Source organism: Pelobates fuscus, chromosome 10 (genome assembly GCF_036172605.1).
Source record: "Pelobates fuscus isolate aPelFus1 chromosome 10, aPelFus1.pri, whole genome shotgun sequence".
Taxonomy (NCBI): domain Eukaryota; kingdom Metazoa; phylum Chordata; class Amphibia; order Anura; family Pelobatidae; genus Pelobates; species Pelobates fuscus.
The window spans coordinates 139,439,936-139,506,523 of record NC_086326.1 but is presented as its reverse complement, the minus strand read 5'-3'; the positions used below and the strand labels follow the sequence as shown (position 1 = coordinate 139,506,523).

At 43.7% G+C, this 66,588-nt stretch overlaps 3 protein-coding genes across 4 annotated transcripts in view; all 3 read right to left on the bottom strand.

The window, feature by feature from the left end:
- The window catches only part of LOC134574807 (spermidine/spermine N(1)-acetyltransferase-like protein 1), a 3,141-nt gene extending 1,173 nt beyond the window's left edge, over positions 1-1,968 (bottom strand). The window contains exons 1-2 of the mRNA XM_063433873.1: positions 1,749-1,968; positions 1-374 (exon numbers count right to left, since the gene is read on the bottom strand). The exon at positions 1-374 is cut by the window's left edge and continues 1,173 nt beyond it. Coding sequence (XP_063289943.1) covers positions 1-374; positions 1,749-1,848 — 474 coding nt within the window. The 5' untranslated portion in view covers positions 1,849-1,968. The remainder of the gene's footprint in view (positions 375-1,748) is intronic.
- Positions 1,969-28,355: 26,387 nt separating this feature from the next.
- On the bottom strand, positions 28,356-32,216 carry LOC134575451 (cornifin alpha-like). Of its 2 annotated transcripts, XM_063434749.1 has the most exons (3): positions 32,057-32,216; positions 28,560-28,998; positions 28,356-28,529 (listed from the first exon to the last, which is right to left on the bottom strand). In XM_063434749.1, exons 1-3 carry the CDS (start codon positions 32,145-32,147, stop codon positions 28,502-28,504), a joined length of 558 nt encoding a protein of 185 aa, XP_063290819.1. In that variant the 5' UTR covers positions 32,148-32,216; the 3' UTR covers positions 28,356-28,501. The 2 variants fall into 2 exon arrangements, with proteins under 2 accessions (XP_063290819.1, XP_063290818.1); XM_063434748.1 differs by having other exon boundaries at positions 28,356-28,998.
- Positions 32,217-56,189: 23,973 nt separating this feature from the next.
- On the bottom strand, positions 56,190-58,707 carry LOC134575446 (keratin-associated protein 16-1-like). Its single transcript, XM_063434744.1, has 2 exons — positions 58,551-58,707; positions 56,190-56,843 (listed from the first exon to the last, which is right to left on the bottom strand). The coding sequence occupies exon 2, from the start codon at positions 56,807-56,809 to the stop codon at positions 56,324-56,326; it is 486 nt and encodes a 161-aa protein (XP_063290814.1). The 5' UTR covers positions 56,810-56,843; positions 58,551-58,707; the 3' UTR covers positions 56,190-56,323.
- Between the last annotated feature and the right edge of the window lie 7,881 nt (positions 58,708-66,588).

The window sequence follows — 66,588 nt, the reverse complement described above, 5'->3', positions numbered from 1 at the left end:
CTGAGTTTGGGCTGGTTGGCTCACAGCAGGTTGGCTCACAGCTGGCTGGCTGATGGCTGGCTGCGTTTGGGCAGGTTGACTCACAGCTGGTTGGCTCACAGTTGATTGGCTTTTGGCTGGCTGAGCTTGGGTTGGTTGACTTACAGCTGGTTGGCTCTTGGCTGCCTTAGTTTGGGCTGGTTGACTCACAGCTGGTTGGCTCTTGGCTGGCTGAGTTTGGGTTAGTTGGCTCACAGATTGTTGGCTCTTTGCTGGCTGAGTTTGGGATGGTTGACTCACAGCTGGCTGAGTTTGAGCTGGCTGACTCACAGCTGGTTGATGCTTAGCTGGCTGGCATGCAGTTGGCTGAGGTACCACAGGTTCCACTGGATCTACTAATAACAAACACACATAGACATATTTGAACTTCATAAAAATACAAAAAGAACTTCAAAAATATATTATCAGTTTAAATAATACAGATTTATATGTGCATTTTATATTTGACCATTATGGGATATTTGTTAGTCTTATATGATCTTTATTCTTTGTATTGATTTTCTTTTTGGCACCTTGGTGTTGACATATTTTTAACAAATTCACATTACTACATCCACGATAACTCAGAGTTACTAGTCAAAGTAGTCACAGTATAAGTAAACCTGTATTAATAACCTAACGTGTACTTGTAAACATATCAGGGTAGAGTCTCCATTTTACATGAATTGTCTGGAAGTATTGATTTAACTCTATTCTCCTGCATCATGTGTTCTTGGATTTTACACTCTATGCTTTTTTCATTTTTCATTGCACTCCATACTTTTTTTGAAATGCGTTGTACATATAAGACATTGAAATACATGCACAATCTAATAAATTCAAATAATAAAAGATAAAAAGTCATTCACATTTTCCCGCTTCTACAAAAGTAACAAACCATGCTTTCCAAAAACTGCAAGTCTGCGCTACAAAAAAGGCATTGAAATAATCAACCATTTAGGGATTTAAATGTCCTTTTTTATAGTTATAATTTATATTTATATATATTTATTTTTTTCTCTTACCAATATTGAAACATTAATAGCAAATGGAAATAATTTTACCATTTTCCCTAGACCCCCCATCAATATATATACCATTAACGGCTGCGAAATATAAGGGTGTTGTCCTGTATGCTTCTCCAATTTAGAGTTGTAAACACCAGAGATAATTCTAGGGGCATTTTGAAGTCATAACATTTTCCCAGAACTGAGGTACTCATTCTTGTTTTGTGATTGATGATCTTTATTGATCCTAATTAAATGCCCTAATTCAAAGAAAGTAAAAGCCCCCAGTCAAGCTGTATGTTATACGGCTAGCAAGTCATTAAATAATCCAATGGGCATAGCAACATTTGTTCAGAGTGGACAAGGCATTCTTCAAATAAATTACCTTGTGATATTCAGATTCAAATGCATAAAGTCAACTGTCCAATGGGAATACACGTTTCAAGTCCAGCAATTAGTATGGAACTACAAAGTATTTCCATCTGCAAACAATATGGTGGGTCATAAACAAACATCGTAGCCATAGCTATGACAGAGGCAAACCTTCAGAACAAAGGGGGATTATAAAATTTAAGGGACATATTTGACATCTTTGCTCAAAAAGCAAAATAAATTCAAAACTGAAAGACATATATCTTTTAAGATGCAAATGTTTTAGGTATGAAAAAAGATTTAATTCAAGTAATTGTTTTATTTATTTATTTTTCATAGTGAATAACTTACGCTGTGGTGTGCTGCTGTCCTTCTTTGTGTCCTCATGGTGCTTCTCATAATAACCAACATCTTTTGGTTGATCCTTGTGACCTCCTTTGACTCCAGACATGGCTTTGAATAAGGCTATCTGCTTCTGGATCCAAATTAAGTAAAGAGAAATTAATGTTTGACTGTTCTCCACAAAGGAGCCGCTTTTATACTCGCTAATGGATACGAGATGACAGATTATGTCTTGTGTTGATTTTGACATGAAGAATGCAGATATTTGTGATATGTTTTTAAGTTTGCTTACATAGTTTCACATCCCTTTTGACAGCTGTCCCACCCACAACCCCCTTTCAATTGAGTCACCATTTCATGATTCGCCTGAATCTTTATGTCTCATTAATTTGTTCACCAAGGTATTTGAAGAATAGAAGATTTGTGTGATTTTGGGTGGACTCATCATCTTCTTATTCAGAAAGGTGAGGTCAGTTAGATCATAAAGCAAAACAAATTTGCAGTTTACTATATATCACTCTAACTCGGTAATTATATACCTGTCTTCGTATTGTTTAAAATGTGAACTGACATATTACAAAGTAATTTATTCAGCAAACTATCTTTGTTTTACTAATACTAATTATAGAATTAAAGGTTTATATCTTTTTTTTTTTTATCACTGTGTAATATTTTCCACTGGTATGGCAAGTATGAGTATTATTTACCAATACTTTAAATGTGGAATTCTGTTTTTAAAAGAAAAACCTAAGAAATTATTTTTTTTTGCCTCCAAGAAGAATTTTTTTATTTCTCGGTCACAAATAACATGTTTGCCATTCTTGACAAAATGAATCTATCTGTGACCTTCTAACCCTGGATTTTCAGTTGCCACCAATGACAACAGTTTGTAAATCAGTCATAATTTATGTGTATTATTTTCTAGCCATTTACATGTTATTACATTAATCTGTAGGGACATTTGTTGGACTCACCTTACATTTTAAAATTGTGGTTTAAAAGTTCTGAACTTAGTTTGTACTTGAACTAAGATTTCTAATCAAAGTTCACCAATTATTTTTCATCTCAGCTATCAATTGTATTGTTCCCAAGTAAAATACTGTATGCATGCAGCACTATAGATTATTCAATTAATGATTTAATGTATTTTTTCCCTGCCTGTACTAATGGCAGCAGCATGCCGGATTTATCATTAGGCAGAGTAGGCACTCGCCTACAGGCACCTTACCACTATGGGCACCTGTTTTCAGAACGTATAATGTAAGTAACTGGTAAGTAACAGGAGTGTTGGCCAATGTTCTCTCTGTAGTTGTGGGGATATTTATGGGATAATAATAGTAAACAGTTGAGAATTGCCCACTATTTCAATTCTCAGATCCCAAAGATCGTTATCGTGTAAGTGAGATATATTCCATATAAAGAAAATCACAATTTGTTATAAAAATAGATACAATTTATTTTTATATTCAAATAATAATAATAAGTAACATGCGAGACAATAATTAATGAAATTTTAGTATAACATGAATATGCAATACAATATGGTAATATATTTTCCAACGGTTAACACAGCTTAGAATCTACAACATTAGCTGTCAAGAAGATTTATGATGGGCTTCACAGAGAAAAAAAAGTTTCACACAGAGAACAGAATTCCTCAGAGTGCAGCGTAAGGTTGTAAAAACTTTAGCTGACAGTTAGAATAACCCTTTCAATGCTGGCTAGACCTCCTAGGTAATTAAGATCTATTCTTTTGTAATTTTAAATAAAATAACATTTATACCAGCTCATTAGTCACTTCCTGGAACCATCCAATAAAAGAAATCTACCATGTTCTATAAGCTGAATTTTTAACTTGCCTAAACAGATATTTTATCTTATTTTAGGACAAATCAATACGCCTGGATAAATATCACGATATGCTATAATGTGATAATAATCACATTAATATATATATAATCATTATTAATCCCATCTGCAGATTGGGATGCTATAACCATATATATTATTTAGTAACTAAGATTTCTGAATATCGAAATCTGGTCGTGATTTATCCAGTCATATATCATGCTATTAGAAAATTTGAATTAGTTTAAATTAATTAAATGAAGTCAGTATAATTACGAGTTAAGTAGATATTTTCTCATCAGATATTCTCAGGTAGCTAAGTGTCAAGGAATGTTTCTTTCTTGCTCTGACTCTGCTTGCTTCTTACTGCTTCCTCTGCATCCCTTCTCTTCATCTGCATCTGCATACCTCCTTGCATTCATCTGCCTCCCTTGCATCTATCTGCCTACCTCTCTTGATTTCTCTGTCTTCCCTTTGTCTTAACTTTGAAAGGAAAAATTCTCTGTTCGTAGACCAATAGAAAAATTGGAGGTGTGGTTACCTTCTAGATAAAAATGTAAGTAATTGGTCTATAGAGGGCAGTATCGTCCCACTAAACATACCTATCCAGGAAAGAGTTAACTTTTCCTGGTGGCTATTTTGACGTCATTTAGTTTATCTTTATAGTTGCTTATATTTTATATTCACTTGCCATTTCAAAGGTTTCTTTGGGATTTTTCCAGACATTGTGTCGGCATTTTCTGTAGTAATTCCTAAAATGACAGTTATAACTAAGTATGACCTCAAAACTTACAATGGGATCTTGTACATATAGAAAGTAAAATTAAATTATTTAATCTTCTCTGTCACAAATGTCTGGGTTTAGAATTTATTCCATTCCATTAGCATTTTAGACAGTCTCTTATCACTTGGTTTGTTTATACTATGCATTCCTTTAGCTCTGGCAAAGTGGCTAGTTTTACAGAAAGGATAGAAATTTTGTGTCTCTTAACTTGAAAATAACAAAAATGGAGTCTGGTCTGTTCAGAGTGACTCAGAATATACACTTTTAATTTCTATCATAGCACAAAATGTCTGCCGATATAAATACCCTGACATAGTCAAGTTAGCCTTAACAGCAGATTTGCAGAAACAGTTTTAAAGCGTGTAATAGTCAGTGCTATCCCAGCTCCTCCAGTGTCTGTGTGTGAGGCTGGACAGGAAGTAGAAGGGATCACTTCCCACCTGCCCACTAACAGCCTCTCACACAGGAAATGCCTTGCCGGAGGAGCAGCGGAAGCTGTTAGTTAGGCACACTGTATAACAGCTCCTGCAGCTCTAATATCTGTTCTGCAGAAGACATTTGAGATGAGTACTTTCCAAATACACATTTAAACTCCAGAAATCTAAACCTTAACCTGAAAAAACAACAAAACTTTACCTTAATCCTCTGTTTAACTCCTCATGTACGCCAATACTGAATTTAATCCAATTCTAACACTAAATTCAATAATCCTAAGCAGCCCTTGTACTACCTATTAAACCCCTTTCATACTGTTATTCTCTTCAATACTAAACACCCAATTTAATATAACTCTGACATTAACCTGGTAATTTCTTATTTTAGTAGTATTTCTTATTTTACGAAGTATTTCATTCTGAGTGCAGATACATACTAGTTACAAACACAATGTTTCAATCTTGATAGAATGTTCCAAATAATCAGGCAACAGCAGCAACTCGCAGCAACCTCGTACAAAAAGCACAGTTCTGCTAAACAACCCTTTATAACTCCTAGGTATGTCCTCTAAAGCAGTGGGTCCCAACCTTTTTCACTTGTGTAGCTCTTGGCAGTTCATTTCCATAATGTTTTTTCAAATTTATTCTTTCTTCTCTGCCCCATCTCCCTTTTATCTTTACCCTATGTAACAGATCCTTCCAACTTAGTCTTTTGTTCGTTTCATGCCTCTGTTCGCCTGTTTGCGTATCCGTTTTTAGTTCCATGCGGTTACAGGCAAACACCGCTGTTCGTACACAAGATGGCCGCGAACACGTGTAAAGTCCCGAAATGGCGGCCACCTATATTTCACATACGGACTTCGCACGAAATCAGGCGAACAGAGGCATGAAACGAACAAAAGACTAAGTTGGAAGGATCTGTTACACTGCTCCCCTTTTGTGGAACACTCCGGCAGACCCGGATTGATCCTTTTCGGGTCAACTTGGGGCTGTCCGGTCCCTTGTTAGGGTAATAGTTCTGTTTGTCTGGACAGACCATCGGCATTCCCGTTAAACCTGCCCGGGCGGTATTGAATGGAGAAGTTGTAGGGTTGCAGTGCTAGGCTCCATCTCAACAAGCGTCCATTATCTCCAGCTACTCTGTTTAACCACACCAGGGGGTTATGGTCGGTGATTAGTGTAAATTCCTGTCCGTACAAATATGGGGTGAGTTTCTTTAATGCCCAGACCAGGGCTAAGCATTCCTTTTCCACTGCCGCGTAGCTCACTTCTCTAGGTAACAGTTTCCTACTGAGATACGCGACAGGGTGCTCGCCTCCATCTTCTCCGACCTGGCTTAGAACTGCCCCCAGTCCATACATGGATGCATCTGTATGAACGACAAATCTTTTGTTAGGGACGGGGGCAGACAGGACAGGTGCATGAATCAGAGCATTCTTTAGGGCCTGAAAGGCTGTTTCACAGGCGGGAGACCACAGGACTATCCTAGGCAAGTTCTTTTTGGTTAGGTCTGTTAAGGGTTTTGCGATGGTACTATAGTCAGGGACAAACCTCCTATAATATCCTGCGGTCCCCAAAAATGCTAATACTTGAGTTTTGGTGTGGGGTGTGGGCCAGTTAGCTACAGCTTCAATTTTAGCGGGTTCTGGGCGCTGCTTCCCACATCCCACTCGATGTCCCAGGTACTGGACTTCTGCCATGCCGAAGTTACACTTTTCTGGTTTCAGAGTCAAGCCTGCGGCCCGAATCTGATCCAGTACGGCCTCTACATGCCTTAAGTGCTCTCCCCAGGTTTCGCTATAAATCGCAATGTCATCCAGGTACGCGCAGGCGAAATCCTGGAAGCCATCAAGGAGGCGGTCCACTAAGCGCTGAAATGTAGCCGGGGCGTTTTTCATCCCAAATGGCATGACCTTAAATTGGTACAAGCCAAATGGGGTGACAAAGGCCGACTTAGGGATAGCCTCCTTGGCCAGGGGAATCTGCCAATACCCTTTACACAAATCGATGGTGGTCAGATAACGTCCCCTGGCAATACGATCTAATAGCTCGTCTACTCGGGGCATGGGATATGCGTCTGTCAGGGTTTTGTCATTGAGACGTCGATAATCGACACAGAACCGGGTAGTCCCATCCTTTTTGGGGACTAGGACCACCGGTGAGGCCCACGGGCTGTCAGATGGCTCTATCACTCCTAGTCTTAGCATCTCCTGGATTTCCTTCCTCATCTCATCTTTTACTGCCTCAGGGATCCTATAGGGAGTTTGCCGGAGAGGAGTTTGACCTGGGGTCTCTACATAGTGAGTTGCTAAGGGGGTGTATCCGGGCTCTTGGGAAAACGTCAACCTCTTTTCAGTCAGCAGTTGTCGGATCTGTCCCTTTTCAGCGGGGGTTAACCGCTCCCCTAGCTGTATGGTATTGAGCAGGGTCTTAGGTTCCGAGTTAGCTAAAAGGTCGGGTATGGGTAAGCTGTCAGGGTCTTCAGTGGCTGGTATACATATGGCTGCTATATCCTCGGGCCTTTCTTGATATTCTTTTAATAAATTTACGTGAAAGGACTTCCGAATCCTTTCATCTTTGCTGCTGGCAATTACATAGGTGGTGTCACATACCTGTGCTACCACTTTGTAAGGGCCCTGCCAGGAGGTCTGGAGCTTATTCCCTTTGACAGGTCTAAGCACCAGCACCTTCTGGCCCACTTGGAACGTTCGCTGGCGGGCGCCCTGATCGTACCAACGTTTCTGCCGTCCCTGGGCCGCATGGAGATGGTCCCGTGCCATCCGGGCTAACTGTTCCATACGGTCCCGCATTTCTAGCACATATGGCACGATGGGGACACCCTCATGTTCTGTCTCTCCCTCCCAGTGCTCTCGGATGAGGTCGAGAGGGCCTCGTACTCTCCGGCCATAGAGCAGTTCAAAGGGAGAGAACCCTGTGGATTCCTGTGGCACCTCCCGATAAGCGAACAGGAGGTGCGGCAAGAATCGTTCCCAATCTTTGTATTCCGCTGTAAAGGTCCGTAGTAATTGCTTTAGGGTACCGTTAAAACGTTCACAGAGACCGTTAGTCTGAGGGTGGTACGGGGAACTAAGTAGGGGTTTAATACTACAAACCTTCCATAGCTGCTGGGTTAGGTCTGCGGTAAACTGGGTCCCTCTATCGGACAAGATTTCCTGAGGAAATCCCACTCGGGTGAATATCCCGACTAGAGCACTGGCGACAGTGTCAGCCTGGATATTCGTCAGAGCGACAGCTTCCGGGTAGCGAGTAGCATAGTCCACTACGGTAAGGATGTATTTCTTACCAGAGGGACTGGGGTTAGGTAGGGGTCCCACTAGGTCGACTGCCACCCTGCTAAATGGTTCCTCGATCACAGGCATAGGTAACAGTCGAGCTTTAGGGTGATCTCCTCTCTTCCCTACCCGTTGGCATACGTCACAAGTGCTGCAGTAACGTCGTACATCCTTTGAGATCCCCGGCCAAAAGAAGGTCTGGGTGATCCGGAAGGTGGTACGGTTACCCCCTAGATGCCCTGCCAACGGAATGTCGTGGCCGATTCGGAGAAGCTCCAACCGGTACTTTCTGGGTACCACTAGTTGGCGCTTCTGCGAAGGGGGACAGCCTCTCTTTTTTCCTTCCGTCAGTCTGTACAACCTGTCCCCATCCCATAGAAAACGTTCCTGTTTGCCCTCCCTACTGTCTGCTAATTCTCGATACTTTTGGAGGGTGGGGTCCTCTCTAGTTTCCCTCCCAAACTCCTCTGGGGTGTCCCAAGCTATGGGCCTGCTTGTTGTAGTGGGGTTACATGTGGGTGCTTGGCTTACCTGGGTCTCCCGGCCTGTATTAGGGTCATCTGTGACACGGGCCTGTGAGCGGGTGGTTACGGGACAAGCGGCAGCAGGTGTGGGCAAATATGCTGAGGTCAAGGGGCCAATGTCATTTCCCAAGACGACCTCGGCAGGCAAGTTGTCCATAATGCCAACTGTGGTTTTTCCCGATCCGACTCCCCAGTCTAAGTGTACTCGGGCAGTGGGCAAGCGAAAAACAGCGCCCCCTGCGACCCGAACAGCAACAGTGCGGGTAGACACATTCTCTGGCTTTACTAGGTGTTTTTGGATCAACGTGATGGTAGCCCCGGTGTCTCTTAGGCCTTGTGCTATTTGTCCATTCACCCGAACTTCCTGCCGATGATGCTGTCGGTTATCGGGCGAAGCAGCTTGTATGGGATCTGCTTCATACAAAATCCCCAGGCATTCCTCAGGGCCCATTTCAGCTTCCACACAGTGAGCCGCAGAGGGTCGTGATGCAGGGGCATCTGTGTTGGGAGTTGTGCGTCTCCAATTGTTGCTATTGGATCTTAGGGGACAATATCGAGCAATATGTCCGAGGTTGCCGCAGTGATGGCACGTCACTTTCGACAAATCTCGGGGGTAGTTGGTAGGTCCCTGAGGACGGGGTGGTCCTGGTGGGACTGGGGCTCGAAACTCTGGGCGTGAGACAGCGGCTGGGGTACGTGGCTCTATCTTATGAGCTGGTCGTGGAGTACCCTGGCTTACTCTCCTTGTCTCGGCGTATTCATCGGCCAGCCGAGCCGCCTCATTTAAATTAGCGGGGCGCCGGTCTCGTACCCAGTCTTGTAGGTCCGCAGCCAAATTTTGGAAGAAATGTTCCATTAAGAACAATTGCAATATCTCCTCTCCGGTGTTGGCCTTACACCCTTGGACCCAATGTGATGCCACTCTTTGTAGTCGGTTGGCCCATTCCATGTGGGAGTCCACAGCTTTCTTTTTGGACTCCCGGAAGCGGCGACGGTATGCTTCTGGGGTTACCGCATACCTGGTGAGCAGTGCCTCTTTTACTGTTTGGTACTGCGTGATCTCCTCTGTAGTGAGCGCTCGAAAAGCCTCACTAGCTTTTCCTGATAGTTTTCCCGCCAGGATAGTGACCCATTGCTCTGGCGGTATTTGATGTAGCGAGCACTGTCTTTCAAAGTCCGCCAAATACCCATCAATTTCCTCTTCATTTTCCACAAAGGTTTTAAATGCAGTGAAGGGAATTTTCTTTACTGTAGTAGTGGGTAGCGGGGTAGGAACTGTCTGTGTAGTGAGCTGTCTGGCTCTTACCAGTTCCATTTCTTGTACCCTCTTGGTTTGGATCTCTTCCCTTGTTTCCCGGAGCAGTTGGGTTATTAGCTCTGTAGACGTGACTGGATACAACGCTAATCTCCGCTGCACAATTGCCGTAATCACATCGTCCTCACTGCTGGGTGCCATGGGTTCCGTTACCTCCATGGACCTATCCATCTCGTCCAGCTCCAGCAGGTCAGCTATCAGCTCCCTCCGTGGTCTGTTGCTGGCACTTCTACCACGATTCTCCAATAAATCCTTTAGTGTGGGTCTTTTCAGCTTGGCATACTGAGACTCCATTCAGCACTTGCTCCTTGGATAAAAGGACCATCCCACCGCTGCCACCAATGTAACGGCTACCCAGATAGAGAGAGGGTTTCTGCCGTTGAAGACGTCCTTTTTCCCTGCAAGCTGCTGTGGAGAAGTAGGCTGCTGTAATCCCATCCACGATATCCAGAGCGAGAATCAGGTTCAGCTGCAACAGGAACAGAATAACCTTCCCAAATAATCCCCTTTCAAGAACGAGACGAGGCTACGTTATGAAGGGTCAAGATGAACTGAGGACTGGGACACCCAGCCTGCTTTTTATTAGAAAAGGGTACACACAGGACACTCCCAGGGGGAGGATAAAAACAACCAATTATGCACAGGGTAACACCCCCACGTCTCCTCCCCTCAGATAACCACATAACACAATTAGAACATACAATATTTTACCCCAGTTCTGGATGTACCCCAAAAACAGGGGGTACACCTTTAAATCCGGCACCGCTTGAGAGATCTTCGTTAGGGGAACACTCTGTCCAAAAATCAGCCCGATTGGATGAACGGTTCGGGAGTTACGGAGTTTCAAAGTTTTGACCGACCGCACAGACCAACTAGCCGAAAATAGTTCCATGAGTTTTGGCCTTGCGGTCGGTCTCTGTTCGCACGGTAAAACGGTATGAAAATCTTGTCATCCATCCGAATCGCGGGGTTCGCTGAAATCCCCATAGATGACTGAGTGTAACTACCGAATGGTGGAGTGTTCGGTAGTTTCTGTGCGAACTTATGGAGGTCTGGAGGACTCAGCGGTGTTCGCCTGTTTGCGTATCCGTTTTTAGTTCCATGCGGTTACAGGCAAACACCGCTGTTCGTACACAAGATGGCCGCGAACACGTGTAAAGTCCCGAAATGGCGGCCACCTATATTTCACATACGGACTTCGCACGAAATCAGGCGAACAGAGGCATGAAACGAACAAAAGACTAAGTTGGAAGGATCTGTTACACCCTAGACTCCCCTGCTTCTCCTCTGCCCCAGGCTCTCCCTGCTTCTCCTCTGCCCCAGGCTCTCCCTGCTTCTCCTCTGCCCCAGGCTCTCCCTGCTTCTCCTCTGCCCCAGGCTCTCCCTGCTTCTCCTCTGCCCCAGGCTCTCCCTGCTTCTCCTCTGCCCCAGGTTGTCCCTGCTTCTCCTCTGCCCCAGGTTGTCCCTGTTTCTCCTCTGCCCCGGGTTGTCCCTGTTTCTCCTCTGCCCCGGGTTGTCCCTGTTTCTCCTCTGCCCCAGGCTCTCCCTGTTTCTCCTCTGCCCAGGCTCTCCCTGCTTCTCCTCTGCCCCAGGCTCTCCCTGCTTCTCCTCTGCCCCAGGCTCTCTCTGCTTCTCCTCTGCCCCAGGTTGTCCCTGCTTCTCCTCTGCCCCGGGTTGTCCCTGTTTCTCCTCTGCCCCGGGTTGTCCCTGTTTCTCCTCTGCCCCAGGCTCTCCCTGTTTCTCCTCTGCCCCAGGCTCTCCCTGTTTCTCCTCTGCCCAAGGCTCTCCCTGCTTCTCCTCTGCCCCAGGCTCTCCCTGCTTCTCCTCTGCCCCAGGCTCTCTCTGCTTCTCCTCTTCCCCAGGCTCTCCCTGCCCCAGGCTCTCCCTGCTTCTCCTCTGCCCCAGGCTCTCTCTGCTTCTCCTCTTCCCCAGGCTCTCTCTGCTTCTCCTCTTCCCCAGGCTCTCTCTGCTTCTCCTCTTCCCCAGGCTCTCCATGCTTCTCCTCTTCCCCAGGCTCTCCCTGCTTCTCCTCTTCCCCAGGCTCTCCCTGCTTCTCCTCTTCCACAGGCTCTCCCTGCTTCTCCTCTTCCCAAGGCTCTCCCTGCTTCTCCTCTTCCCCAGGCTCTCCCTGCTTCTCCTCTGCCCCAGGCTCTCCCTGCTTCTCCTCTGCCCCAGGCTCTCTCTGCTTCTCCTCTTCCCCAGGCTCTCCTTGCTTCTCCTCTTCCCCAGGCTATCCCTGCTTCTCCTCTTCCCCAGGCTCTTCCTGCTTCTCCTCTGCCCCAGGCTCTCCCTGCTTCTCCTCTGCCCCAGGCTATCCCTGCGTCTCCTCTGCCCCAGGCTCTCCCTGCTTCTCCTCTGCCCCAGGCTCTCCCTGCTTCTCCTCTGCCCCAGTCTCTCCCTGCTTCTCCTCTGCCCCAGGCTCTCCCTGCTTCTCCTCTGCCCCAGTTTGTCCCTGCTTCTCCTCTGCCCCAGGTTGTCCCTGCTTCTCCTCTGCCCCAGGTTGTCCCTGTTTCTCCTCTGCCCCGGGTTGTCCCTGTTTCTCCTCTGCCCCAGGCTCTCCCTGTTTCTCCTCTGCCCCAGGCTCTCCCTTTTTCTCCTCTGCCCCAGGCTCTCCCTGCTTCTCCTCTGCCCCAGGCTCTCCCCGCTTCTCCTCTGCCCCAGGCTCTCCCTGCTTCTCCTCTGCCCCAGGTTGTCCCTGCTTCTCTTCTGCCCCGGGTTGTCCCTGCTTCTCCTCTGCCCCGGGTTGTCCCTGTTTCTCCTCTGCCCCGGGTTGTCCCTGTTTCTCCTCTGCCCCGGGTTGTCCCTGTTTCTCCTCTGCCCGGGTTGTCCCTGTTTCTCCTCTGCCCCAGGCTCTCCCTGTTTCTCCTCTGCCCCAGGCTCTCCCTGCTTCTCCTCTTCCCCAGGCTCTCTCTGCTTCTCCTCTTCCCCAGGCTCTCTCTGCTTCTCCTCTTCCCCAGGCTCTCCCTGCTTCTCCTCTTCCCCAGGCTCTCCCTGCTTCTCCTCTTCCCCAGGCTCTCCCTGCTTCTCCTCTTCCCCAGGCTCTCCTTGCTTCTCCTCTTCCCCAGGCTCTCCTTGCTTCTCCTCTTCCCCAGGCTCTCCCTGCTTCTCCTCTTCCCCAGGCTCTCCCTGCTTCTCCTCTTCCCCAGGCTCTCCCTGCTTCTCCTCTTCCCCAAGCTCTCCCTGCTTCTCCTCTTCCCCAGGCTCTCCCTGCTTCTCCTCTTCCCCAGGCTCTCCCTGCTTCTCCTCTTCCCCAGGCTCTCCCTGCTTCTCCTCTGCCCCAGGCTCTCCCTGCGTCTCCTCTGCCCCAGGCTCTCCCTGCTTCTCCTCTGCCCCAGGTTCTTCCTGCTTCTCCTCTGCCCCAGGCTCTTCCTGCTTCTCCTCTGCCCCAGGCTCTTCCTGCTTCTCCTCTGCCCCAGGCTCTTCCTGCTTCTCCTCTGCCCCAGGCTATCCCTGCTTCTCCTCTTCCCCAGGCTCTCCCTGCTTCTCCTCTTCCTCAGGCTCTCCCTGCTTCTCCTCTTCCCCAGGCTATCCCTGCTTCTCCTCTTCCCCAGGATCTCCCTGCTTCTCCTCTGCCCCAGGCTCTCCCTGCGTCTCCTCTGCCCCAGGCTCTCCCTGCTTCTCCTCTGCCCCAGGCTCTTCCTGCTTCTCCTCTGCCCCAGGCTCTTCCTGCTTCTCCTCTGCCCCAGGCTCTTCCTGCTTCTCCTCTGCCCCAGGCTCTCCCTGCTTCTCCTCTGCCCCAGGCAATCCCTGCTTCTCCTCTGCTCCAGGCTCTCCCTGCTTCTCCTCTGCCCCAGGCTCTCCCTGCTTCTCCTCTGCCCCAGTCTCTCCCTGCTTCTCCTCTGCCCCAGGCTCTCCCTGCTTCTCCTCTGCCCCAGTTTGTCCCTGCTTCTCCTCTGCCCCAGGTTGTCTCTGCTTCTCCTCTGCCCCAGGTTGTCCCTGTTTCTCCTCTGCCCCGGGTTGTCCCTGTTTCTCCTCTGCCCCAGGCTCTCCCTGTTTCTCCTCTGCCCCAGGCTCTCCCTTTTTCTCCTCTGCCCCAGGCTCTCCCTGCTTCTCCTCTGCCCCAGGCTCTCCCTGCTTCTCCTCTGCCCCAGGCTCTCCCTGCTTCTCCTCTGCCCCAGGTTGTCCCTGCTTCTCCTCTGCCCCGGGTTGTCCCTGCTTCTCCTCTGCCCCGCCTTGTCCCTGTTTCTCCTCTGCCCCGGGTTGTCCCTGTTTCTCCTCTGCCCCGGGTTGTCCCTGTTTCTCCTCTGCCCGGGTTGTCCCTGTTTCTCCTCTGCCCCAGGCTCTCCCTGTTTCTCCTCTGCCCCAGGCTCTCCCTGCTTCTCCTCTTCCCCAGGCTCTCTCTGCTTCTCCTCTTCCCCAGGCTCTCTCTGCTTCTCCTCTTCCCCAGGCTCTCCCTGCTTCTCCTCTTCCCCAGGCTCTCCCTGCTTCTCCTCTTCCCCAGGCTCTCCCTGCTTCTCCTCTTCCCCAGGCTCTCCTTGCTTCTCCTCTTCCCCAGGCTCTCCTTGCTTCTCCTCTTCCCCAGGCTCTCCCTGCTTCTCCTCTTCCCCAGGCTCTCCCTGCTTCTCCTCTTCCCCAGGCTCTTCCTGCTTCTCCTCTTCCCCAAGCTCTCCCTGCTTCTCCTCTTCCCCAGGCTCTCCCTGCTTCTCCTCTTCCCCAGGCTCTCCCTGCTTCTCCTCTTCCCCAGGCTCTCCCTGCTTCTCCACTTCCCCAGGCTCTCCCTGCTTCTCCTCTGCCCCAGGCTCTCCCTGCGTCTCCTCTGCCCCAGGCTCTCCCTGCTTCTCCTCTGCCCCAGGCTATTCCTGCTTCTCCTCTGCCCCAGGCTCTTCCTGCTTCTCCTCTGCCCCAGGCTCTTCCTGCTTCTCCTCTGCCCCAGGCTCTTCCTGCTTTTCCTCTGCCCCAGGCTCTTCCTGTTTCTCCTCTGCCCCAGGCTCTTCCTGCTTCTCCTCTGCCCCAGGCTCTTCCTGCTTCTCCTCTGCCCCAGGCTCTTCCTGCTTCTCCTCTGCCCCAGGCTCTTCCTGCTTCTCCTCTGCCCCAGGCTCTTCCTGTTTCTCCTCTGCCCCAGGCTCTTCCTGCTTCTCCTCTGCCCCAGGCTCTTCCTGCTTCTCCTCTGCCCCAGGCTCTTCCTGCTTCTCCTCTGCCCCAGGCTCTTCCTGCTTCTCCTCTGCCCCAGGCTCTCCCTGCTTCTCCTCTGCCCCAGGCTCTCCCTGCTTCTCCTCTGCCCCAGGCTCTCTCTGCTTCTCCTCTTCCCCAGGCTCTCCCTGCCCCAGGCTCTCCATGCTTCTCCTCTGCCCCAGGCTCTCTCTGCTTCTCCTCTTCCCCAGGCTCTCTCTGCTTCTCCTCTTCCCCAGGCTCTCTCTGCTTCTCCTCTTCCCCAGGCTCTCTCTGCTTCTCCTCTTCCCCAGGCTCTCTCTGCTTCTCCTCTTCCCCAGGATCTCCCTGCTTCTCCTCTTCCCCAGGCTCTCCCTGCTTCTCCTCTTCCCCAGGCTCTCCCTGCTTCTCCTCTTCCCCAGGCTCTCCCTGCTTCTCCTCTTCCCCAGGCTCTCCCTGCTTCTCCTCTTCCCAAGGCTCTCCCTGCTTCTCCTCTTCCCCAGGCTCTCCCTGCTTTTCCTCTGCCCCAATCTCTCCCTGCTTCTCCTTTTCCCAGGCTCTCCTTGCTTCTCCTCTTCCCCAGGCTATCCCTGCTTCTCCTCTTCCCCAGGCTCTCCCTGCTTCTCCTCTTCCTCAGGCTCTCCCTGCTTCTTCTCTTCCCCAGGCTCTCCCTGCTTCTCCTCTTCCCCAGGCTCTCTCTGCTTCTCCTCTTCCCCAGGCTCTCCCTGCTTCTCCTCTTCCCCAGGCTCTCCCTGCTTCTCCTCTTCCCCAGGCTCTCCCTGCTTCTCCTCTTCCCAAGGCTCTCCCTGCTTCTCTTCTGCCCCAGGCTTTCCCTGCTTCTCCTCTGCCCCAGGCTCTCCCTGCTTCTCCTCTGCCCCAGGCTCTCCCTGCTTCTCCTCTGCCCCAGGCTCTTCCTGCTTCTCCTCTGCCCCAGGCTCTTCCTGCTTCTCCTCTGCCCCAGGCTCTCCCTGCTTCTCCTCTGCCCCAGGCTCTCCCTGCTTCTCCTCTGCCCCAGGCTCTCCCTGCTTCTCCTCTGCCCCAGTCTCTCCCTGCTTCTCCTCTGCCCCAGGCTCTCCCTGCTTCTCCTCTGCCCCAGGTTGTCCCTGCTTCTCCTCTGCCCCAGGTTGTCCCTGCTTCTCCTCTGCCCCAGGTTGTCCCTGTTTCTCCTCTGCCCGGGTTGTCCCTGTTTCTCCTCTGCCCCAGGCTCTCCCTGTTTCTCCTCTGCCCCAGGCTCTCCCTTTTTCTCCTCTGCCCCAGGCTCTCCCTGCTTCTCCTCTGCCCCAGGCTCTCCCTGCTTCTCCTCTGCCCCAGGCTCTCCCTGCTTCTCCTCTGCCCCAGGTTGTCCCTGCTTCTCCTCTGCCCCGGGTTGTCCCTGCTTCTCCTCTGCCCCGGGTTGTCCCTGTTTCTCCTCTGCCCCGGGTTGTCCCTGTTTCTCCTCTGCCCCGGGTTGTCCCTGTTTCTCCTCTGCCCCAGGCTCTCCCTGCTTCTCCTCTTCCCCAGGCTCTCTCTGCTTCTCCTCTTCCCCAGGCTCTCTCTGCTTCTCCTCTTCCCCAGGCTCTCTCTGCTTCTCCTCTTCCCCAGGCTCTCCCTGCTTCTCCTCTTCCCCAGGCTCTCCCTTCTTCTCCTCTTCCCCAGGCTCTCCCTGCTTCTCCTCTTCCCCAGGCTCTCCTTGCTTCTCCTCTTCCCCAGGCTCTCCTTGCTTCTCCTCTTCCCCAGGCTCTCCCTGCTTCTCCTCTTCCCCAGGCTCTCCTTGCTTCTCCTCTTCCCCAGGCTCTCCTTGCTTCTCCTCTTCCCCAGGCTCTCCTTGCTTCTCCTCTTCCCCAGGCTCTCCCTGCTTCTCCTCTTCCTCAGGCTCTCCCTGCTTCTCCTCTTCCCCAGGCTCTCCCTGCTTCTCCTCTTCCCCAGGCTCTTCCTGCTTCTCCTCTGCCCCAGGCTCTTCCTGCTTCTCCTCTGCCCCAGGCTCTTCCTGCTTCTCCTCTGCCCCATGCTCTTCCTGCTTCTCCTCTGCCCCAGGCTCTTCCTGCTTCTCCTCTGCCCCAGACTCTTCCTGCTTCTCCTCTGCCCCAGGCTCTTCCTGCTTCTCCTCTGCCCCAGGCTCTTCCTGCTTCTCCTCTGCCCCAGGCTCTTCCTGCTTCTCCTCTGCCCCAGGCTCTTCCTGTGTCTCCTCTGCCCCAGGCTCTTCCTGCTTCTCCTCTGCCCCAGGCTCTTCCTGCTTCTCCTCTGCCCCAGGCTCTCCCTGCTTCTCCTCTGCCCCAGGCTCTCCCTGCTTCTCCTCTGCCCCAGGCTCTCCCTGCTTCTCCTCTGCCCCAGTCTCTCCCTGCTTCTCCTCTGCCCCAGGCTCTCCCTGCTTCTCCTCTGCCCCAGGCTCTCCCTGCTTCTCCTCTGCCCCAGGCTCTTCCTGCTTCTCCTCTGCCCCAGGCTCTCCCTGCTTCTCCTCTGCCCCAGGCTCTCCCTGCTTCTCCTCTGCCCCAGGCTCTTCCTGCTTCTCCTCTGCCCCATGCTCAACCTGCTTCTCCTCTGCCCCAGGCTCTTCCTGCTTCTCCTCTGCCCCAGACTCTTCCTGCTTCTCCTCTGCCCCAGGCTCTTCCTGCTTCTCCTCTGCCCCAGGCTCTTCCTGCTTCTCCTCTGCCCCAGGCTCTTCCTGCTTCTCCTCTGCCCCAGGCTCTTCCTGCTTCTCCTCTGCCCCAGGCTCTTCCTGTGTCTCCTCTGCCCCAGGCTCTTCCTGCTTCTCCTCTGCCCCAGGCTCTTCCTGCTTCTCCTCTGCCCCAGGCTCTTCCTGCTTCTCCTCTGCCCCAGGCTCTTCCTGCTTCTCCTCTGCCCCAGGCTTTTCCTGCTTCTCCTCTGCCCCAGGCTCTACCTGCTTCTCCTCTTCCCTAGGCTCTCCCTGCTTCTCTTCTATCTTATAGTCTCCTGCTCTTCCCCTGCTTCAGGCTCTCCTTGCTCCTCCTCTGCCCCAGGCTCTCCTTGCTCCTCCTCTGCCCCAGGCTCTCCTTGCTCCTTTTCTGCCCCAGGCTCTAAGTACTTCTCCTCTGTCCCATACATACTAGTTTATACAATGCAGATAGCAAGACAATTAAGAAAGAGTCTCTGAAACTACAGAAACAGAATGCCTCAAAACAGGCAAGGGCAATTCAGAGGCAGCTTCAGGCAAGCAAAGGCTCAGGATCAGGAAGCAGGTTTAAAATATTTTAGCAGGACAATCCCAGAGGCAGGGTCAGGCAAGCAAAGATCAAAATCAGGCAGCAAAGGTTCAGGATCAGGAAGCAGTCTTAAAGTCTTAAGACAGAACAGACTGACAGTGGAGACCACTGGAGAATGACAACAGACCAACAGTGGGTGCAGTGTGGTAGTAAGTGTTGGTGGCTGCACGTTCCAGTCACTGCTCACGCAGAGGTCTATTAATTTATATAGATACTTAAAAAAAAAAAAAAAAGGCCTCAGAAAAAAAACTAAAGCTTCAGAATGTGGTTGGTAGGTACATCTCAAGGAATTGACCTAAACAAATTGTAAATAACTAATAAAGACAGGCTCCACTAGGATTCCTACCTTCAAAGAAAGATGAGCTGATGTTAGAAAGTAACCTTTATTTAATCAGTTAACTCAAGAAAACAGAAAAGTAAATATAAAGTAGGTACCCCACCCAAAGAAAATGTATCAATGTGATAGAGTGCTCACATGCAGTTTAAGGTTAGTAACTGCAGATATAGAAAAATAATTGCTAATTAGATTTTGATAGAGTAACCAGTGACTTGTAGCTTAGATTACTATACGTAATCCATGACACATAACTGTCCTGATTATATAATTATTGTTTTATCATTGAGAAGTAAATATAGGCAGATTAGTCAGAATATACTCAAGCTGTTATTAAAGTGATGGTTTAAAGTTAAAATTAATAACAGTTGTAAAATTAGTGCAAATTAAAACACATCCCAAGTGTATAGTCAAAATAAACCAGAACTAGGAGAGCCACCCATACGCCATCCACCGAGCAGTACGTCTGCTCTATATACCATGAGTATATTTTATTTCATTTCAATTGTTTTATCAACTATACAGTGAGCACTATATTTTTTATTTTCTCTTATCTCGAGTTGGACTACTCCATCATTTTACTAAAGGACCAAAGAGGTGCACCACATATCCTTGAGTGGGGATTATTCCACTTCACGCTATCCATACCAGAGCTGGATTTAAGCTCTGAATATTGTGAGTAGTTCCACTTATATTTACACAATATCCATATTTTGTTTTTATACTACACCATTGGAGTTTTTCTCTCTCTTCTGTTCTTCCCGCATATTTATCTTCAAACTACAGATATACATTCGGGACGCTATGTACCCTTCTGATGGACTACTAGGACCACCATTTGCACATTTGGACATTTTATATTCGGACTATTAGGTACCGTTGTTATTGCTATTTTTATATTACATTTGGACATTTTTTCGGACGATTTGTCACTGCTGCTATTCCTATTTTTTATATTAACATTTGTTATTTCCACTTGTTTTAGGCGCACCCTTATTCCTTCTTTCTTTTTCTCCATTGTATTTCAAGGGGTTTAGCGGGGATTCACCTTTTAAGGTGTGCTGCCTTGTCATATTCCCTGTTTCTTATCAGCGCTGAAACTTTTTCCTGATCTTTGTTCCATGAAGTTGTTGGAGCTTAGTGGGGCAGTGACTGACAGATGTACCTGGCGTGCTATGGTCCATATGGTCACAGAGAGTCGGACACGACTGAACGACCAAATACACACACACACACACGTGTTCACAAATCTATATTGAAGTGAATCAGAAAACAAGGTTTAGGTGCTCACTAAAATAACCAAATAAAGGGCAGCAGTGAACCAGCAGGGCTTCCCAATACCTGCTTATGGTGACCAAAAGTGAAAGAAAAACAGGGTGGTAAACCGCGCCAAAAGATGCTCAAGGTGAATACATACATATAGACAATCCAATATTAGCTCTTGACAAAGCGCTTTTTGCGTCTAGCTGTTTTTTCTCTTATGTTTTTACTCCACTGATTCACCAATGTTCTAGTCCAGGGTTAGGCAACCTTCGGCTCTACAGATGTTGTGGACTACATCTCCCTTGATGCTTTGCCAGCAATATGGCTGTAAAAGCATTATGGGAGATGTAGTCCAAAACATCTGTAGAGCCGAAGGTTGCCTACCCCTGTTCTAGTCTAACTGGAGAAGTGTAAGGTGTTAGACATTTAGTAGAGGGTAGAGTAGGGGTGGCGGATACTCCTTAAGCAGATAGGTGACTGCCTCGAAGCAGTTTATTAAGGGATTTATTCCCTCCCTTTTCTCTGTTCCCCTTACTTTCCATTCTCTTTATTTTGGAGTATTCAATAGGCAACCTAAACAGTGTAGTCTCTCCACCCCCCCCCCCCTTTTTATATACTCTTATCTCTCTCTCTATATATATTCCTTATCTCTTGTTTGATATCTGACCACATGTTCTATTTGCTCCTTTTTGGAGCTTGTCTGCAATACTGTTATATGTTGTTAATATAGATTTGTGAACAATCCTAATTCTAGTTTATTGTGACTATACACTTGGGATGTGTTTTGGCTTGCTTTAGTTTTACAACTGTTATTCATTTGAACCTTAAACTATCACTTTAATAGTTGCTTGAGTATATTCAGACAATCTTAAGTATATAATCAGGGCAGTTAAGTGTCATGAATTTCTTTAATTAATCTAAGCTACAAGTGTGGAGTTTTTGAAACTATAAATATCTATGGTAACTCGATCTAAATCTAATACACAATTATTTTCCTACATCTTCAGTTACTAACATTAAACTGCACGTGATCACTTTGTCACAGTGACACATTTTCTTTGGGGTATCTACTTTATATTTACTTATCTGTTTTCTTGAGTAATGATTATTTTTTTTTGTTTATATACACTTGAGTTTTTAACTGATTAAATAAAGGTTACTTGTTAACCTCAGATAATCTCAGGCATGTTAATGGAGCTTATCTTTATTAGTTATTTTGTGTAGATATTTATATACGTTCTTGCAAAGTATCAGTTACCCCAACACGGGCTTATTCATCTTTAAGAGTTTCAGATAATCCCTGTCAAAATTGGTCAGTTGGGGCCCCTTAGTTTCTAGAGGTGTGATGCCATCAGAAAGTCTGTGATGTATTCCTCTACTGGTCTCATTCATTGTTCGAGAGCCCGTATAGCAGATCAATCAACAGTAGTTTTATTGGGATGCTTATAGAGTGAAACCATGGCTAGTTGAAAGGAATCCCAGTTCTTTAGTAGAGGGCTCTGGTTACAAAGAAGATGATTGGCCCATGTTCTAGCTTCTCCTGACTGGAGAGAAATTATAGTGCTGATTTTTACATAGTCATTTTGATAGGTGCGAGATTTTAGGGTGAACAATAACAGGCAGGACATAGTAAATGCTTCAAATTGATTCCGTTCCCCTGAGAAAAGTTCAGGTAATGGAACTTGTGGCTCGGGGGCATATGGTTCATCATCTGGAAGTGGAGTCATATGTGCTGGATAAGAAGATAGTGATGTAAATAGTTGTGACTGTCATTGCATTTGCCCCGCTTGTAGATCTTGGACAGTTTGGCCCAGATAATTCACCTGGCCGGTTAGGGCATTTAAAGCATCTGCAATCTCTGTGAGTTCCATGACTGGCTCAGTTGTTTTGTAATGGTTTGGGGTGAATAGGCTCAATATGCAGAGAGAAAGAGAGAGAGAACTGTAATTTTAAGAGAGAGTCTCTTAAACGTTAGAATGCGTCAAAACAGGAAACGACAAGCCAGTGGCAGGGTGAGGTCTAAGTCAGGCAGCAAAGGTTCAGGATCAGGAAACAGGCTTAAAGTTTTAAAGTGGAGACTTGTAAGCTTTAGGGCGCTCACAAAAAATCTGAGCAATGAGCCTTGGATGGACAGGGTTTAAATAGGGGAGAAAGAACAATCCTATGTGGAGGAGTCTAGGAGACAATATAAGTAGGAATGGCTTCCCCTAGTGTGCAGGCATCCACGCCCCCTCCGTGGGTGGGATGTTATGTTGGATCTCCCTCCCATCCTGCTGTTCTACATGCTGCTCCAAGGTCCAAGCTGAGCTGCCGAGGGCTTTGATGCTCAGATGGGAATTTTGAGCAGCATGGCGAACACTAAGCAATGTGCTCTGCTTCATGTGGAGAGCCCACTGTAGCAGAGGTTGGACAGAGGATGAGCACAGCATGCCACCTACTCCCGTGCATTGCCACCCAAGTGGAGTAACTACAGGGGCTGGTGGCCAGGCAGAAAGCAGGAGTGCCTCTCACTCTCGGCATGCCACAACCCACGTGGGGCTCCTGCTAAAGTCACTGGCCGGTGAATAAATGTGCGTGCCACCTACTCCCAATGGGGTGTGACTTATGCAGATACACAGTGTCAGGATTACTAGAGATGCCCAACATGCAGAACTAAAGTAGAATACGAAAATACCTAAGACGTATTACCGGACCTTAGAATGGACGGATTTAACGTATAAAGGTAAATAGCCACAAGATAGGGAAAAGACAAGACATAGAAATAACGCAAATGATTAACAAGCCACGGGTCAAGGAATGGAGAAATCAAAATAGTCAGGAGCCAAGCCAAAGGTCAAGGAATATAGAGACCGGATAGTCAAAAGGGAAGACAAGGTCAAAATACACTAGAATCAATACAAGGAACACACTCTCGGATAACCAAATGGAAACTACGACAGGGCACAGAGAAATGGACAAAATAGGTTTAAATAGATGTTCCCTGGGGGCGGGGCCTGACCAGCAAACTGAACGGCTGCATGGCGGAGGAGCTCCCGCTACAAAAGCTGTTTATACGGACAAACCCGCTGATATAATGCCTCAAACTAGACCGGGGTATGCTACCCAAGCTGGGGGCACCCTGGTGAATCTCCCAATATCAAACTCAAGCATTCCTGAACCCAAGGTAGCAGGCCACGGCCTGCGGTGGACGGAGATGGGGGGAGACGGCCGCTCTCCTCGCCCCTACACCGGAGGTAACGAGCCACTGCATACCCGCTCCCCCCCCTCAGGACCGGCGGGGGTGATCCCGGTCCACCCCATCCAGGAAACAGGGCCACTACAAAAACAGGCGGAGGAGCCCCACAGGCAAACCCTGGCTACTCAGACCTCCATAATGGCGGACGCCACGTGTGGCCAACACTACCACATTGTAACAAGGCTGGAAGCCATACTCGACGCCTTCTGGGCAAAGCTGGCGCACAGAGCACGGCAGCCCAAACCACAGGTACACCCACCCAGCGGAAAACCAGCACGTACTTGCCACAGCCGCGATGACTACTGCCCGACAGGAGAAAAAACATGGTGCAGGCGGCGGAGACCTTTCCCGCGTAAACGCAACCGGACAAGACCGCGCTGCACAGTGATGCCCAACCAAAGGGGCACACAGGCTCCAGCCAGACCCCGCATGAAACCGAGACCCGCAAAGCAACCAAGAGAAGGCAAGTCCCCCTCTCAGCACAGAGCCAACACGCTGACAATGGGAACCCCAAAGACACAGTCAGGGACACTGCTCACCTGCAAGGTCAACACAGGCTCCCACAGCGACAGGCAGAGGGGACAACCACTGGAATCCACAAAGCCGCTTCTTGCTATGCCCCTGCAGGACTTACATGCATCCCTGACACCCTTCCCCATGAGGGGTATAGGCTGAAGGAGAACCTACATGCTGGGAAACGTGGAGGACCAGGCCTGGAGCCTCTGATACAAGGGACGCAAACGAAACCATACAGTAGCCTCCTAAACAGGGACTCGCTAATGTCAAGGGACTCCAACGTAATACCCAGTGTTTAGTGGTTTTATTTTATTTTTGTTATTCAGCCATGCTCTTTAGTTAAGCTTTGTTTAGCACTCTCATAATAGCCTCCCAATAACTGTATAAAACCTCAACACAAGCATCAGTTAAACACTCAGCCTGTAGCCTGCTAAGTTAAAGATGACAAGCCCGCCTGCCTGGTATTATCTATGTTCAGTTAAGTAACTTAGCGCATGGGTTAATCGCATTTACTAATTGACTGACATAATCAATGTTGTTCTCTCATTAGTTTTATTTAATTTTTTTTTTTCTCGAACTCGAAAATCAGCATGTTTAAATCATACTTATAAACGTGATTGAGGCAGGCAGGACTAGGCACTGTCTAAACATAAGGTGAAATCTTACTCGCTCTCTAAACATTATGGCAGAATGTATAACCTGATATAATCACTTACCTGCCTTAAGCACGAAGTCTAAGCTAGAGTACAGCACCAGATAGATTAATCCTGCAAAACTTGGCTAATAAGCCTATATCTGTTAAAGTTGTAACTCATCTTCATTCATAAACCAAAAAATGCACTATTGTCAATGCCACTGTTTAGCCTGTTTAATATGCATATATATACGCTGTTGTGGCGTATGTCGTTGTTAATGTAATCAACTGTGCAACAAAAATAAAGAATTTAAAAAAATAAAAAAAAAATAAATAGATGTTCCCTGATAGGCTGTAGGGAAACATGTGATCATGGGTGTTTGTGTAACACACCTACACGGTAATTAATGGTCTGGCCCTTTAAGGGTTAAACAGGAAACCCTTAAGTTATTTACAGTTGCAGCGGTCAGCATCTTTCATGATTACAGACTCGGCCGCTGAGAGGAGGGGCCACCACCGTGGATGAGTGATTGGTGGCATTCCCATCACCACGTGGGAATGCCGCCGGACAGAAACGTGCCCGCCAGGTATGAGCGGACCTGGCTGGCGAAGACCTAACAGGTAAGAGATCGGCGGCATTCCCCTTAGTGTGTGCCGGGACCAATGCCGCTCTCTGACAGACGGCGTGACACACAGATACACACATGCAAATACACAGATACAAAGACACACATACCAATAAAAACACACAGATACAAAGACTGACACATGCAGATATACAAACACTGACACACATACAGATACACATATTGACACACATGCAGATGTTCAAACACAATGACACACACAGATACACAGACATATAGATACATACTGATGCATACACTGACACACATATAGATACATTACAAACCAAAAAAGAAAGAAATGTAAAGAACAATTCCTACAGAATACAAAACATAACTTTTAATTATACTTTTATATGCTTTTATATGGGAGTCTTGGGTATAGTCCTAAAGTCATATATCGGAAAATAATCTACATATAGATAGTTAGCAGATATCAAAGGACTAATCGGTAGATGAGGCCCTGTAAACTGTAGAAGGCCTAAAGTTATCAGATGAGAAAAAAAAAACCAACAACAATATATAGAGGAACACAGTGATATTACTATATACCATCACTTATATAATCCAAAAATAAAAGACTAAAGGAGAATCTAGATACAAAAGTAATATAATTACAAAGGAAACAAAGTAAAAAACAAAACAATAATACATGTGTCAGTTGGCTTTCATAAAGGGAGAGAGGCATTCATCTACTAAACAATTATTCATGAGGATTACTAGAAGATCTAAAACAAGGTGTACACAGTCCGAGTATGTCAAAATGGGCAATAAGAAAAAAAAGACCTCAACATTGTTCCTTGGTGGACACCCCTCTCCAAGTCCAAACCAGCCCTGCCTCACTAACCCCCTCCACAGGACTGTGTGTTCCAGTACAGTAGGTGAGAATAGAGGGTGGATGCAGCATCTACATGCACTCCATATGAGTCAGAGATATTGCTCTGAGGTCTATTGGAAAATTGGTTTCTCTAGCAAGTGAAGGTCATATCTCAAGTGTAGAGGGAATTAAGTGGGTGTTTTTATAATGAAATTGGTGTATGTTTTTTTTTTAATGCAATGTAATACAAAACTAAAACTAATTCTGTTTCAGCACTCTTTTCTCTATTCTCTCCATCCTTCTCCTATTCGATCTCATCCCTGACTTCATCCATATAAAACCCACTCACACCTTCTGTCTCTATCTTTCTTCCTGCTTCTAGCAGCTGGTGATGTCTCTCCTAACCCAGGGCCCTTCACCTCCTCTGCTCACACCATGACAGCCAGAAAGCACACAAACCTCATCCCAATATCATGTAGTTTTTCCCCATCTACCAATATTCAGTGTGCACTCTGGAACACCCGCTCCATCTGCAGCAATGTAAAATCAACAGCCTTACATGACCTCTTCATCTCAAATTCTGTTATACTACTTGCACTCACTGAGACCTGGCTGTCTCCCTCTGATAGCGCTACTCCTGCTTCTTTATGGTAGGCTACAATTCTCCCATACTCCCAGACCCAGCAACTGTAAAAGGAGGTGGTGTAGGCATCCTTCTCTTCCCTCAATATACCTTTTGAACCAATCTTTCCTGCCCTATCTTTTCCTTTCTTTGAAGTTCACACTGTCCGCCTATTTAAACCCACTCCTCTAAGAATTGCCATAATTTATCGCCCCCTGGTCATCCTAGGCTATTCATTGAAAACCTTTCTTCCTGTCTACCCCATTTCCTCTCCTCTATCACTCCTTTCCTCATTCTTGGGGACTTTAATATCCCAATCATCAACCGCAATTGCCCTGACGCCTCTTGTCTGCTTCCTATAACCTCCTCTGTTGGACTCGCACAGTGGTCTAATTCAGCAACTCATACAGCAGTAAAAAACACTCTTGACCTCGTCATCATCAATCTCTGTGCCACCTCTACTCTATCCAATTTTCCATTTCCTCTATCGGACCACCATCTGCTGTCCATTGACATCGGCATACCCCGTAACCAAATTACACCACCCTCACCACATCAGTCTCGCAGAAACCTCCAGTGACTTGACCTACAGCGATTCTCCACCAACCTCACCACCAGCTCTTACTACCTCTCCGAACGTTATTTCAGTGCTCTTTCTCTGGCTCTGCCTCTTCTCCCCAATCACTCTTTGTTGGTGTTCCCCAAGGGTCGGTCCTTGGTCCCCTATTGTTCTCAATCTACACTGCCTCCCTTCGTAAACTAATCAGCTCCTTCGGCTTACAGTAGCATTTCTATGCGTGTGACACGCAAATTTATCTGTCCTCCCCTTATTTCTCACCACTCCTCTTCCATCTCAAAAGCATAGCGCACATACGACCCTATTTAACGCCTGATACAGCTTAGGTTCTTGTCCATTCCGCTGTCCTCTCTTACCTTGACTACTGTAATCCACTTCTCAGTGGTCTTACGTGTTTCCAACTTGCCCCATTACAGTCTATAATGATAGCAGTGGTGAGGATCATCTTCCTGTCCGCCCGCACCTCCCACTCCTCCCCGCTCTGTCAGTCCCTACATTGGCTTCCCATAAGATACAGGACTCAATTTAAGATCCTGATACTTGCTTACAAATCTCTAGACAATACTGCTCCGACCTATTTATCCTCACTAATACACAAATATATCCCATCTAGGCCCCTATGCTCTGCCGGAGACCTACGTCTAATCTCTAATGCTCGCCTCAAAGGACCACTATAGTGCCCTAAGGGTTCCTTTGAGTTTTTTAAGGGTCTTTTTTTATTTTATTTTATTTTTTAACAAAACAACAGTGATTATCTATGTCTTCCCTTAGACCAACGTGGTAGATCCATCTCAAATGAAGAATAGATAAGGTCTTTCAGTACTGTAAGAAAGGATATCCATAGCCTGATTTACAGTCAATTGTATCTTATTTGTTTGGATAATTATAAAGAATTTTATATTTAGTTTAGTACTCAGTTCATTGGATGCACAAAATAGGGCTAGTGAGAGATTATGCCTGTGACTTGATTTTTTTGGAGTTAGATTATTCTTTTCTTTTTTATTTGTTCATGTGTTTGAGAATGTTTTTTGTAAAGAGGTTACTTTGCGTTTATGAACATTTTACTAGCTTGGTGATAATACGTTGGAAGCTTTATATAGGAAAACATTGTTATATTAGTTGTTTTTTAATTGAAGGTTATTGGAAATATTTACAAATATTTAGAAATACTGCCTATCTGCCCCGGCCTCCCCAATATTATAATCAGCATCAATAGGTTTGAGTATATAACAGTTTTATTTACTGTTTCTGATTGGTGTGTGGGATCTGATTTAGTTTTAGGTTATTGAGATTTACAGAATTTTATAATGAATCCTGTGAATTATTTCTTCATTATAATATTTAATAATAATTGTGTGGCACCATTAAACACGCTGAGATAGAACATGTTTGTGTGTATGGAGGGCTGTGTATATTCTATTCAGTCATTGACCAAGGTTACAATTTAAATTCTCATTCTGTATACTTGTTTTTGGTAAATTCAGTGACAGAGATGAAAAGCAATAATATGTTGCATTAATCAAATTAATTTATTATGATTGAGTTAATGTGATAGTTTTAGCCAAGATTATTTAGATTTAATCATCAAATAAGCAATATACTGCCATGCATTTTTTTTTAAGCATGAGCCTCCTTGTGACGCTCTTCAATTCTTATTTCTTGCATCCTGACTTCACTTGACTGGCTGGTTGGCTCACAGCTGGCTGATACTGGGCTGGTTGGCTCACAGCTGGCTGATACTGGGTTGGTTGGCTCACAGCTGGCTGATACTGGGCTGGTTGGCTCACAGCTGGCTGACACGGGGTTGGTTGGCTCACAGCTGGCTGACACGGGGTTGGTTGGCTCACAGCTGGCTGATACTGGGTTGGTTGGCTCACAGCTGGCTGATACTGGGTTGGTTGGCTCACAGCTGGCTGATACTGGGTTGGCTGGCTCACAGCTGGTTGATACTGGGTTGGCTGGCTCACAGCTGGCTGACACGGGGTTGGTTGGCTCACAGCTGGCTGACACGGGGTTGTTTGGCTCACAGCTGGCTGATACTGGGTTGGTTGGCTCACAGCTGGCTGACACGGGGTTGGTTGGCTGACAGCTGGCTGAGTTTGGTCTGGCTGGCATGGAGTTGGCTGAGGTACCACAGGTGTCACTGTGTCTATTAATGACAAAAACACAGACATATTTCAACTTCATAAAAATACAAAAATAATTTTAATTATATATCATCATAGTTTAAATAATACAGATTTACATGGTAGTAAAATCTTAAATTATCCCAAAATGGCTATATCTTTTTCGAATGGCCGTGTCCAGATAGCTGGGTGAAATTAGCACAATCTCTCATTAATAAATACATCTGGCGGGGCAAAACTCCAAGAATAAATTTGAAGCGCTTATCTTTAAAAGTTCAATTAGGAGTATTATGGGTCCCTATCTTGAAAGACTATCAAAAGGCTTGTAGTTTATCGCATACCTTTATCACTCAATTAGAGAGCTCTAGGGTGGAAATTTGGTATGCAATTGAACAGGATTTAACTCAAGTTGAAGGGCCCTCAATGGAGTCGGGACCCTTATTTTGGATAATTCAGCCAAAATATGTCAGTTCACTAACATATAGTTCTAACAATATCACACTTAATGGTATTTTAACTGAGTGGGCGAAGAACAGGAAATAAATTAATTTGTATAACAAGTTAATACCCTCTCTTCCACTGGCATATCTTGCATACTATATGCCAGATGTAAAGCTAAATAAGTGGTTGGAAGGAGGGATGGTAAGAATAGATAATCTAATAAATAATAATTCCTGGGCTGATTTTCAGTCGTTAAGTTTGAAATATAAATTAGATGTAAAGGAAGTTTTTAATTACCTCAGGTTAAAAGGTTTTTGTCAGAAATATGTTTCTAGAGAAAAATCGAATAACATAATTTGGCTTGGAAAAATATTAAGTAAACTATCGTCAAAAAAATCAATAGCTGACTCTTTACAATTTTTGTCAAGAGACCCTGACAAACCTATAGTAGCAATTATTATTAAATGGCAAGCTGACCTAAGTGTCCAAATTAGTTGCGAACAATGGAGGGAGGACTTATCCTCAGTTTGTAAATATATACATTGCCTTAATTTTGTAGAATACAAACTCGCAAACAGATGGTCTATGGTTCCCAGCAGAACGGGTAAATGTATCAATAGTCAAGATCATAAATGTTGGCAGTGCAATATAGAAAGAGGAGACTATCTACACATATGGTGGGATTGTGGTCCACTTCAGCTATTTTGAAAGATGATATTACACAAGATTAAAATGTTATCTTCTATAAATTTAGTGTTCTCTCCCCACATATTTCTCCTTCAATTAAACATTAGACAACTATGTGGCAATTTAGCTCCCTTCGTCATTCACATATTAGTAGCCTCTAAGATTGCTATTGCAAGATATTGGAAACTATCTCTGGTTCAAATTTGGCCTATAGTTAAAGAACAATTGAAATTTCAAATAGTTAAAGGACAACAACATAGATATGATCTTTTGTTACAAAAGATCGAAAATAGTTAATTTCTCTTATTTCAAATATAGGACCCTCAATATAGCTATTTTGTGTTACTCTCTTACGAAGGTAGGGCTGCTGATGACATGGAATTTCTATAGTCTCCTGGTATGCCCCACCGAGGATCAAGCTGGCTTAAACGATAGATTGACTGTACTATGACCACGATTGTTACATCCTATAGACAGTAAGCTCGTTTGAGCAGGGCCCTCTTCAACCCTTCGTTTCTGTAAGTTTTCTTGTAATTGTCTTATTTATAGTCAAATCTCCCCTCTAATAATATTGTAAAGCGCTACGGAATCTGTTGGCGCTATATAAATCGCAATAATAATAATGTCTAGGCTTTTGTTTGTAATGTTTAGTTGAGTATAGAGTTTTTTTTGTATTATTTTCTCTTTCCTCTTTTTATTTATGTGGATACATTTACTGGGTAAATCCATTGGAAGTGGATTTCATTAGTCGTGTTAACACAACTTTGAAAATGTGAGATGAATATTAATATAGAAGATTTTGGCTAAATAAGTTTAAATACTCTGTAAGTATGCAATGTGTCTGGTATTGTGTTAATGTAAACGAATAAGATTCCATTAATGTAATGTGTTGTATAAGAATTAAAACATTTAATAAAGAGTATAAATATTAAAATACAGATTTACATGTGCATTTTTTTCATTCAACCATTAATGGGATATTTGTTTATCTCCAATGATCTTTATTATTTGTAGCACATCTTGGTGTTGATATATTATTAGCAAACTCACATCACTAGTCAAATATATACAAATTAGTAGTAACCTGTATTAATAACCTAACGTGTACTTGTAAACATATCAGGGTATAGTCTCCATTTTACATGAATTGTCTGGAAGTATTGATTTAACTCTATTCTCCTGCACGTGTTCTTGGATTTTACACTCTATGCTTTTTTCATTTTTATTGCACTTCATATTTTTTTTAAAATGCATTGTACATATAAGAAATTGAAATACATGCACAAACTAATAAACTTAAATAATAAAAGATAAAAAGTCATTTACATTTTCCTGCTTCTACAAAAGTAACAAACCATGCTTTCCAAAAACTGCAAGTCTGCGCTACAAAAAGACATTGAAATAATCAGAAATTTAATGAACGTTAATGCTTAACTCTTGTCTTTTTTATATTTAAAATGTATATTTGTATTTATATCATTTTTTTCTCTTACCAATATTGAAACTTGACTGTACCGATGATAATTATTAGCAGATGGAAATTATTTTACCATTTTCCCCAGACCCATTATCAATATATACACCATTAACGGCTGCGAAATATAAGGGTGTTGTCTTGTATGCTTCTCCAATTTAGAGTTGTAAACACCAGAGATAATTCTTGAAGTGCTAACCTCATCCCATTGCTGTTGTCATTCTTACTTTGTGATTTAAATGATAATCTGAGCCAATTAAAAGCACTAATTTAAAGAACGTAAAAGCCCCGAGTCAAGCAGTACGGACACCCTGAGTATTTAATACATGGCATTGCCATAGCCAAATTTGTTCAGAGCAAAATAAATTAAAAACCTGAAAGATATATCTGCAAGGTGCAAATGTATCAGCTTTGGAAAAAGATTGAATGAAAGTCATTTCTATTTTCTATTTATTTATTTTTCATAGTGAATAACTTACTCTGTTTGTCCTCATGATGGTGGTGGTGGTGCTTCTCATAATAACCAACATCTTTTGGTTGACTCTTTTGACCTCCTTTGACTCCAGACATGGCTTTGAATAAGGCTATCTGCTTCTGGATCCAAATTAAGTAAAGAGAAATTAATGTTTGACTGTTCTCCAAAAAGGAGCCTCTTTTATACTTTATACTCGCTAATGGATGCAGATTAGTCATGTGTTGATTTTGACATGAAGAATGAGGATATTCAGGGTATGTTTGCTTACATAGTTTTACATCCCTTTTGACAGCTGATCCACCTCAATCCCCCTTCAATTGCTTCACCATTTCATGATTCACCAGAATCTTTGTGTCTCCTTAGGTTGAAGAATATACGATTGTGTGATTTTGGGTGGACTCAGCATCTCCCTAATCAATAAGGTGAGGCCAAATACATCATAAGGAAAAACAAATGTGCAGTTTAGTGTATATCACTCTGACTTCTTAATTGTATATCTGTCATTATATTAGGTTTATATCATTGTTATCACTGTGTAACATTTTCCACTGGTATAGCAAGTATGAGTAATAATTATTAATGCTTCAATTGTGGATTTCTGTTTTTGAGCTAAAAACCTGAGAAAAATGTTTTTGCCTCCAAGAAGAATTATTTTGTTTCTCGGTCACAAAAAAATGTGTGCGCCATTCTAGAGAAATTGAATATATCTGATCTTTTAAACCTGGATTTTCATTTGCCCCCAGTGACAACAGTTTGTAAATCAGTCATAATCTATGTATATTATTTTCTAACCATTTACATTTTATTTAATCTATAGGGAAATTTGTTAAACCCACCTTACATTTTAAAATTGTGGTTTGAAAGTTTTGAATTTTTATTTGTTATTGAACTAAGATTTACAATCATTGCCCACTCGGCTATCAATTGTATTTTCTTGACTAACTACTGGTAGTCAAGTTGCCCTCATCCAGTAGATTGACATGACAAACACACTCTTTTTGAGTTATCTAAGAACTTTTCTTATGTAGTTTAGACACCGAAGGGCGTAAATATTTATATATATTTTTTTTTATCACCTTGCAACATTTTCCAGTGGTATTGCAAGCTAATTTTGGAAAACATAACAATTTTGTTTTGGAATTACTGCACTTAATAATTTTGCACATGTTTTATGTGTTCATCATGACCTATTACTACCAGGTGAAAGGGATTGCGATGGGAATGGCTTGTGCCCCATCGTATGCCAACCTTCACAAAGGTGGTGGTTTTCTCAGATGAAATGAGGTGTCACATGGAATCCATTATCCATTATAATCTGGAAATGTTTTATAGATAACGTGTTGATTATTTGGACAGACACAGAAGACCGGGTTTTTGAACATACTTAATGATAGTCAATACAATTTGAAGTTCACAGCGGAGCTTGGAAATCCACCTTTGAACTTTCTTGATACAACATTAACAATAAGTTCAGTAGGTAACATTAAAACCAATCTATATAGGAAGCCTACAGATACCAAAAGTATCTTAAATTGGGACAGTTATCATCCTATCCCACTGAGGAAAGGAATCCCAGTGGGACCATATCTTTGGCTCAGACAAAACTGTTCTGGTCTTAATGCATTCAAAAGCAAAGTAAGGGAAATGTGCATTTTTTTTCAGAGTGAAGAGATATCCCAATAGATGTCTTAACAGAGCTTACAGACTGACAGAACCTAATCAGTGAAAAAGGAAATCCATGGTCAACCAACAGAAACAACTTAGACGTATTGCTAGATTTGATGAAGGATGGGACCATGTAAAAGATCTTAGGTAGATTCTAGCCTCTATTGACTCAAGACAACCTGCTGATGGATGTAATATTCCCACATGTGTCAATCACTGCAAGAAGGGGCAGGAATCTAAGGGTCCTATTGGTCCAAAGTTACTTTTAACCTAAAAGATCTCCAACTAACTGTCTATCGAACAAACTAACAGGTACCCATTGCAGGTTTGCAACTATGTGCAATAACATTGTTAATTTGTTATCTCTTCTTCTATAATCATTTACAGTTGGATATTTCTAGTTGGGAGCACAATGAACTAGATCATTTGAGTGGCATGGGAGCAATCTAAGACCCTCATACCATACCACCCCATGAGATTCCTTTTTTATATATGATGGGGTTATTCACAATACCTACTATAATAAACAACAGGGGACTAGTGATCCCAACAGACGTTCAGGGATATGATGTATTTGGTTACTTGGTGAAGAATGGTCCCATCTTTTGATATAGGATCGGGTGGAACATTTAATATCCTTATATACAATTAACAACATATATCTGCACATGCATATGTATCCCTGGTTTTACCGGTATATCTTGTTCCTAAAACCATGATTATAGCCAATTCCTGGTATGTACTATAATATGAAAATCAAAAAAAATATATAACAATGGCGCTAATTATAGTATATTGTCTGGTGCAGCTAAAATTACCCAAGTGTAATGTCACTGTTTACACTTAACAATTGTACGGTCAGATGAACAGCAAACAATATAAATTCACCTGTGTGCAGACAGTAAACACACTTAGTGGGTATTAGGTGAAACAAACACACAAATTACCCTTAATTAGCTGTATTGTAGATGAAGGATTCCTCTTATACTTAACAATTGTAATAAAGTGAAAAGAAAGAAAAGGTGATTTGTGTACACAGAAACAAATAACTTGTTTACCTTATATTCATTAACATTCTAATAATCAAACTGTGGGTATTTCTTTGAAACCTATTTTTAAATGAATTAAAAAAAACACACAGCGTAAACTGTATATGTAAGATAATATAAGTGTTAAAATATTCCTTCAAACTCACAATTTTTAGAGCCCATTATCATAGTTACATAGTTACATAGTTACATAGCTGAAAAGAGACTTGCGTCCATCAAGTTCAGCCTTCCTCACATATGTTTTTGCTGTTGATCCAAAAGAAGGCAAAAAACCCAGTCTGAAGCGCTTCCAATTTTGCAACAAACTAGGAAAAAATTCCTTCTTGACCCCAAAATAGCAGTCAGATGTCTCTTTGGATCAAGCAGCTATTACCCCACTAATTAGAAATTATATCCCTGTATGTTATGTTTTTGCAAGTATTTATCCAATTGCAGTTTACACATCTGTATAGACTCTGACAAAACCACCTCTTCAGGCAGAGAATTCCATATCCTTATTGCTCTTACTGTAAAAAAAACCTTTTCTTTGCCTTAGATGAAATCTCCTTTCTTCAAGCCTAAATGTGTGACCTCGTGTCCTATGTATAGCCCTGTTTATGAATAGATTTCCAGATAATGGTTTGTACTGGCCCCGAATATATTTGTATAATGTTATCATATCCCCTCTCAGGCGCCATTTTTCCAAACTAAAGAGATTTAAATTTTTTAACCTTTCTTCATAACTAAAATGCTCCATTCCTTTTATCAATTTTGTAGCTCGTCTCTGCACTTTTTCTAGTGCCATGATATCTTTCTTTAGAACAGGTGCCCAAAATTGCACAGCATATTCAAGGTGTGGTATTACCAGCGATTTATAAAGAGGCAAAATTATATTTTCATCTCGAGAATTTATGCCCCTATTTATACATGAAAAAACCTTACTGGCCTTAGCAAGGCAGATTGACATTGCATATTGCTACCTAATTTATTGTCTATAACAATTCCCAAATCCTTCTCGTGTGTGAATATCCCTAGTTCACTACCATTTAGGGTGTAAATTGCTTGTGCATTCTTAACCCCGAAGTGCATAACTTTGCATTTTTCTACGTTAAATTTAATCTGCCGTTTTAGTGCCCAGTCCCCCAATCTATCCAAATCCCTCTGCAGCAAGGCAATATCCTGCTCACATTTTATTACTTTACAAAGTTTTAAAAAGTTGGCTCGGTACTTATGGTGCTTTTCATCTCTTCCATGAGATATATAATGGGAATGCAGAGTAAACGCCCTCAGGAACTCGGTACTGTTGGTTTTACAGGAAACTCCAGAGTCCAGGGTGGATATTTAGTCAAAATTTATTTAACAGAATTAAAAACAAAAACAAAATTTTCTTTTTTTAAAAATAGAATATAAAATATTGTAAAGTAGCAATTTTTATATATCAGGGCATGATTTTGGTGCAAAACTGGACCTATACAAAAGATATATTGACAATATTTTTATTATTTGGAAGGGACAGGGCGGCCATCAGCAATTGTAGGGCCCCTAACACAGCTCAAGGTATGGGCCCCCTTGTGCCTACCTCCAAACCCCACCTCCAAATCCCGCCCACAGGAATACACACACACAGACACAAAAGGACACAGACACACACACAGAAAGATACACACATACTAACAGACACAAATACTGAAACAGACATACACACATATAGATACATACACAGATACAGATACACACACACACACACACACACACACACTGACGTACATACATACTCACATACTGACACACATACATACTGACAAACAGACATACATACAAACTGACATACAGACATACAAACAGACATACATACATACACATACAAATATACTGACATACATACATACATAATGGCATACATACACATACATACTGATATACATACATACAGACATACACACACACACAGATAGATATATACATACACAGATACATACAGACATACACACACACACACACAAATAGATATGTACATACACAGATACATACAGACATACTGACATACACACAGACATACATGCATACTGACAGATGTACACATACACACACACACACACAGACATACATACAGACATATATACATACTGACAAACACATACAGATACAGATAGACACATACACACATACAGGTGTAGCCGCAATTTTTTTTTTTTTTTAAAGGGGCCCGGTCGCGCAATTACCCGGCTGCAGCGCTGACTGGGCCCCTGAAGATATAGGGCCCATTGGGTGGCCCTAAATGCTTGGGCCACCTGATGGGCCCCCTGTGCAGATGCACCTGCGGCAGTTTCGCCGCTCTACTTGAGGTGCAGATTTCTCCACACTGCTTAATATTGGCCACCAGGGGGCAGCAAGTCACCGAGCTAGCTAGTTTAAGCTTTCATATAGGCTTAGGCAATTTTAGCTGCTATCTATGCCAGTTCTTGGATAGTAGAACAAAATGGCACGCAATTAAACAACACCTTTTGATTATTATATCATGCATCATTATTATGCTATACATGAAAAGTGTATTAATGCAAGAACTGCGTTGCTAGACAGTGGATTTCAGACTGATCCTTTACAAGTTTTGCTTATGAACTGTAAGCTGAAACAAGTAGCAGGGGTTTATCTACGGCTATATTAAGTTACAGGCAGTGGTGTATCTTGGTTTTGTGCTGCCCTAGGCAGGACAAAACTCAGACACCCCCCCCCCGCGCGCACGCGCGCCACCCCCACCCAACCCTTCCCCCCTGCCCCGCCTTCTAAATACACACACATTCACTGACAGATACGCATACACTAGCTAACAGACACACACAGTCGGACACACACAGTCGGACACACACACACACTAACAAACACACACAGTCGGACACACACACTAACAAACACACACAGTCGGACACACACACACTAACAGACACACACAGTGAGACACACACACTAACAAACACACACAGTCGGACACACACACACTAACAGACACACACAGTGAGACACACACACTAACAAACACACACAGTCTGACACACACACTAACAGACACACACAGTGAGACACACACTAACAAACACACACTAACAAACACACACAGCCGGACACACACACTAACAAACACACACAGTCAGACACACACACTAACAAACACACACAGTCGGACACACACACTAACAGACACACACAGTGAGACACACACTAACAAACACACACAGTCGGACACACACACACTAACAGACACACACACACTAACACACACACTAACAGACACACACACACTAACACACACACTAACAGACACACACACACTAACACACACACACACACACACTAACAGACACACACAGTCAGAGACACACACACACACTCACATTAACACATTTTTTTTTTTATTTACTCCCCCCCCCCCCTACCTTTGGGAATGCTGGGGGTGGGGGGGTTCTCCCATTCCCTGGTGGTCCAGTGGCTGCAGGGCGGCACTGGCGGGCAGGCTGGGCGGCCGGCAAGGGAGCTCTTCCCCTGAGCTCTCTGCTCAGCTCCCTCGCGCGCCGCCCGCAGAGTGAGGCTGGGAGGCGGAGCCGGAATATGACGTCATATTCCGGCTCCCAGTCTCACTCTGCGGGCGGCGCGCGAGGGAGCTGAGCAGAGAGCTCAGGGGAAGAGCTCCCTCGCCGGCCGCCCAGCAACCAGCCCAGCATGTCTGTTAGCCGCAAGGCTAACAGGACATTTGCCTTGGGCATTTGGGGGCGGCGTTTTTTGCCGCCCCCTGGAAAATGCCGCCCAAGGCAAATGCCTTGTTTGCCTCGCGGCTAATACGCCCCTGGTTACAGGGCATGTCAGTCACTGGACTGAGAGTCTCCACATTATGAAATGGTTCATATCTGACTGTGGTTTAAAAAAAAAAAAAAAACAATTTCACTTGCAGGTGTGTACATAGAGTGGTGTACTGACATGTGGTAAACTATTAAAGTAACAAGCTAAGCTACATCAAGCATTTAAAGCAAAACAATATTAAAAGTAGGTCAGGAGTATAGTTACATGCTAGTGTTGTGCGTTGCTAAAACAAAGAGCATCAGGCATGGCATTACAGGAGAACATTATAGGTGAACAATAAAATGGTGCCTGCTAGCCAGCATAACTACATCCATTTTGTGTTTTGTAAATTAGCAAAGTAACATTGCTGTCTAGATTATCAGGTATCAAATGGAGTGGAGAAATGGTTTCATACTACTAAATTTACATTGAAGGGAGTCGATGTAGTCTGGAGTCGCGATATGTTAACCCCAAGACAGTGTTATCAGTAACTAGACAGCGCGCAAACAGTGTTAAAGTAAGGAAAATTATTATCTAAGCGTATAGTTAAGTCCGATTAATGCTGGACCCCAAGATTGTCCGGCTGCAGTGGTTGCATGTTACCGGAACGTTGGGCGCTTGTGGTATTGTCCCTGTTAGCCGATGCCCTCTGCTGGGATACAGTCAGTACCCGTTGAAGGTCCTCTTGATGGCAGTTTGATGTGATGGCTTCCTGGGCGTGATGGGAGTCGTTGAGGTGGGTCACCAAGCCGGTATATGGCTGCTCTTGGAATGGTGGGTGTTCTGTATGTAGCATCTCTCGATGTTTGACCGGTGCTGAGTGATCGTGAGGAAGGAAGGGCTTTTCCCCAGCCCCAGGCCTCTTGTGGGGTCGGCTTCTGCTTGCTACAGACTCGGACGTCTATGTGAGCCGGGTCTTTCCCCTGGTGGGCGCCGTGGGTGGCTCTGTTGTATCGCCGCCGGCGTGGTGGCTGAAGCTGCGGAGGATGTCTCCGTGGGACCGCCGGCCCGGGTGGGTATTTAGTGGGTGCAGCGGGTGTAGAGGGGCAAGCTTTACCCGGGATCGGCCCACTCCTTCCCCTTCTCCTCACCTCCTTCATCTCCTCTCCCTTTGCAGGGGGGGACCCGGCTAGGAGTCGTTCCAGTCGGGCCCAGAAGTTCTGGAAAATCCGGTCCAGGCTAGTCGGCTGGGGCAGCGTGAATGTAGGCCGGGATACAGCATCCGCCATATTGCTGGGTTCAGCCCATCCAGGGCCCCAGTCCGGGTGGTCAGCTGCAGTCAGTGTCGCTTTACTTGCTGTATTGGTGGGGACCGGGATAACCCCCTCCGGTCCATAGGGGGGGGAACGGGAGCTTGAACTGTGCTTGTCCACGCTTTGGGACGAAGGGAGAGCGGCCGCCTCTCCCGTGTCCGCCTCGTGAGTAGGCCGCAATGGCTGGATAGTCGGGACTTCGGCATACAGCCTCGGGAGAGGTGTCATTCTGCCGGTCTCGGTGTCCTAAGTCGCTTAGTGGCCAAAGTGGGTCGGGTCACAGGTTCCGTTTAGCGAATTTTAGGTTGCTTTGCGTGTGGCCGCTGGAGCTTCAGCAGCACACGTCTGCTCCCTTCTGCAGTCAGGCCCCGCCCCCCCGTCTGACATTTTAGCTGTGAATGTCATAATACTGTTAGGCTTTACTGCAGAAAAATGAACATATTTGTAATCAGCGATGTCTCACGAGTACAACAGTACCCCCCATTAACAGGTTTTATGGTGTTTTGGAAAATTACAGGGTCAAATATAGAACATTCCAAATATAGCCCAGGAATGAGAATTACCCCCATAATGGCATACAATTTGAAAAAGTAGACAACCCAAAGTATTGAAAGTGGGGTATGTTTAGTCTTTTTTAGTAGCCACTTTGTCAAAAAACACTGGCCAAAGTTAGCGTTCGTATTTGTTTTTGTGTGAAAAAAGCAAAAAACTAATATACCCCACTTGCAATACCTTGGGTTGTCTACTTTTGCAAATGGTATGCCATCATGGGGATAATTCTCATTCCTGGGCTACCATACGCCCTCAAATGCAACATAACCAATCTGGCAAATTTCAATGTAAAAAAAATGAAATGCAAGCCTTATATGTGACTCTCTAACTTGCAAAAACACCATAAAACCTATACATGGGGGGTACTGTTATTGGAGAGTTATAGGGTCAAATATAGTGCTTGCAAATTAAATTCTCTGCACTTTCTCCCTGTGTTGCCAGGCATGTCAATCAAATTTTAATTAATCAAATCACATAATTATGTTAAAAGATTACTTAAATATACATGTAGAATTTTAATATATATGCATATGTATTTATCTATATATATTTGCGGTTATTTGTATTTTATATATAGATAGATATATATAGAATGTAATTCTAAGTGTATTTTGTTACCAATATATATATGTACTTATATTAATATTAAAATACACTATGTATGACGTTACATATATATAATATGTATATATATTATATAAATAATATATATACATATATTATAAATATAAATACATTTATAATTTAATATTACACATGTCTAATCATTTTTTTTTTTATTCTTCCCACCAGCTGGGGGACTGTCTGACATTTCAGACAGTCCCCCTGCTGGCAGATCCACAGCCAGCTATAGGGGGCCATGTGATCGCTCTTTGAGAGGGATAACATAGCCCCCGGGGGCCTCATTTGCAGGGGAAGGGCTGCCTGGGCTGTGAGGCAGCCCTCCAGAAGAGGATCGCGGCGGAGGTGAGTAAATTTGAGCTCCAGGGATAGAAAGCTGTTACGGCGTTCTATGTCGCCGCAACGGCTTTAAAGCCATTTTAATGCGGGACGGCATAGAACGCCGTAACGGCGTTAAGGGGTTAATCAATTATGTGGATGCAGGGTCAATACAAACTGCTATGAGCTAATCTGTTCATTAGCAGGAAAATGCAAAGACAAGAGGTCACCCATTGAGACTGGGAGAGAGGCGCTTTTGCTTACAGCAGAGGCAAGTATTCTTAATAGCAGTGGTTCCCAAAACAGTCCTCACGGCTCCTCTACCAGTCCCAGATTTAGGGATTAAGAAGTTTTTTTTTTCTTAAAACACTTTAGAGACAACTGGGTAATCCTTATATCCTGGACTGGTAGGGGAGCCTTAAAGACTGGTTTGGGAACCACTGCTTTACAGTAAGAACAATAAAGATATGGCATTTTCTACGATAAGAGGTAGTCTTATCAGCTTCTATAAATAATTTTTAAAAGACTTGGATGCTTTGGTGCATGAACAGAATATTTAATTATATAATTGCTATGTATGTTAACAGATTGTTGATCTAAGGAGAAATCTAGTTGCCATTATGGAGTCAAGAAGGAATTTTTCCCCTTTCTGTGGAATAATTGGAAATGGCTACAGTTGGACTTGTTTCCTTGTTTTGGATCAAAATAATGGGATTCAAAGTTGAACTTGATAGATTTGAATCTTTTTTTTTGCAACCTAGACAATTACAGTCAGGTCCATAAATATTGGGACATCGACACCATTCTAATCTTTTTGGCTGTATACACCAACACAATGGGTTTGAAATGAAACAACCAAGATATGCGTTAACTGCAGACTTTCAGCTTTAATTTGAGGTTATTTACATCCAAATCAGGTGAACGGTGTAGGAATTACAACAGTTTGTATATGTGCCTCCCACTTTTTAAGGGACCAAAAGTAATGGGACAGATTAACAGTCATAAATCAAACTTTCACTTTTTAATACATGGTTGCAAATCCTTTGCAGTCAATTACAGCCTGAAGTCTGGAACGCATAGACATCACCAGACGCTGGGTTTCATCCCTGGTGATGCTCTGCCAGGCCTCTACTGCAACTGTCTTCAGTTCCTGCTTGTTCTTGGGGCATTTTCCCTTCAGTTTTGTCTTCATCAAGTGAAATGCATGCTCAATCGGATTCAGGTCAGATGATTGACTTTGCCATTGCATAACATTCCACTTCTTTCCCTTAAAAAACTCTTTGGTTGCTTTTGCAGTATGCTTCGGGTCATTGTCCATCTGCACTGTGAAGCGCCGTCCAATGAGTTCTGAAGCATTTGGCTGAATATGAGCTGTTAATATTGCCCTAAACACTTCAGAATTCATCCTGCTGCTTTTGTCAGCAGTCACATCATCAATAAATACAAGAGAACCAGTTCCATTGGCAGCCATACATGCCCACGCCATGACACTACCACCACCATGCTTCACTGATGAGGTGGTATGCTTTGGATCATGAGCAGTTCCTTTCCTTCTCCATACTATTCTCTTCCCATCACTCTGGTACAAGTTGATCTTGGTCCTCTGTCCATAGGATGTTGTTCCAGAACTGTGAAGGCTTTTTTAGATGTTGTTTGGCAAACTCTAATCTGGCCTTCCTGTTTTTGATGCTCACCAATGGTTTACATCTTGTGGTGAACTCTCTGTCTGACTTTGACACACATACACCTACCTCCTGGAGAGTGTTCTTGATCTGACCAACTGTTGTGAAGGGTGTTTTCTTCACCAGGGAAAGAATTCTTCGGTCATCCACCACAGTTGTTTTCCGTGGTCTTCCCGGTCTTTTGGTGTTGCTGAGCTCACCGGTGCATTCTTTCTTTTTAAGGATGTTCCAAACAGTTGATTTGGCCACACCTAATGTTTTTGCTATCTCTCTGATGGGTTTGTTTTGTTTTTTCAGCCTAATGATGGCTTGCTTCACTGATAGTGACAGCTCTTTGGATCTCATGTTGAGAGTTGACAGCAACAGATTACAAATGCAAATATCACACTTGAAATTAACTCTGGACCTTTTATCTGCTCCTTGTAAATGGGATAATGAGGGAATAACACACACCTGGCCATGGAACAGCTGAGCAGCCAATTGTCCCATTACTTTTAGTCCCTTGAAAAGTGGGAGGCACATATACAAACTGTTGTAACTCCGACACCTTTCGCCTGATGTGGATGAAAATACCCTCAAATTAAAGCTGAAAGTCTGCAGTTAAAGCACACCTTGTTCATTTCATTTCAAATCAATTGTGGTGGTGTATAGAGCCAAAAAGATTAGAATTGTGTCGATGTCCCAATATTTATGGACCTGACTGTATGTAACTACGTAACATCTGCCTACGTGGTAACGTCTCTGTATTCAACGCTAGAGCACTTCGCTTCAAGACAAATAGCTAACGTAGCTCCTAATTCTTACTTCTAAATCTCTTTGCACCTTTGTCGGATGTTTTAGACTTTTTTTTTTTTGATAATTGAGATTTATTGAGTTTTATATAGGTCAAGATTAGGGTACAGAATAAAAAGAAGGGGAGGGGGTTATACAAGATAACATGCATACATGAGTATAGTCTTGCGTCTTCCAACATTACATTTACAAGTTCAATTACATTGTCAAAAACATTTCGGTGTACGCCCATTCTGTGTCTAGGCCTGGCTATGACTTTACGTAAGGTCTTAACCCTAGTCAACTAGTCTGTCCATCGTTTATTAGGTCTATTGCTCCCACCCTTTACTCCTAGCCTTCTCCCAGTTCGGACTATGGTAAAAAAGGGTCCCAATGGTATCTAATGAAGAACCCTGCACTTAAGTACAGGTCGTCTGTCTTATTTCCCTAACGTGGGCATAAATGTTTCTTGAGGTGGGCTGCTAGGTCCCAAAAGTCTTGAGGCCTGTAAGCTTGCATTCCAGCCTTGCTGCCGTATCCCTTCGCCTCTTTCTAGACCATATGAGCTACTGGGGACAAGCCGTGTTTATGTAAACGAGTCATACTTATGTTATACATTCGAATATCCATGCCTGCATGTCAAGCTATGGTTCAATTACGTCAACATTGTATTACATCTCGTAGCGGAAAGGAAAACAAACTATATCCTCAAGGAAAGAAAAGGAATAAAAAGAAAAAAGTAAAGAACATGGAAAAATGGCACAGTCACATACTAACTTTTTCAAGTGTATACTTGGCAACCCAGTCTGTCGAAGGAGTTCTAAGCCCTGCATCTTTTTACCTCTATAGCATAATTAAATTCCGCCATTAGTTGTCCCTATATCTCCTTTTTTGAGGCCCTTGCCCCTTTCCCTCGTTCACGGTGGGAATTTGACTTGCCAACTTTCCCATATCTGCGCGACTTTTTGTTCCTGTGTCGGGGAAGTTATAGATAATCTCTCATATGTATAACTAAGCCTTATTTTGTCAATCAGCATCTGTCTAGTCGGGCATATTCCCGTCTTCCAATTTAAGGTTAGTAAGGCTCTGGCTGCCATTGCTATCTGGGACAGCAGTGCCCTATTATGAAAGGAAAGTTGTGTGGGGAATTCCAACCATAGGAAGGCCCTGTGTGTCAAGGGTGTTTCAAGCCCTAATTCCTTAATCAATGCATGTACCGTTTCCCACATCGGTTTAATATGACTGCACTGCCACCATATGTCAAACATGGTGCCCTTGCCTACTCCGCATCTCCAACACGTTTCAGGCGCAGTTTTGAAGATGCGTCTAAGCCTGTCTGGGGTAAGGTACCACCTGTAAATTAATTTTCTATGGGCCTCGAAATGAGAGTAACAATTGGACATCCCCTTAAGAGCATTTAACCTCTTGATCCATTCTTCTATCGGGGTTATTTCTCCTGTCTCCCTCTCCCATTGTAGGACAAACGAGGATTGATGTCTGTCAGTGTTGGCAAAGTAGGTTTTGTAGCATGCTGAGAGGAGTTTGGGTTTCAAGGGTCTGTTCCAACTAGTCGCAATTAAAAGATTCGCCCCTAAGTCTGTCTGAAAGTCCTCTTGTTTTTTAAAGTCTACATGGTCTATAATGGCACTTTTAATTTGCAAGTATAGGAATGTGAAATTAGGGGGTAAGCCATATAACTTCTGCATTTCTGGGAATGGCACTATCGTACTCCCGGATAGAAATTGAGATGTCATAGTGATTTTGTGGGTCTCCCATCGCTTCAGGGACAGCCAGGGAGAGACCGCAGCCAACGCCTCCAAAGGGCATAGTCTGTGGAACTTGGAGGCACCAGTTTGGGACCTTAGCAAATCATCCCATGCTGCCATCGAAGCTGTTGTCGTCTTGAACAGTGTTGGTTTGTTACACCTCAGCGATGGAGGGGTCCACATGTATGACAGCAATCTTTATGTTTTAGACTTTTTAAAAATGGTACAGTAAAATAATAGAGATAATTTAGGACCCGTGTGACTGCATTCAAAGAAGAAATTACGTTATTATGAGGAAAAGTGTAACCCTAAAATGTATTAGTCCCTTGATATTGATATAAAATTGCACCTTTTGAAATGTGACCAACATCTGTGATTTATTTAGCATATGTTTTTTAGTTTGACAGGGACACACATAATATGATATGTTGACATCTAGTGGTAATTTTTGGTAAGGCACTCCCTTGGAAAACTAGTACATACACTTTTTTTAAGACAGATTTTTTTTACATTTTGTTTTTACATTTTAAATACTTTTCTAATCTTTTTTTTTAATATGTCTCATTTTTATTTTATTTTTTTTGATTTTATGTTGATAACAACGGTCATATCATATGACCCTGAAGCATCAAACTGGGATACAGAAAGAAAAAAACAGGGGAAAATGGGGAACATGCTTAACATTTAATACCGCCCCAATACAATAGTAATATCAACTTCTTACTATATTTTTATACCATTATTCTTTCTCCTTTATCCATACTTCTAAATGCAATGCACCCCCCCCCCCCAAAAAGAAAAAAAGATAACAATAAACAAAGTATAAAAAAGAAAAAAAATATATAAAAAAAATATAAAATAAAAATAAAATACAGCAAAAGATAAAGTAAGGTCTATTTGACATTATTTAGCAATAGTGCATATTGATCTCTTATTACCAGCCACTGATGCCATCTACGCTTATATAAATCTTCTCTTCCCTTTATTCGGCTTGCCATTTTCTCATATATGCTAAAGGAATCAAATCTACACAAAGCCTCTGCTATTGTTGGTGCTTGTCTATTTTTCCATTTGTAAGCTATTGACATTTTTGTTGCTGTTAAACAATGGATAATCATAAATTTTTCTTCCCGAAGCTGTGTGGGAAATATATGAAGTAAAAAACACTCTGGACTGTATGGAATATTAACCTTCAGTACTAGCCTAAAAAATGTATCTATCTCCTCCCATAATTTACTAATACTAGGGCACAGCCAGAAAATATGTAATAACGACCCCTCATGTTTTAAACATCTCCAACATAAATTGCTCGTCCCCTTAAAGATATTTGCTAATTTAGTTGGCACCCAGTACCATCGCATAATAATCTTACAATAGGCTTCCCAATGATTAAGACTACTGGAAACCCCTTTGGTTATCTTTAATGCCTGAAACCAACTTGATAACGAAAATGATTCCTTCAAATCTCTTTCCCATTTTAGAGCATATTCCTGTTTCTTAGGTTCCCCTTGTGTCAGAAGAGTATTGTAACAAAAGGACAAGGCTTTAATATTAGGCAGTCTCCCTGTACACTTTAAAGCAAATGGTGTTAGTTGCTGAATTTTTTGCATATTATTTACTTGCAAAATATTCCTAATACGTAAGTATGTAAATAATTCCCTGGATGGTAAAGAATATTCTTTAACCAAGTCAGGAAATGATTTAATACCTGAATCGTTATATAGTAACCGTATTTGGCATACCCCTAACTTTGTCCAATCTTCTAGCTGCAAGTCTGAGGTAAAAACAGAGAGAGTCTGCAAGGGTGCTGCAAATAATAAATCTTGTCCTATAGAAAGTTTCGAAATAGTCTCTCTCCATATACGCAAAAGAATTTTTGTGGATGGGAGCATGTCTACTGCCTTATTATGTACTTTAATCCCTGACCATAAAATGGAAGTTAGTGGGCCTTGTGTAAACTGAGAGCTTTCTAATGGTAGCCATAACGGCAAAGAGGCCCTATCTAGAGATGAGAGGCCTTGGGCAAGTATGTTAGCCTTATAATACATTCTAACATTTGGGACCCCTAAACCCCCTTTAGCAAATGGAAGCCAAAGTTGATCTTGTGCAATTCTTGGTGGTTTCCTTTTCCATATGTGTGCATTGATCAATAACTGAAACTTCCGGAGTATAGTATTTGGGATAGTAATTGGCAGTGTGCGGAAAAGATAAAGAATATGTGGCAAAATCATCATCTTTATTGTTTGTATACGGCCCAGCCAAGATATTTCTTTATTCTCCCATGTTTTAAGTTGATAGTCCAGTTTATGTATAAGTGGAAGGTGGTTTTCTTTTATTATCAACTTATGTGTTGTAGGGAGTTTAATGCCTAAGTAGGAAATAGATGTTTTCCGCCAATCAAACATATATGTCGCTTTTAATCGTTTTGTGACATCTATTGGGAGTCCTAAAACCAATGCCTGTGATTTTTTAGAGTTGTTTTTGTAATATGATATTTGTCCAAATCTTTCCAACGTGGTGAGTAGCTGTGGGATTGATGATTCTGGATCTGATAAGAATAAAAGGACATCATCCGCAAATAAAGCAATTTTTTGTTCCCCTATTGGCGTAATTACACCTTTAATAGCTTCCTGAGATTTAATGTATCTTATTAAGGGCTCCATACAAAGAATAAAAATCAATGGTGAAAGTGGACAGCCTTGCCTGGAACCATTTGTTATTTGGAATGATTTGGACAGAAAGCCAGAGTTATATATTTTGGCCGAAGGTTTAGAGTAAAGGGCCATTAAATTACTCAAAAAAGCTATAGGAAACCCCATACTTATCAGTACCTCTTGCATATAAGTCCAATTTAGTCGATCAAATGCTTTCTCAGCATCAAGAGCTAATAATATGCCCCTTTGATTGTTAGTTTGTCCCCAGGTGATTAAGTTTAGAAAATGGCGAGTATTATCTCCTGGTTGTCTTGATGGGACAAACCCCGATTGTTCTGGTGAGATCAAATCAAATAACATAGGTTTAATTCGCATGGCTAAAATCTTTGCATATATTTTAATGTCCGTGTTTAGTAAGGATATAGGTCTTAAATCAGCACTCTCGTTAGGGACTTTACCTGGTTTGGGCAAAGTGATTATGTGCGCCAGAAGCATTTCTTCTGGTAAAGACCCAAAGATCTTAAATTGATTAAATAAGTTTGTGAGATGAGGTGTAAGTTGAGGTTCAAAGGTTAAATAAAAATTGTTTGAAAACCCATCTGGGCCCGGGGCTTTATTTTTAGGTAATGTGTATATCACCTTTCTTACTTCATCTTCAGATATTTGTTCACACAGAGCCATACTTTGTTGATCAGTCAGTCTAGGCATATTAACCTCATTAAGAAAGGTAGATATTTCCTCTTTTAAGGGCTGATGCAGTTTTAAGTCCAATTTTAAATTGTATAGTTTATAGTAATATGAAGCCAACTCATCTGCTACCTCTTGTGGATTATACAGTTTTGTACCATTTGCATCTAGCAGAAATTGTATTTTAGTCTGTAAATATTGCGACTTTAATTTGCTCGCTAATAGTTTGCCAGCCTTATTACCCTGTACATAGTGGATTTGTTTAAGTTTTCTCATTTGACTCTCCATTATATTTATAGACTGCTCTTGCATTGCTTGTTTAACACCTATTATTTGCTCTGTTAGAGTTTTTGTGGGGTTTAATTTATTTGCTTTCTCTAGTTCACTGAGTTTATTTAGAAGGTTCCCTTTAGCTTCCACTGCCCTATTCTTCCTTATCGAACCTGCTTGTATACATAGTCCTCTAAGAACTGCCTTAAGTGTCACCCACTTTGTTATAATACTTGAGGGGTCATGAATATGGTCATTGTAGAAGTTCCTAATTGTTACACAAATTCTAGAAACTAACTTTGTTTCATTTAAAAGTGATTCATTGAGTCGCCATACATTTCTACCCCTGGCTGCAAATTGTGCTTTAAAAGTGATGACAAGTGGAGCATGATCTGACCAAGTTCTGATTCCTATTTTTGTCTCAGTGACATTCAGTAATGATATTTTATCCACTAAGCACATATCTATTCTCGAATAAGTGCTATGAACGTTTGAGTAAAAGGTATAATCTTTCTCACCTGGGTATAGACAGCGCCATGTGTCATACAAATCATGGGAATTAATAAGTTTAGAAAATTTAGAACTCAGGAGGGTGGTCTGATGTAGTGGGTTCTTAGCGTTACTTCTCTTTATATCCATATTTGGGTCTATTGTACAATTGAAGTCTCCACAAATTATAGTTTGACCTTTACACACGGCCTTAATTTTAGAAAATGCTCTACTCAAAAAGGAGATTTGTGAATTATTTGGGGCATATATCGAGGCTACTGTTATTTGAACTCCATTTAAATTTCCAACCACTATCAGTAGTCTACCTTGCCTATCTTAATATATTAACTCCTGATTAAATGACCAATCCTCATGAAACATTATAGCAACCCCTTTTGTTTTATGGGGTGAAAACGCATGATATATTTGTGGGTACCTTTTAGGTTTAAAAGTAGGAGGGTTTCTTGTACAAAAATGTGTTTCTTGGAAACATATTATTGATGCTTTAGAATTATTTATCTCCTGTATTGCTACCCGTCTCTTAAATGGGCTATTTAACCCGTTAACATTCATAGACATACATTTAATGTAATAGGCCATACTCCAAACCGAGTTTCTTTTTTGCTTTACCTCTAGTAGTCAGAAATATCTCTATGGAAATGGTTTCTTCTGTAGTTATTTTGACAAGAAGGTTTTAACCTACCTCTGTCCCTTTTTTTTTTCTTTTTTTTTTCTTTTCTTTTACATTTTTCCTCACCCAGTTACATACTTTTAAACTCACTATAGACCTTACATAGAAACCGAAAAAGAAAAAGGAAAAATTAAAAAACAAAAACTTAGAAAATTTAAATTGAAAAGAAAAAAAAAAGAAAAAAAAGTAAACAAAGAATAGAAATATAGAGAATATTTACATAAATTCCCAAAAATGAGAATAATTTGTGGGTCGCAAGGGAGACCATCCCTTTAAGCGTCCCTTAAGGGGGGTCGTGTGGAACGATCCCGTTCTTGAGCCTTAATCTATTCTGTCAATGCTGCTTATCGCAGTACCAATAACATCTACATCTATATCTACTGTATATAATGTTCTTATCACCTGTTTTATAAAAAGGTCACCTCAGTAACATTTTAGCCAAAGCACGGCTAAACACAATCAATGTTTTGCTTATATAAATTTGCCAAAAAAAAAAAAAAAAACAAATTTACAGTTTTACTCTCGCTGTACATCCTAGTAGCCCTATCTACCCCGACATTCAAATAACAGCGATTAACTAATTGCATCTGTTGTTGATTCTATACATTTACATTCTAAACAATTTAACTTAACTTGCCCAACAACTTTTCAACTCCTTAATTGCAGGAGGAAAAAAGATTGAAAAAGAAAAAAAGAGAATAAACACACACCAAAACTAATAATAATAATAATAATAGTACCAGTCTGCTAAGCTCACATGCAGTTATCAATTAGCTCCAGAATTTCCATCTAGCAGATTTGCTCAGGATACTTAAGCTACAATTTTCAGACCCTTCACTTAGCAAAGAGAAAAAAAAAAAAACAAAAAAAAAAAACACCAAAATCTCATATTAAGTGTTTGTAATGCTTGGGTCACCAAAAATAACAGCGTATATAAGAAACAGCAGAAATAGCAGTGTCAATATCTAGGCTAAAGCCTCTACCCTTGAAGAGGTTGTTGAGATTTCTGCGATGTCTGACGAGGGGTCTTCTCAACCACCAGCCAGTCCTGTTGAATTTTTTGCAAAGTTGACTGGGGCACAGCTTTATGTATAACTGCTGCCGCTCTACTTTCTTCAGCATTCTGATTTAACACTATGCCCCATTCCTTTAAGGTAGCCAAGCCTTCCTCCACATCCTTAATAATGGTCATTTTGCTGTTATTCCAAACCAGCAGCTTAGGCGGAAAACCCCATCTGTACTCCATTTTATGATCACAAAGTTGTTTGGTGATATATGAGAACTCTCTCCGCCTGGCCAAGGTTGAAGCTGATAAATCTGCAAAAAGCGATATCCCATTGTATGGTGAGGGTAACGTTGAGACCTCTCTTGCTGCTTTCATAAGTGCCTCTTTTGATTTGTATTGATGAAATCGCACAATTATATCCCTTGGGATATCTGCTGTGAGGCGGTTCGGTCTCGGCAGCCTATGTGCCCTGTCCAGTTCCCACATGCTGTCCTTTAATGCGGGTACAAGCGCCAAACACATGTCCATAATATAGGACTGAATTTGATCTCCTTTAACAGACTCCGCTACCCCACGGAACCTTATATTATTTCGACGGGATCGGTCTTCCACTTCTGCTAATTTATGCCACAATTTGGCGTTCTCTTCCTCCAACTTATTCAGTTTATCTATCACCTTATTATGTTCAACACGTATCTCTTCTGTCCCCCTCTCTAGGCTGTCAGTGCGATCACCTATTTCTACCAATTCTCGATGTAGCGATGATGTAATTGTGGAGAAATCTTCTCGAATAGTAACCCTCAGCTCCTGTAACATTAGCTTCAAGTACTCTTTAGTCACTTGCCCGTCATCCAAACTATTTTGTGCCTGGGACGATTTGATTACCCCCTCCATCTGGCCCTCCTGCTGACCCTCTGGATCCGGAGATTGCGCTCTGGGCTGGGAGTCCTCCAAAGTTTCATCTTGGGATTGTTTTTGCGTTCCTTTTTGCTATACCTAGTTGTATCAGTTAGTTTAGTTTGTTTAGCTGGAGACATAATCAGTTTTGCTAGAGTTTTCTGCAAATTTTCCCAAAGTGTCCCAATCACTGCCCCAATGTAACAATGTAACACTGTAACAGAGTGTAGCAGAGTAGCACTATAGGCCTGTAGCAATGTAGCAGTGTAACAATGTAGCACTATAGCACTGTAACTATAACTGCTATGTGGCAATGTAGCAATGTAGCAATGTAGCAAGCAATGTGGCAAGCAATGTAGCAAGCAAGCAAGCATACAAGCCTACAAGCGATGTAGCAGTCTGGTAAGTGCTGTTTATATTACCTAACTCCTAGGACTCCAATCTTTGGACTCACAGTTCTCCGGTCTCACAGTTCTCTGGTCTCCGGTCACAATTCTCCGGTCTCACAGAACACTGGTCTCGCAACAGCTCTCCCCCATTTATCTCTTATCACTGCTACACTCCGGTTAATCTCCTGGCAAGCTTGTGGCAGGTTTTATCAGCATACGGTAAAGTTGCTTTGAAGAAAAAGAAACTGTGAAACGGTGGAAGCCGGCGGTATAACCGGCAATATAGCCGGCAGTGTAACTGTGCGATTTTTGTGAGATTTTAGTGAGTAAAAGGTTACCCGGCCAGAGGACAGTTTGGACAACTTAGAGCGACTTAGAAAGCTTAGGGGTCTTGGGGGCTTTCGAGGGTTTTAGCTCTAACTGAAAGTGTATTTTAGCGATGTTTCCTCGCTTCAATGGCTCTACAAACGGAGCACTCACTCCATGCGTCCGTCTACGCCGGAAGTCAGGCACGCCCCCCGATACCATGCGTCCGTCTACGCCGGAAGTCAGCCACGCCCCCCCATACTTTTCTAATCTTAAACATAGGCATGCAGTCCTAAACATAGTTATAATAAAAAGGACTCAATGATTTCTTGGTTTTATCTATTTATCCCACCAGATGAGGGTTGTCTATTTCTTATGGAAATCATTAGGGCACCAAATAGGAGGGATAACAATAGCCCTGATTGGTAGATTGCACCAGAGGGTGCAGTGGAATCACTAAAGGAATGCGTCTGTTCTCTCTAGCAGGTCTCTCCCTCCTTCCCCTATGACTGCAGTGTTTGTGGTGGCTGCAGTGCTCACACAGCTCAGTTCAGGCCCTTAGAATGGCGGTAAGCACAGCAATACCATTAGGTGCCTGACACCATGCTGAGAGTCCCAGGCTCCATCCCCTAATAGCAGCCTTATGTCCAGTGCTCCATTCTTCAACAGTGGGGGCAGGCATTGCTTTACCATCGGGTGCCTGAGCTGACCGACTCCCCAGCGCCGTCCAATCCCTTACAGTAGCAGCAGTTGCATTTTTTTTTCACAAAGACTGGCGGGGCAAGATTCACTTTTAATATGTTCATCGCCATGCGGTCTCTCTCCCTGGCCGGTTTCCTCAATCCCCGGGTACTTGATTGCCATTGGGTGCCTGCCTAAATACGATTTCCAAAGATTCAATTAGTAATCCTAAATCCAACAAGTTGGGTGGCCAGATGTTGCAGAAACTATTTCCCTAATGGTGACAGGCAGTGCTCTAACAGCAGCTGCCTGCCACATTCACTCCCTCACCTGGCTCCAATAATCCAACATGATCCACTCTAATGACAGTGCCTGTCACATTCCCTACTCTACCTGGCACCCAGGATCCAACATGATCCGCTCTAATGGTAGTGCCTGTTACATTCCCTACCCTACCTGGCTCCAATGATCCATTCTAATGGCAGTGCCCGTCACATTCCCTACCCTACCTGGCTCCCATGATCCAACATGATCCACTCTAATGGCAGTGCCTGTCACATTCTCTACTCTACCTGGCTCCCATGATCCAACATGATCCACTCTAATGGCAGTGCCTGTCACATTCCCTACCCTACCTGGCTCCAATGATCCATTCTAATGGCAGTGTCCGTCACATTCCCTACCCTACCTGGCTCCTATGATCCAACATGATCCACTCTAATGGCAGTGCCTGTCACATTCCCTACCCTGCCTGGCTCCCAAGATCCAACATGATCCACTCTAATGGCAGTGCCTGTCACATTCCCTACCCTACCTGGCACCCATGATCCAACATGATCCGCTCTAATGGCAGTGCCTGTCACATTCCCTACCCTGCCTGGCTCCCATGATCCAACATGATCCGCTCTAATGGCAGTGCCTGTCACATTCTCTACTCTACCTGACTCCCACGATCCAACATGATCTGCTCTAATGGCAGTGCCTGTCACATTCCCTACCCTACCTGGCTCCAATGATCCAATCTAATGGCAGTGCCTGTCACATTCCCTACCCTACCTGGCTCCAATGATCCACACTAATGGCAGTGCCTGTCACATTCCCTACACTACCTGGCTCCAATGATCCAACATGATCCACACTAATGGCAGTGCCTGTCACATTCCCTACCCTACCTGGCTCCCACGGTCCAACATGATCTGCTCTAATGGCAGTGCCTGTCACATTCCCTACCCTACCTGGCTCCAACATGATCCACTCTAATGGCAGTGCCTGTCACATTCCCTACCCTACCTGGCTCCAATGATCCACTCTAATGGCAGTGCCTGTCACATTCCCTACCCTACCTGGCTGCAATGATCCACTCTAATGGCAGTGCCTGTCACATTCCCTACTCTACCTGGCTCCCATGATCCAACATGATCCACTCTAATGGCAGTGCCTGTCACATTCCCTTCTCTACCTGGCTCCCATGATCCAACATGATCCACTCTAATGGCAGTGCCTGTCACATTCCCTTCTCTACCTGGCTCCAATGATCCAACATGATCCACTCTAATGGCAGTGCCTGTCACATTCCCTACCCTACCTGGCTCCCATGATCCAACACGATCCACTCTAATGGCAGTGCCTGTCACATTCCCTACCCTACCTGGCTCCCATGATCCAACATGATCCACTCTAATGGCAGTGCCTGTCACATTCCCTACTCTACCTGGCTCCAGTGACCCAACATGATCCACTCTAATGGATTCTAGCCAGCTCCTTGGTTTTGCACCCCTTACTGTTACAGGTGCCTCATCTCAGGGCTCTATTTAGCCTTGTACTGCAGAGAACTCGAGATGGAAGGATTTCCCCAAGTGAGTAGTTAATTTAGCAGACAGAGTAGGACCTGCCAAAGATGGGGTACATTGGCGCTGTGGCAGGCTTATGCAATGTGTGATCATATAATCTAACTAAACATTCCCTACCCTACCTGGCTCCCATGATCCAACATGATCCACTCTAATAGCAGTGCCTGTCACATTCCCTACCCTACCTGGCACCCATGATCCAACACGATCCACTCTAATGGCAGTGCCTGTCACATTCCCTACCCTACCTGGCTCCCATGATCCAACACGATCCCCTCTAATGGCAGTGCCTGATAATAATACGTTGGAGGCTTTATATAGGAAAACATTGTTATATTAGTTGTTTTTTAATTGAAGGTTAATGGAAATATTTACAAACATTTAGAAATACTGCCTATCTGCCCCTGCCTCCCCAATATTATAATCAGCATCAATAGGTTTGAGTATATAACAGTTCTACTTACTGTTTCTGATTGAGGGTGGGATCTGATTTAGTTTTAGGTTAATGGGATATACAGACTTTTATAATGAATCCTGTGAATAATTTCTTCATTATAATATTTAATAATAATTGTATGGCACCCTAAAACACGCTGAGATAGAACATGTTTGTGTGTATGGAGGGCTGTGTATATTCTATTCAGTCATTGACCAAGGATACAATTTAAATTCTCATTCTGTATACTTGTTTTTGGTAAATTCAGTGACAGAGATGAAAAGCAATAATACGTTGCATTAAACGAATTAATTTATTATGATTGAGTTAATTTGATAGTTTTAGCAAAGATTATATAGATTTAATCATCAAATAAGCAATATACTGCCATGCATTTTATTTTAAGCATGAGCCTCCTTGTGTCGTTCTTAAATTCTCATTTCTTGCATCCTGACTTCACTTGACTGGCTGGTTGGCTCACAGCTGGCTGATACTGGGCTGGTTGGCTCATAGCTGGCTGATACTGGGCTGGTTGGCTCACAGCTGGCTGATACTGGGCTGGTTGGCTCACAGCTGGCTGATACTGGGTTGGTTGGCTTACAGCTGGCTGATACTGGGCTGGTTGGCTCACAGCTGGCTGATACTGGGTTGGTTGGCTCACAGCTGGCTGACACGGTGCTGGTTGGCTCACAGCTGGCTGATACTGGGCTGGTTGGCTCACAGCTGGCTGGCACGGGGTTGGTTGGCTCACAGCTGGCTGGCATGGGGTTGGTTGGCTCACAGCTGGCTGGCACGGGGTTGGTTGGCTCACAGCTGGCTGGCACGGGGTTGGTTGGCTCACAGCTGGCTGATACTGGTCTGGTTGGCTCACAGCTGGCTGACACGGTGCTGGTTGGCTTACAGCTGACTGGCATGCAGTTGGCTGAGGTACGACAGGTGTCACTGTGTCTATTATTGACAAAAACACAAAGACATATTTCAACTTCATAGAAATGCAAAAATAATTTCAGTAATATATCATCATAGTTTAAACAGACACTATAGTCACCAGAACAACTAGAGCTTAATGTAGTTGTTCTGGTGAGTATAATAGTTCCCTTCAGGCTTTTTTTAATGCAAACACTGCCTTTTCAGAGAAAAGGCAGTGTTTACATTGCCCCTAGGGACACCTCCAAGTGGCCACTCCATAGATGGTCACTTGAGGTGCTTCCTTGGTCACTGCTGCCGAAAAAGCAGCCCAGACGTTTAGCGTCCCCACGCTCTGCATGGAGATGCTGAATTTTCATCATGATGTCACATAAGGGGCTGGAAATAAGGTGAGTTTTAAACTTGTATAGGGCGCCTAAGGGGGGGGGGGGGGGCAACTAAATAGTGGGTTTAGCACTATAGGGTCTACATGTTTGTGTTCCTGACCCTATAGTGCCCTTTAAATAATACAGATTACATGTGCTTTTTTTTCATTCAACCATTAGTGGGATATTTGTTTATCTCCAATGATCTTTATTATTTGTAGCACGTCTTGGTGTTGATATATTATTAGCAAACTCACATCACTAGTCAAATATATACACATTAGTAGTAACCTGTATTAATAACCTAACGTGTACTTGTAAACATATCAGGGTATAGTCTCCATTTTACATGAATTGTCTGGAAGTATTGATATACCTCTATTCTCCTGCACGTGTTCTTGAATTTTACACTCATTTTTTTTGAAATGCATTGTACATATAAGACATTAAAATACATGCACAAACTAATAAACTCAAATAATAAAAGATAAAAAGTCATTCACATTTTCCCGCTTCTACAAAAGTAACAAACCATTCTTTCTAAAAACTGCAAGTCTGCGCTACAAAAAAGGCATTGAAATAATCAGAAATTTAATGGACGTTAATGCTTAACTCTTGTCTTTTTTTTATATTTAAAATGTATATTTGTATTTATATAATTTTTTCTCTTACCAATATTGAAACTTGACTGTACCGATGATAATTAATAGCAGATGGAAATTATTTGACCATTTTCCCCAGACCCTTAATCAATATATACACCATGAACGGCAGCGAAATATAAGGGTGTTGTCTTGTATGCTTCTCCAATTTAGAGTAGTAAACACCAGAGATAATTCTAGGGGTGTTTTAAAGTGATAACCTCATCCCATTACTGAGCCAATTAAAAGCACTAATTGAAAGAACGTAAAAGCCCCCACTCAAGCAGTATGGACACCCTGAGTATTTAATGCATGGCATTAAATATTTCAATGGCCATAGCCAAATTTGTTCAGAGCGGGCAAGGCATTCATTTAACTAAATGACTTTGTTGTGATGTTCAAATTCAAATGCATAAAGTCAACTGTCCAATGGGAATTCATGTTTCAAGTCCAGCAATTAGTATGAAACTACAAAGTATTTCCATCTGCAAACAATATGGTGGGCCATAAACAAACATCGTAGCCATAGCTATGACTGAGGCAAACCTTCAGAACAAAGGGGGATTGTAAAATGTAAGGGACATACTTTGACATCTTTGCTCAAAAGGCAAAATAAATTAAAAACTGAAAGATATCTGCAAGGTGCAAATGTATCAGCTTTGGAAAAAGATTGAATGAAAGTAATTTTTCAATTTATTTATTTTTCATAGTGAATAACTTACTCTGTTTGTCCTCATGATGGTGGTGGTGGTGCTTCTCGTAATACCCAACATCTTTTGGTTGACTCTTTTGACCTCCTTTGACTCCAGACATGGCTTTGAATAAGGCTATCTGCTTCTGGATCCAAATTAAGTAAAGAGAAATTAATGTTTGACTGTTCTCCAAAAAGGAGCCTCTTTTATACTTTATACTCGCTAATGGATGCAGATTAGTCATGTGTTGATTTTGACATGAAGAATGAGGATATTCAGGATATGTTTGCTTACATAGTTTTACATCCCTTTTGACAGCTGATCCACCTCAATCCCCCTTCAATTGCTTCGCCATTTCATGATTCACCAGAATCTTTGTGTTTCCTTAGGTTGAAGAATATACGATTGTGTGATTTTGGGTGGACTCAGCATCTCCCTAATCAATAAGGTGAGGCCAAATACATCATAAGGAAAAACAAATGTGCAGTTTAGTGTATATCACTCTGACTTCTTAATTGTATATCTGTCATTATATTAGGTTTATATCATTGTTATCACTGTGTAACATTTCCCACTGGTATAGCAAGTATGAGTAATAATTATTAATGCTTCAATTGTGGATTTCTGTTTTTGAGCTTAAAAACCTGAGAAAAATGTTTTTGCCTCCAAGAAGAATTATTTTGTTTCTCGGTCACAAAAAAGTGTGTGAGCCATTCTAGAGGAATTGAATCGATCTGTGATCTTCTAAACCTGGATTTTCAGTTGCCATCAGTGACAACAGTTTGTAAATCAGTCATAATGTATGTATATTATTTTCTAACCATTTACATTTTATTAAATTGATCTATAGGGACCCTGACATTTTAAAAGTGTGGTTTGAAAGTTTTGAATTGTTTGTTATTGAACTAAGATTTATAATCATTGCTCACTCAGCTATCAAGTGTATTTTCTTGACTGGCTACTGGTAGTCAAGTTGCCCTCATATATCAGGGTCACCAAACACACTCTTTTTGAGTTATCTAAGAACTCTACTTATGTAGTTTAGACCTTGAGGGGCTTAATTGTTTATATCTTTATTTTTTATTTTTTTCACTGTGCAACATTTTCCATTGGTATGGCAAGCTAATTTTGGAAAACATAACAATTTTGTTTTGGAATTACTGCACTTTATAATTTTGCACATTTTTTTATGTGCTCAACATTACCTATTACTACCAGGTGAAGGGGATTGCGATGGGGATGGCTTGTGCCCCCTCGTATGTCAACCTTCACGTTGGTTGGTGGGAGGAGTTTGTGGTTTTCTCAGAAGATATGAGGTGTCATATGGAATCCAGTACAATCTGGAAATGGTTTATAGATGATGTGTTGAATATTTGGACAGACACAGAAGAAATATTCTACGGGTTTGTGAACATAGTTAATGATAGTCAATACAATTTGAAGTTCACAGCTGAGCTTGGCAATCCACCTTTGAACTTTCTTTATACAACATTAACAATAAGTGCAGTAGGTAACATCAATCTATATATGAAACCTACAGATACCAATAGTCTCTTAATTTGGGACAGTTATCATCCTATCCCATTGAGGAACGGAATTCCAGTGGGACAATATCCTCGCCTCACACAAAACTGTTCTGGTCTTAATGCATTCAAAAGCAAAGTAAGGGAAATGTGCGACATGTTCAGAGTGAAGGGGTACGCTCTGTTGGACACTCATGACCGACAGAACCTAATCAGTGAAAAAGCTTACTTACAGTGATATGCTTAGCAGTTACTCTGCTTCTCCTATATTCCAGTTTAGTATATACTTACAGGTGGGGCTGACTGTCGGTGATAGGCTTAGTAGTCATTTGGTTTCTTTTTGACTCTATCATTGTGTACCTCTTTAGGTGGGGCTGACTGTCGGTGTTAGCCATGCATTTATTCAGATTTAGATCATGTTGTATCTTTATTAAGTGGGGCTGACTCACAGTGATCGATTTAACTGCTCCTCCTGTACTTTGCATTGTATACCTTGTTTCCACGACTTTACCGGTGAGAGGCATATAATATACTTGGCCTGTTTGTATTATGACCCGATTTAGTTATTTTGGGCTACTTGCTGGCTGGCGTGTATCCAATAAAGCCAATGTAGACACTAATCACAATTTATTCGAGCAGATGCTTAGTACAATGTATCCACAACTTACAGTGCTCAGTGTGTTCCTTTTTATGGTATAAGCACTTTACTTTTTGTATCTACTGTGCAATCCTGACATTACCAGATTGAGACCTTCTTGGGAAACTCTGCTCTACTTTGTTTGTATATATTCATAATCAGGGTACATACCCAGGATAGTGCTGGTACTATCCTAGCTGACTAACCACTACAGACAGACTAGTGGGGAATTTTTATATTGTTTTCTACTATCAATTGTATTGTTTTGCATTCAATTTCAGCCAATGAGCTATGCCTTGCTCTGCTTATCTCAGACAGAGAGCTTCCTACAAAGGAGTGGGCACTAGGCTATGGTTATGGTGCTTTGAGTATTCTTTTAACCTTTTCTTTGTGACCAGTTTTACCTCCAATATTTACTCCTCCTGTGCAGCCAGTATGCATGTGTTTACAGTCTCACACACCTCTCCATTCCCCACCATAACACCTAAAACCATAGAAATATGTAATTCAACTATTGGGATGGCCCTAATGAACTATTACCATGCCCCCATATCCTGCGTTATGGTGCATTCAGATGGGTTAATGTGCACACTCTGGCCACTGACTTAGTTCAGAGCTGGATTACCATTAGGCAACCAAAGGGCCACTTTGGGACCAGTGAGCCCCTGTCTGAGCCTGGAGCTTCGGCTCTGATCAAAAATTGTCCCTGCCGGCCCTTTAAAAAATATCCTTCCCTGGTGGTCTTTGATGGAGCTGTAACTCCCTCACAGTTCCAATGCTTTGTGAGGGACTCAGAGCGCAGAAGCCAAAATTCCGAACCGATGCTCTGACTTTACCACAGAGCACCAGACCAGAAAGCCTGCAGCTGCAACAATGGTCTACCGGACCACCATGGACCCCACCAGAGCACCAGGGGATTGTGCCCCCTAACCTCTCACATAGTGTTTCTAATACACAAATTTAGCCCTCACCTTGTCACCCTTACCATCCCTCACTATCACACTCACCACCCCTCGCTCTGCTGCACTCAACCCCACACTCTGTCACAGAGGTACACATTAATACACAATGATGCTCTTGCCTATATTCGTTCACAAATTCAAGGTAATCATAAGTAATAGACCTACTACTTTCCCACAAAGGGTTATCCCAGGCATTAGCTTTACTGGTAAATTGATTCAGGAGGTATCCTATCTTAGCTCTATCAGATGACAGTGACTTAGATGACGCTTTAAAGCTGTATTCTATTTGGTTTAGAAACTCCCTACACACATGGGATTCACCACCACATCTAGGAGGTGAAGGGAGGCCTGTAGATGGGGCACTGTGAGCACTTGATTCAGCACAAGCACGATTCAGGCTGGAGTTGGGCAGTACATGCCAACAATGTTTGAAACGACTGAGCGAATTGATCCATGCCGTGATCAAGTTCCTCTACCTTTGCCTCTCAAGTGAACTTTTGTTGACTTAATCCTGCAGTGTCCATGGCCCTGTTGTAATATCAAGATTAACAAATGCAGAACTAAATAAATCTTAACCAGAAATCCTTAAATGTATTACCAGACTTTAGAATGGCAGGATTTAATGTTAATAATAGAATAGTACAGGACAAGCTGAGATCAGGAAAACCGGATGGAGGTAAACATTAAGACAAGTCAGAGGTCAAGAAATACAGAAGTCAGAGTGGTCAAGGTGCAAGCCAATTGTCAAAACACAATGGAATCAATAGAATAAATGCACTCTCTAATTACCAGAATGGCACTGAGAAATATTTATTTTGAGTTTACATGGTCTAAAAATGACTCTGATTGGCCAATGGTCATCACACGACAATGTGTGCGCGACGTTAACGTGATGACACATGCACGTTTGTGACTGGAAATAAGGGCTGATCCTATGGAGTCATAAAGGGCGCTATCATGCAGCGCCAGGGTATCTCAGACTATCAGAGGTGGCCGCCGCGGAGGTAAGGCTAAGCTGTACTGGTGGCGCTCCCACAAGGTGGGTGCCGTTTGGAGTACGCCAAGCGGACACTGTGACAGTCCGCACCTTGAATATACAGTGTAAGTTTGGACACCAGTTGTAAAGAAAGATATTGCAGAACTAGAAAAAGTGCAAAGGAAGGTTAGAAAATGAATACGTTATTAGGATGCAGGGTCACATTCCCTACCCTACCTGGCTTCCACGATCCAACATGATCCACTCTAATGGCAGTGCCTGTCACATTCCCTACCCTACCTGGCACCCATGATCCAACATGATCCACTCTAATGGCAGTGCCTGTCACATTCCCTACCCTACCTGACACCCATGATCCAACATGATCCGCTCTAATGGCAGTGCCTGTCAAATTCCTTACCCTACCTGGCACCCATGATCCAACATGATCCGCTCTAATGGCAGTGCCTGTCACATTCCCTACTCTACCTGGCTCCCATGATCCAACATGATCCATTCTAATGGCAGTGCCTGTCACATTCCCTACTCTACCTGGCTCCCATGATCCAAATTGATCCGCTCTAATGGCAGTGCCTCTCACATTCCTTACCCTACCTGGCACCCATGATCCAACATGATCCATTCTAATGGCACCGCCTGTCACATTCCCTACTCTACCTGGCTCCCATGATCCAACATGATCCACTCTAATAGCAGTGCCTGTCACATTCCCTACCCTACCTGGCTCCCATGATCCAACATGATCCGCTCTAATGGCAGTGCCTCTCACATTCCTTACCCTACCTGGCACCCATGATCCAACATGATCCGCTCTAATGGCAGTGTCGGTCACATTCCCTACCCTACCTGGCACCCATGATCCAACATGATCCGCTCTAATGGCAGTGTTTGTCACATTCCCTACACTACCTGGCTCCCATGAGCCAACATGATCCACTCTAATGGCAGTGCCTGTCACATTCCCTACCCTACCTGGCACCCATGATCCAACATGATCCGCTCTAATGGCAGTGCCTGTCACCTTCCCTACTCTACCTGGCTCCCATGATCCAACATGATCCATTCTAATGGCAGTGCCTGTCACATTCCCTACCCTAACTGGCATCCATGATCCAACATGATCCGCTCTAATGGCAGTGTCTGTCACATTCCCTACACTACCTGGCTCCCATGAGCCAACATGATCCACTCTAATGGCAGTGCCTGTCACATTCCCTACCCTACCTGGCTCCCATGATCCAACATGATCCGCTCTAATGGCAGTGCCTGTCACATTCTCTTCCCTACCTGGCTCCCATGATCCAACATGATCCATTCTAATGGCAGTGCCTGTCACATTCCCTACCCTACCTGGCACCCATGATCCAACATGATCCGCTCTAATGGCAGTGCCTGTCACATTCCCTACCCTACCTGGCTCCCATGATCCAACATGATCCGCTCTAATGGCAGTGCCTGTCACATTCTCTTCCCTACCTGGCTCCCATGATCCAACATGATCCACTCTAATGGCAGTGCCTGTCACATTCCCTACCCTACCTGGCTCCCATGATCCAACATGATCCATTCTAATGGCAGTGCCTGTCACATTCCCTACCCTACCTGGCTCCCATGATCCAACATGATCCACTCTAATGGCAGTGCCTGTCACATTCCCTACCCTACCTGGCACCCATGATCCAACATGATCCACTCTAATGGCAGTGTCTGTCACATTCCCTACACTACCTGGCTCCCATGAGCCAACATGATCCACTCTAATGGCAGTGCCTGTCACATTCCCTACCCTACCTGGCACCCATGATCCAACATGATCCGCTCTAATGGCAGTGCCTAACACCTTCCCTACTCTACCTGGCTCCCATGATCCAACATGATCCATTCTAATGGCAGTGCCTGTCACATTCCCTACCCTACCTGGCATCCATGATCCAACATGATCCGCTCTAATGGCAGTGTCTGTCACATTCCCTACACTACCTGGCTCCCATGATCCAACATGATCCACTCTAATAGCAGTGCCTGTCACATTCCCTACACTACCTGGCTCCCATGAGCCAACATGATCCACTCTAATGGCAGTGCCTGTCACATTCCCTACCCTACCTGGCTCCCATGATCCAACATGATCCGCTCTAATGGCAGTGCCTGTCACATTCTCTTCCCTACCTGGCTCCCATGATCCAACATGATCCACTCTAATGGCAGTGCCTGTCACATTCCCTACCCTACCTGGCTCCCATGATCCAACATGATCCATTCTAATGGCAGTGCCTGTCACATTCCCTACCCTACCTGGCTCCCATGATCCAACATGATCCATTCTAATGGCAGTGTCTGTCACATTCCCTACACTACCTGGCACCCATGATCCAACATAATCCGCTCTAATGGCAGTGCCTGTCACATTCCCTACCCTACCTGGCACCCATGATCCAACATGATCCACTCTAATGGCAGTGTTTGTCAAATTCCCTACACTACCTGGCTCCCATGAGCCAACATGATCCACTCTAATGGCAGTGCCTGTCACATTCCTTACCCTACCTGGCACCCATGATCCAACATGATCCGCTCTAATGGCAGTGCCTGTCACATACCCTACCCTACCTGGCTCCCATGATCCAACATGATCCACTCTAATGGCAGTGCCTGTCACATTCCCTACCCTACCTGGAACCCATGATCCAACATGATCCGCTCTAATGGCAGTGCCTGTCACATTCCCTACCCTACCTGGCTCCCATGATCCAACATGATCCACTCTAATGGCAGTGCCTGTCACATTCCCTACCCTACCTGGCACCCATGATCCAACATGATCCGCTCTAATGGCAGTGCCTGTCACATTCCCTACCCTACCTGGCTCCCATGAGCCAACATGATCCGCTCTAATGGCAGTGCCTGTCACCTTCCCTACTCTACCTGGCTCCCATGATCCAACATGATCCATTCTAATGGCAGTGCCTGTCACATTCCCTACCCTACCTGGCATCCATGATCCAACATGATCCGCTCTAATGGCAGTGTCTGTCACATTCCCTACACTACCTGGCTCCCATGATCCAACATGATCCACTCTAATAGCAGTGCCTGTCACATTCCCTACACTACCTGGCTCCCATGAGCCAACATGATCCACTCTAATGGCAGTGCCTGTCACATTCCCTACCCTACCTGGCTCCCATGATCCAACATGATCCGCTCTAATGGCAGTGCCTGTCACATTCTCTTCCCTACCTGGCTCCCATGATCCAACATGATCCACTCTAATGGCAGTGCCTGTCACATTCCCTACCCTACCTGGCTCCCATGATCCAACATGATCCATTCTAATGGCAGTGCCTGTCACATTCCCTACCCTACCTGGCTCCCATGATCCAACATGATCCATTCTAATGGCAGTGTCTGTCACATTCCCTACACTACCTGGCACCCATGATCCAACATAATCCGCTCTAATGGCAGTGCCTGTCACATTCCCTACCCTACCTGGCACCCATGATCCAACATGATCCACTCTAATGGCAGTGTTTGTCAAATTCCCTACACTACCTGGCTCCCATGAGCCAACATGATCCACTGTAATGGCAGTGCCTGTCTCATTCCCTACCCTACCTGGCTCCCATGATCCAACATGATCCATTCTAATGGCAGTGCCTGTCACATTCCCTACCCTACCTGGCTCCCATGATCCAACATGATCCATTCTAATGGCAGTGTCTGTCACATTCCCTACACTACCTGGCACCCATGATCCAACATAATCCGCTCTAATGGCAGTGCCTGTCACATTCCCTACCCTACCTGGCACCCATGATCCAACATGATCCACTCTAATGGCAGTGTTTGTCAAATTCCCTACACTACCTGGCTCCCATGAGCCAACATGATCCACTGTAATGGCAGTGCCTGTCTCATTCCCTACCCTACCTGGCACCCATGATCC

What these genes read in the sequence shown, in the direction of transcription:
- LOC134575451 (XM_063434748.1), bottom strand. Translation starts at nt 32,147, where the DNA reads ATGTCTGGAGTCAAAGGAGGTCAAAAGAGTCAACCAAAAGATGTTGGT. An exon ending in CCATCATGAGGACAAACAGA is followed by an intron (nt 28,999 to 32,056) that starts GTAAGTTATTCA and finishes TGTCATTAATAG; the next exon opens with ACACAGTGACACCTGTGGTA.
- LOC134575446 (XM_063434744.1), bottom strand. Translation starts at nt 56,809, where the DNA reads ATGCCAGTCAGCTGTAAGCCAACCAGCACCGTGTCAGCCAGCTGTGAG.